This window comes from Phascolarctos cinereus, unplaced genomic scaffold, assembly GCF_003287225.1.
Source record: "Phascolarctos cinereus isolate Bilbo 61053 unplaced genomic scaffold, phaCin_HiC Scaffold_726;HRSCAF=1367, whole genome shotgun sequence".
In the NCBI taxonomy this organism is placed as follows: domain Eukaryota; kingdom Metazoa; phylum Chordata; class Mammalia; order Diprotodontia; family Phascolarctidae; genus Phascolarctos; species Phascolarctos cinereus.
This window is the reverse complement of record NW_027556098.1, coordinates 364,383,815-364,455,567: the sequence shown is the minus strand read 5'-3', so window position 1 is coordinate 364,455,567 and position 71,753 is coordinate 364,383,815. Positions and strand designations below refer to the sequence as shown.

Sequence of the window (71,753 nt, the reverse complement as noted above, 5' to 3'; positions counted from 1 at the left end):
AGTAGCTACAAGACCCTTGGCAAGCCACTTAACCTCTAGAAGACTCAGTTTCCTCATCTGTAAAATGGAAATAATAATGGCATCTACCTCAGAGGTTGAGAGGATCAAATCAGAATATATATAATTTTGAAATCAGGAAAGCAATACATAAATATGAGCTATTATTATTACCACCATCCTTCATCACCAAATATACTCCAAACTCAATTACCCCTTTTACTACTCTCTGATCCACCCTAAATAGACCCAGTATTGCACATTCTCAGGATATTGAGGTAGTGCAGTGTCTAGAATTCCAGGCCTGGAATCAGGAAGACTCCTCTTCCTGAGTTCAAATCCAGCAAGTCACTTAATCCTGCTTGCCTCAGTTTCCTCATCTGTAAAATGAACTAAAGGAGGAAATGGCAAACCACTCCAATATCCTTGCCAAGAAAATCCCAAATTGGGTCACAAAGAAGCAGACACAACTAAAAAGACTGAACAACAAAAATTGCACATTCTACTTCCTAGCCATGTAGTTTCACATTCCACCAAGGAATAGGTCAATGATATCAGTGGCTAGGTAAAGTAGCAGAAGGAGGAACAATTCCTTTCTAGATAAGAGTTGTGGGAACTGATTGGGTATTCGAGTAATTATAAGCCAAGATGACCAGCCCAAGCAAGACATTCAAGCTAGTGAGGCCCTGGTGTCCTCGGGGGAGGGGAGGATGGAGTGAAACATGGGCTGGGGCTAGTTAGATATAAAGGACTGAGTGGCATAAAAGACACCATCAAGGAAGTGTCTGGCCTGAAAAGTAACTGAACTGGTCATATAGGGAAAGGTCTGAATGATAGATAGACCATGGTAAGGCTATACTAGTATCAGCAAAACATTCAAAGAACCAGAGAAAAGTTTTCAGGGCACCTGATTTATTTATATTCTGTGGAAGATTCATGGAACCACACAATGGGACAATTCAACAAACATTTATTAAGCACCTACTGTTTGGTATGCACCATACAGGGCATTGGGAATAAATACAAAGACAAAACAAAAGCATTCCCTGCTCTCAAGGAGTTTACATTCTACAGGGGGAGAAACAACATACACACAGAAAAGTGAGTATAAATTCACTTTAGCAGAGTGGAATGGAGCACAAAAACATATGGAATGCTTCCTGAATTTGTATATCACACAGGATATAAAGGTGCAAATAAATTGTAATCTATATCACTGGAGGGAGACCCCAACACTGATGAGATCGTCCATCTGTCAAACTACCTGGATATTGAATGACAGTTACTATGTGATCTGAAACCACTTGCATGATAACTGGTAGAAGTCAGTACATCAATAAATATTTATTCTTTACTATATGCCAAGCACTAAACTAGGCATTGAGGATAAAAAGACCAAGCCTACAGCCCTTTCATTTCTGAGCTGGGGAGTTTCAGCCTGAGAAATCTACCTCATGGAAAGCACTTGAGCTTTCTCAGAAAGCCCTTTGGGGAAAGAGGACTTAGAGGGGGAAAGAGGCTTGTCCATCAGAGGGGCATCATGGTACAGGGAAAAGTCCTCTGGGCTAGAGTCAGGAGACTAGGATTATAGCCTTTATTCAGCCATTAACTGTCTCTGCAAATGTGGGCAACTATCCTTCCTTCCCCAGGCCTCGATTTCTTCTGAAAAGTTAGGTTATATTACACCAGTGGTTCTCAAATTTTCTGAAGTTATGAGACTATTTACTTTAAAAAGAAAGCATAGTATAGTGGACATAGTATAGTGGTCTCTATAAAGGGAAGGTGATAACACCTACAGCACTTACCTCACAGAAGGCTTTGCAAAATTTAACATGCTAAATAAATGCTGATTATTATTATTGGAAAAACTAGGGCAAAAATTACCATTGTGATAATATGATTCTTGAGGATTGCATGTGACTCTGCATGTGCCCCTTGAGACACTTGGGGCACCATAGTAACTACATGGCAGTGTAAGCAGTCCAAATCAGCTCATGTGCTGCCTTCCTTAAGCCTACATAAAGGCAACATGTCATTGTGTTAATTATCCTGCAAGGGGGTATAATATCTGAGTTGTCCACCATGTAGAACTTTTCTTGAGCCACCAACACAATAGGCACCTCGATTCCACTCTGATGCAAACTTGGACTAGCCTCCAAAAGGGCTACAAGAATCTTCACCAGCAGCCAGAGGTGTTCACCTGCAAATACTTAAACAACTCCACATCACTGCCACTAGGTTGAGAGAATTCCAGTAGGGGCACTGGCTAATTTATACTTAAGGCTAAGGGATGATACAGATTATTGCCCAAAGTATCAAAAACTACGAACTTTATGCTGTAAGTGATTCTAGAGCTTCTACTCCACATCTGGAATCTCCCTTTTCATCAACCCCACCATTTTTCAAGGACACAGGGTTTCAATATCCTATGGCCCCATAGTTTATTCAACATTGTTAATATTGGTCAATTGTTTCAGTCATGCCCAACTCTCTGTGACCCCATTTGGAGTTTTCTTGGCAAAGATACTAGAGTGATTTGCTATTTCCTTCTCCAGCTCATTTTATAGATGAGGAAACTGAGACAAATAGGTTAAGTGACCACTTATTTGCCCAGGGTCACACAACTAGTGTCTGAAGCTGGATTTGGACTCAGGTCTTCCTGACTCCAGGCTTGGTGCTTTTATCCACCTAACTGCCCCTTATTCAACATTTTTGTTGTCGTTCAGTCTTTCAGTTGAGCCTGTAACTCTTTGTGACCCTATGGAGTATAGCATACCAGGCCCTTCTAACTTCCACTATCTCCAAAAGTCTGTCCAACCTCATATTCATTGCTTCCACGATACTATCTATCCATCTTGTCTTTTGCCATCCCCTTCTCCTTTTGCCTTCAATCTTTCCCAGTATGGGCATGGGGAAAATACTGGAACTTGGATAGGTTTAAGGCTTTGGGATTAGGATGGCAGGGCTGTGGAAGCTGCAGTCTGCTGTGGGATGAGACTATAAACGGCTAGGACCAGAAGAGCAAGAGCCAAGATCATGATCTTCTGTCCTTTCCTAGGGATTCTTGTCCATTGCAAGTACATGCTCCCCAAGGTGGAGGAGGGGGGAAGAGGAAAGAAATAAGCATTTATTAAGTACTTATTATGTGCCAGGCACTGTGCTAAGCACTGAGGATACAAATACAATAAAAAATAAAAATAAAAAAGACAGTCACTGCACTCAAGGAGCTTACATTCTAATGGTGGAAGACAACACACAAAAGGGAGCTGGAAACGGGTGTGGAAAGGGAAAGCAGCCGGGTGAAACAGTGGATGGAGAGCACCAGGCCTGGAATTAAGAAGACTCATCTTCTTGAGTTCAAATCTGGCCTCAGGTACTTACTTGCTATCTAATCCTGGGCAAGTCACTTAATTCTGTTTGCCTCAGTTTCTTCCTCTATAAAATGAGCTGGAGAAGGAAATGGCAAACCACTCCAGTATCTCTGCCAAGAAAACCCCAAATGGGGTCACAAAGAGTCAGACACAAGAAGAACAAAACGAAGGTATAATTTTGAAGTCTGGAAGCAAAAAAAAAACAGGTCCTGGAAGGGAATGAAGGGCAGTCTGGACCTCGCCACAAAATGGGGGTTCCAGGACAAGCTTGCCAATAGGAGAAAGAATGGACTCACAGAGGGATGTTCCAAGTTGACAAAGCCATGGGGATGGTTAGATGTTCAATGGTGAGGAGGTCCAAATGATGAAGAAAGTTCCAGGATGAGACATAGTGGTTTGGAAGTCCAGGAGACAAGAGTAAGGCTGGGAGAGTAATCAGAGTAGAAAATAGCCATTAGAAGCCAGACTCCTGATGTCTCACAAATTCAGCTTTTCTCCTTGGGAACTTCTAGAGGCCTCAACAATGATGCAGAAACTATCTACTAAAACATTTTTGTAGGATGATAGAAATATTTTATTTAAGAGAGGAGCATAACAACAGGAGTAGAATTTTGAGTAAAGTAACACAACAGCCAATGAATAAATTTACTATTAATCTTTAAAAAAAAAACCTGTTACCATAAAATCTTTTTTTTAATGCCTTTGAGTAATGGTGACAAAACACACAAAGATTGATTTAAAGATTTTTTAAAAATTTTCCAGTTTCATTATTCCAATAGTGGAAGCATATTTAAAATCTCCTTTTTAATTTAACAGAAAATATTTTAAAATAATATTTTCTCTAGCCTAAAACCCCTTTCAGACTTTTTCCCTTAAGGAGAGAGGGTAGAACAAAAGCTAAAGTCTTCCTCTTAAGTGAATTAAGACTTCTTTCATGTCCCCTTCAGGTGTCCCCTAGCCTTCTCCATCCTCTAAAAGCAAAAGTTCCCACACTTATTTGGTGTAACACCCGCTTTTCAAAAAAAATTGTTCAGCACCCCCTTAGAAATCTACTTTCTTTAACCTTTTAACATTTTTAAAATTTGTGTCATTTCAAAAAGTATAAATTTTTAAATGACATCTTAAATTTAATAAATGTATTATAAATTTATTGAAATTTTGATGATACAATATTGCATCATGTAACCATATAGTATCACATTGTAAACAAATTATTACATGCATATACATATTCCTGCCCATACATGCTGGACTTCCCAACAATGTACAACACATACTCGCCTGCCAACACTTACTCGTTAAGACCTGTCAGCAGACTTGAACACTGATGGGTTATAACTTGCATTTATTTGGAAAATAATATAATCACTACAACTTCAACTGCTGCACAACAGACGAAACATGTACAAAGGTCAAAATTTTTTTCTCTTCTCTTCTTTCCTTATGCTACCACTGCCACCTTATTTTTATTCAATGCCACCCAATTGTACCCAAGGCTACTATCACTCCCTCCATCATTCCAGCACCCTCACAGGGGGGCAGTATCAGCACTTTGGGAACCTAAAAGTGACCAGCCATGAGGGGAGTACCCTTTTCTGTTATTCAGAAAGGGTTTGTAATATATTGATCTGTAGAAAAGAGGTCTTTTCAGACCTTGAAGGGAGGGGTCAAGAAAGGAATTAAGTAAAAAACTATTGTTCTAGAATGCTAAACCAAAAATACATTTTGATATGATTTTATTCCTTCCTTGTTCAAGATTCCTATATGTTATCTCAAATTGTTTTGGAGTAGAGAGAGATCTGAGAGCATGGGGGACTGTGCCAATTTGGACATTTCTCTAAACTAGAAATGTTTGGATATTAAATAACGGTAAATTAATTTTTTTAATTGTTTCTGGCAGACTTGGGCATAAAATGCAGAGTGTAGTATTAATTTTTTTTGGTTTTGCCTTCCTACAATACAAAACATAGAGATTTCATTGTACCACTGACTACCTTGGCCCACACTGCCAAAAGGCCAGGTAGGTTACATTTCCTTCAAACAATTTGGAACTATGCCCTAAGGGCTACAAAAATGTGCATACCCTTTGATCCAGCAATAGCACTTCTAGGGCTATATCCCAAAGAGATCAAACAAATGGGAAAAGGACCTACATGTACAAAAATATTCATAGCAGCTCTTTTTGTGGTGGCAAAGAATTGGAAATTGAAAGGATGCCCATCAATTGGAGAATAGCTGAGCAAGTTGTGGCATATGAATGTAATGGAATACTATTGTGCTATAAGAAATGATGAACAGGCTGACTTCAGAAAAACCTGGAAAGACTTGTATTGGTCTGATGCTGAGTGAAGTGAGCAGAACCAAGAGGACTTTGTATACAATAACAGCCATGTTATGCGATGACTAATATTGTTAAACTGAACCCTTCTCAGCATTACAAGGATCTAAGACATCTCCAGATGCCTCGGAATGGAAAATGCTGTCCACATCCAAAGAAAGAACTATGGAAGTCGAATCGCTATCACTTATTTTTACCTTCTGTTGAGTTTTGTTTCATCTTTCTGATGGTTCCTCCTATTGGTTTTAATTTTTACTTACAACTTCACTAATGTGAAAATATGTTTAATAGGAAGGTAAATGTAAAGCCTATATCAGATTGTGTGCCGTCTTGGGGAGGGGGGGTGGGAGGAAGGGGGAGAAAAATTTTCAACTCAAAAGCATATGGAAGTGATTGTTGATAAATCAAAATAAATTAATAAAAAAATTTTTAAAAGGTTACATTTCCTTCTTTCCTCAGGGTTCTCTAGCACCTTTAATGGAGTAGGGAGAAATGTCTAATCTCTCTGTAATTGGCTCAAGCCCTTACTGATTATGTTCCATCAATTTTAAGGGGGTCATCTGTACCCCATTTAACTAGCTACCAGTCAAATTCATTTTTCCAAAAGCATATTTACTTCAAAGGTATAGAAGAACCCAGACACAAATTTCCCCAAAAAAACCTGAGGGCATAATCTCTTTCATATCACCCAGGTCTCTGTGGAGGAAATAGAGATTAGGTTCACAGATTAACTCAGTTCCTATATAGCATGTTCTCACCAAATCCCAAGTCCAGAGCCGCTGGGGTTTGTATCTCAGCACTTTGGCATCTCAACTCTTCCCTGCTAGACTATAGCAATATCCAGACTGGAAGCCTGCCTCCAAGGTCACTGCAGCTTGAACTCGGGGTCCAGAGACTCCACTGTCTATATCTAGAACTGAAAAGAACAAGTGAAACAGATGTCAGATCTTAGGAATCAGACCAGGACACCCAAGCCTGCTTCTTAGTATCCACAAGGTCCGAAGAGGTCAGGGGAGGACAAGACAGTCCTTCCATCCACCCAGCTCAGTCTGGCCCCCATGCTATGAGTAAACAAAACCTTCATCCCACTCCCACCCCTTGGACACTGCAGGAAAAGAAAAAGTGTCCCAGTCTGGTAGCTTTTCAACTGCATCCAGCTGTACAACCAATAAAAAGAGGCTGTTCCCACTCTCATGGTAGGGGAAGGCAGAAAGATCTTCTCCCAGAAGCAGGTCCCTTGCATCTCCCAAAATGGGAGATTTCTCTATGTTAGAAGATCTAGATATGTGCAAAGCCAAGCCCCACTTTATATGCTAACAAAGGGGATTCTAGGATCAGGAAACCCCCTCTACCAATTCAGGTTAGCACTTTCTCTGCAACTTGAAAGTCTTGGAGAATTTTCTAGAGCACTGAACAGTTAGGTGACCTGCCTAGGAGCCAAACAACCAATATATATCAGAGGCAAGACTTGAGCCCGGGTCCATCTTGGCTTCGAGGCCAGCCCTTTGTTTACTATATCATAGCTGCCTCTCTCCAAATTCAAATGTTGTAAATAACATGATTATCCAGAAAGATGTTACATTTTGTTCCCAATAAAGATTTAATAACTCACCTAAAATACTTCATAATGATTTCCTTTACACAAGCCAATATTTGAAAGGATTGTTTCAATTCCCCACCATACACTTTCCACATATATGATTTACTATTTGTAGTCTTTTATGGGCAATTTACAAAAAAAAAACTGCTACCCCATAATTTTCAAATGTTAATTGAGGTAATTAAGATGTATGCTCATCACAGTGCTTGGCACATTGTAGGCACTTAATAAATGCTTATTGACGGACAAGAAATGCTATGGTTAATAGGTTAGAGCAGGCCTGCTGCCTTATAATTGAACTCAATTAAACAAATATTTATTTAGTGCCTACTGTGTGTAAGGCAGAGGTGTCAAGCCTACCTCCTGTTATACTCCCAAGAACAGTCAGATTAAAATGTAATTGAGAAATATTTAACAAAATAATTAAAAATATAACAGAATATAGACAATGTTAATCTGTGATTTTCTAAGTCAATATGAGGCCAGAAGGGATCTTTGTGTAAGGTTGAGTGGCTCCTATTTCTACTTGTGTTTGACAAAACTGGTGTAAGGCACAATAGATACAAAGGCAAAAGTAAACCATCTCTAACCTCTAGTGGCTTACTTTCTACTAGGGTAGGGGACGAGTGGATACAATATTTATGCAAATAAAGAATCAGGTGTTCTAAAAGTCTTAGAGTGGTTAGCTTACAGCTGCCCTGAACCTGTGGGGACACGCTGTGTATGTAATCCTTGGGACCACTATGTTAGTCGATGTCTGATGAGGTCAATTTTTAAAGGCCCCAAGTTCATAGTAATTCCACTCTTGGAAGTGTAGTTAGGAAATATAGGAATGGTTTACAATGACACGTTGCCTCCCCTCCTCCTCCCAGTTGAGAGCACTGGGGTCCCAGCTCTGTGCTAGGATAGGTTATTTTCTCCTATATGGTTCCCAGGGCTCCCACCCTCATGCCACTCACAACAGGGGACACTATACCATGCAAGAAAAGGGTCACCCACAGATATTTATAAGTAAAAATGTTAGATCAGTCAGATGCAGTCTTCAACAGAATGAAAGGATGTTATTGGGGGAAGGAGGAGGGTAAGGACCACTAATTGCTGTGTCTTTATTTCTGTCATTTCTTCCCTCATTTGTCACCTGGCTGCACCACTTTGGGATTTCTCTAACTTCTCCTCCAGACCCCAGGAATCTCATTTTGGGGATAACCTCATCTCAGCAGCCTTGATACCCCGCTCACCACCACCCTCTGTTTCTCTGACTGAGGGTAGATCCATCAACTCCAAAGCCTCCATTTAAGGAGGGCACAAGTTCAGTCATCTCGTTTTTCACCTGGCCACTCATGGCTGTTGTCCTTTGTCCTTGAAGAGGACCAAAAATAACATCACTGTATTAGAGTCAAGCTACAATGTGTCTGCTTGTGGCTGATCAGACCAATAGAAGCTCGGAATGCGCTACCACATTATAGTCTACAAATAGTCCTTGTGAATATTTAGGGTGGATTCTCTAAATTTGTGCATCTCATGTTTCTTTTGAGCTACTTCAATTCTGCTTTGCTCACAGAGCACAGCACCTTCTTTGATGAGGGCATGCCCTGCAGTCTCATGCCAGTGTCTCCCAGGTCATGTAACCAATGCCAAAGTTCTTAAGAGAGACCTTGAGAGTGTCCTTGTATCACTTCTTCTGACTGCCATGTGCGTGCTTGTCTTGTGTGAATTCTCCATACAGTAGAATTTAGGTAAACGTATGTTTGACATTCAAACAACATGGCCAGCCCATCAGGGGTGCTCTCTGCAGTAGAGTTTGAATACTTGACAGTTTATTTCTAGAAAGAACCTCAGTGTCTGGTACCTTATCCTGCCAGGTGATCTTCAGAATCTTCTTAAGAAAATTAAAATGGAAGTGATTATGTTTCCTGGCATGGCGCTGGTAGACTGTCTAGGTTTCACAGGCATACAACAGGGAGGCCACTCTTAGATTTAGATTGTAAGCTTCTTGAGGGGGGCTGTTTTTCTTCTTTTTCCCATATTTGTATCCCCAGCACTTAGCACAATAAATGTTTATTGACAGTTGAGTACGGTCAGTGCTCCAGCCACTGAGAAGCACTCAAGACAAACACCTGACACAGGCAATAGTTTAATGCCTCCCACTTGTCTCTTTAGACTTCAGAGTTTGAGGTTGCATTTGAAGGCTTTGCTATAAGGAAGGTCTCTGCCATCAGTGCCTGCAGTGCTACTGTTCTATTGTTTCATGCTTAACCTGGCTGGAGAAGACCCAACCACCTCCATCTCTCTACTCCCTCCCTGGAGAAATCCTCAAAAACTCCCACTATGGGGTGAGAGGTGGGGGAAAATCCCACCCTCTAGTCCTTGGCTTCCTCTTTCCCAAGCTGGGAAGAAAGACAACTGCCAGGGTCTTTAGAGACTTAGGTCCTCTTGCAGGGAGCCAGCCAAAGCCTTACTCTTCCATTGTTTATATAACACAAAATAATTTAAAGAGGCAGAAGACACTACAATTGGGGAATGGCCTTGTAGAAATAGTTTTAGTTTTTTTCTTCCCAATGGGGAGGTGGAGGAGAGAGGGAGAGAAAATAGATTTTTTTGTTTACTAAAAAACTAAATTTTATAGACGATGGGACCTGAGCTGCGCTTCAAAAGAAGCTCTGTTATAGTTAATATGAAAATATATTTTACATGACTTCACATGTATAATGAGTATCATAATGTTTGCCTTTTCAGTGGCTGTGGGACAGGGTGGAGGAAGGGAGAGAATTTGGAGCTCGAAATAAAAAATGAATGTTAAAATGCAAATATATACACATATGTGTGTGTATATATACATATACATGAAGTCTGATAGAAAAAAAAGCCTATTCCAGACATAGGAGGGCAGTCTAGTTACGTAAGGGCATGGGGAGTGCTAGAGGTTAACGATGGCAGAGGTGGCAGGGAACTGGTGGGTGGAGAGGGGAATGAGATTCTAACATTCCCATGTGGCCTTCTGGTGCAACAAATGAAACCCACAAATTCCACTCCTAATTCCTCTTCTTGAATTCTCGGAACCTAAAACTCAGGCCTCTCCTCTGTCCAGATCCCTTTTGGGCCTCATAGAGCTTTTGCTTTTCACCCTGCTTCTCTCTCAGGCATCCCCTGCCTCTGACTCTTTCTAGCTTGCCAACTAGTCTTCCAGTTCCTGGTATTGTTGCACCAGACTCCTGGAGCATCTTCTGTTCTGGGACTCCCCGTCCCCTCCCCCTTCCTCCTTCCTTCTTTTCTCTCCCTTCCGCCCCAATCCCCTTCCCCCAGTAAAGAGAATCACACATGGAAGGTCTTAGATCAGCTGAAATAGCAGTTTCAGTTCAACACATTTCTTTGCTTAAAAAGTTAGAGAAGTTTGCATTTAAGTTGTTTCATCTGGGGCTCTTCAGCCCACCCTAAGGCAATGAGGAGGAGTCTCAGAACAACTTCTGTGTCCAGCAGCTAGTCTAGGCTATATCTAGACATCCTTCCCATCGCAGACTCTGCCCCTACCAAAACACTAATTCCTCAGCCCCTGTCACAGCACACAAAATGACCAGGGGAGGAAAGCTCTGTCACACCGCTCAAAGAGGACTTTCCTGCTGGTCCACAAACTGGAAAAGATACAAAGAGACACACCCATGTCAGGAAAACTTCTCAAGAAACTCAGACAATGTAGCCATACAACAATAAAATATAATGATCATTATAAAAATAATTAGAATTTATGTAGCACTTTAGGATTTGCAAAATGTTTTACACAGTATCTCATTTGAGCTTCACAACAACTTTGCAAAGTAGGTACTATTATTACACCCACTTTCCATATGAGGAAACTGAGGTTAGGGGAGGTCATGTGACTTGTGCAGAGTCATACACAGCTAGTAAGTGTCTCAGGCAGGATTTTAGCCCACACCTTCCCAATACCCAGTGCTTTGCTCTAACCACTAGGTTACCTAGCTGCCTATCCTTCCTGACCTCTGGAGGGTACCTTTTTCTGACCTCACCCTTAAAACAACCAAATCTTCCTAAAGGGAAGAGAGCAAGGATTTATTAAGAGCCGACGGTGCCCCAGGTACTGTGCTAAGCATTTTACAAATATTATCTCATTTGATCCTCATCACAACCCCGTAAGGCAGGTGATATTTTGAACTCCATTTTACAGTTCAGGAAACTGAGGCAGACAGGAGTTAAATAACTTGCCCAAGGTCACACAGCTAGTAAGTATCTGAGGCTGGATTTGAACTTATTCCTGACTCCAGGCCCAGCTCTCTACCTGATGTGCCACCTAGCACTAATTTAACAATCCCTCATAATGGTAACCCCCCTTCTTTCCCTTTAAATGCCATAACCAATGCTTCCTCCTCTATTTCCATGACCTGACAACATGGTGGCTTATATCCTCATAAAGCACTTCTCCTGGTCCCCACAAGTCCCTTCTCTAATTAGAGTTCAGACACACATTTGCTGTATTTTGTTTATGAAAAGCTTTTAAAATGTTGCCAGAATCAAGGATCAATGTTTATTAAATTGGTATTGAGATCACTAGGAGTACACTCCATTAGTGACAACTGTTGTCATATTTTTATTTCTCCAGTATTCAAGATTTGCTCCTCTAGCTAGATTCATTGTCAGTCTTCATTCTAAGTAGGCTCAGACATTGAGAGCTAAAAGGCACCTGAAAATCAAAACTAAGCCACTCATTTTGTAAATGGAATCTTGATGGCGACCCTTATCAGTATGACAAGATGTTGACAGCCCCATCAGCCTTTGCTTGGACGTTGAAGGACTGTCCCTCTGGAAGATGTGGATCTGTTGAACGGCAATATGGTATAACTGACAGAACACTGGACTTGGGGTCAAAAGAACAAGGATTCAAATTCTACCTTAAGACACCTATTATCTGGGTGTCTTCCCTGGCTTCCTTCAAGTCCCAACTAAAATCCCACTTTCTGCAAGAAGCCTTTCCCAATTCCCCTCAATGCTAGGTTTTCCCTCTGCTAATTTTCTCCAATTTAGCCTGTCTATAACTTGTTCATAGATAGTTGTTTTCAGGTTTTCTCCCCAATTTGACTGCATGCTCTTTAAGAGCAGCAACTTTTGTCTTTCTTTGTATCCCTGACACTTAGCACCATCCCTGGCACATAGTAGGTGCTTTATAAATGTTTACTGACTGACACCTTCCCTGGGCCACAGTTTCCTCATTTGTAAAATTAGAGGATTGGATTCAGTGACCTTTAAGGTCTCCCCTTCTAGCTGTGATCCTTGGCCCAGTACTAGCTCTTTGTAAGGACTGCGGTTAGTACTTTTTGATCCATTCACATCTCCTGCAGGAGAATCCCTGAACGGTATCAGCCACTAGTACCAGAGATGAGAACCCAGCACACAGTCCAGAACTGGAGGAACAAGGTGCCGTGACAGATACAGAAAAGCAGAACACTAAACTTTGACCTTTTCCTCTGAGCTATTTGAATTTTGCAAGTCCAGTGAGAAAAAGCAGCAACCCTAAATCCATTTCCTTTGCAGGGAAAATCAGAGGTTATTCACAGTAGGCAAAGAGGGCTTCCTGGTTCTTATTGTTCCCACGAGTCAAGGGATTTTAACTCATGGATTTAGAACTAGAAGGGACCTTAGAGACCAGCTAATAAAACCCCCTCTTTTTCAGATGAAGAAACCAAGGCCCAGGAAGTTTAGGTTATTTGCCAAAGGTCACATAGATAGTAAGTATCAGAAGCAGGATTTGAATCCAGGTCTTTCTGACTCCAAATCCAGCACTCTATCCACCCCATTAGAAGTCCTTTACATTTTCTATGTTGATTGAAGGCTACTGGTAATCTTTTGTTTTGGTTTTGGTTTTGCCCAGGGTCACACAGCTAGTAAGTATCAAGTGTTTGGTCTGAGGCGGGATTTGAACTCAGGTACTCCTGACTTCAGGGCCAGTGCTCTATCCACTGCGCCACCTAGCTGCCCCAACTGGGAATCTTTTATATGGTTTAATATATTCTTTATTGTGAAATGGAGGCTGTTCTACGTCGGATAAATGTTCTTACCCAGAATGCTTACGGAGGCATCCTTTTGCCCATATCAGTGAGTTGTATATTCTGAAGTTCCCACAGGAGACTCTACATGGGGACAAAATCAGCCAAAGAGAACAAATTCTTGGATGAATTCCCAATCCATGTAGACACAAAGCTTGGGACTTTGGCCCATAGTTTACAGAAAGATAATGAAAATGAGACACAAAAAGGTCAAATGACTTGTCAAAAGTCACATAAATACTCAGAAGCAAAGCAAAGTTTTGAACTTGGATCCTTTGACTCCAAATTCAAGGGATTTTCCACTTCACTATTTGCTTTCTTTTTCTCACACTTCCCAATTTTAAACAATTTTGATCATGGGTATTGATTTTAAAAAACCAATTATAATAAAAAGAAAATATCTATACATTTGTTTTGTGTTTTTCATCATTGTTTTATTGGTTCAATTGAACCAGTGTTTCATTGGGTGCATCCAATTTTATTACATTTTAGATCAAAAAGAAGCTAACTTTTCTGTCATCATCAGTTTCAACCTTTCTCTCTCTCTCTCTCTCTCTCTCTCTCTCTCTCTCTCTCTCTCTCTCTCTCTCTCTCTCTTATCTCTCTCTCTCTCTCTTTCTCTCTCTCATCTCTCCTCTCTGTCTCTCACTTTCTGTCTCCATCTCTCTCTCTCTCATTCTCTCTCTCTTTTTCTCTGTGTGTGTGCCCGTCTGTCTCTTTCTCTCTGTGTCTCTTTTTGTGTGTGTGTCTCTCTGTTTCTCTTTCTCTTATGGCTCTCTGGACTATCTGAATGCACATAGTATGTGTAAATAACACAAACAGCATACTGGATGAGTTTACTGTGTGTATTTATCCATTATTTCAACTTTTTTCTTCATAGAACCCCTTACAGTGCTTTGCCCAACCCCAGGGTTTCATGGAACACAATTTCAGAATATGTAATGACCCCTATTAAGCATATGTCCCTATTAAGTTTAACCTCCTTAGATTCAACTTCAACATCCTCACCTGTTGAGATCTTTTTTGGACCATGATTCTGGCATTTAATGTGTTAGCTGTCCCTCACAACTTGTGATAACCACAAGTTAGGTATCATCTCTATCTCCCTCTAAGATCTTCAGAGAAATGTTGGCCAAAGAGGCCAACAACATTGTCACTAAAACCTCCTTCCAGCTTGACACTGATTTCTTAATACTATCTACTAGTATCTCCTCTGAAACGTATGACTGGAATTCAAGAATGTAAATGATTGATAGGAGAGCTTGATTCTACACAACTATGTCATAACCTGTCCAAGATCACATGGTCATAACAGAGGGGAGGTGGGTTCTGAGTGGAATCCAGAGAAGGGAGAGTCAAGGGGCAAGAATCATTCATAGCAAGAATGTTATATGGCAAAATCTCTGGCCTAGAAGTTAAAAATCCTAGGTTCTAAAGCAGGATCTCCATCGACTAGTTTAAAATCCCTTCCCCACTCTGGGCTCTAGAGAAAATCACGAAACTGCACCCCAGATGACTATAAATTTATGCTTTTTATCCTCAAACAATAAGGTAATGCAATGTTTAGAGCTCTGGGTCCGGAATCAGGAAGGTCTGAGGTCAAATCTTGTCTTAAACATTTACTTAGCTGTGTGACTATGGGCAAATCACTTATTCTCTGTCTGGTTCAGTTTCATCATCTGTAAAATGGGGATCATAATTTCACCTACCACCCAGGGTTGTTGTGAAGATCAAATGAGATAATATTTGTAAAGCACAAAGCACGTACTATAGCACATAGTACTATTAATAAGTGTTTGTTTCCTTCTCTCTAAACGGACCCTCACTTCAAAATGACAGTCCTTTTATTCATCTCTGATCAACTCTCTTTCATACTACCCACAGCAGATGTTACAAATCTCTCTCCTCAAGCCCCAGATTGATCCAGCGATCTAATGAGCTGACTTTGCCTCCTACTTGACACTGAGAATTCTCAAGCTGTCCACCGTGACAGCTTGTTCTCCATACTAGACTTCAGCTCATCTTCTCCTCCTTTTCTCTCATCTCAGAAGATGAGATGCATTTCTCTTACCAATAAAGTGAATTCCTCCACCTGTGCTCTTGATCTGACTTCCTTCTGCCTCTTCTGGGAACTTGCTCTAACAGTCATTCTCTACCCCACACCACCTCTCTCTCTGAGTGCCTGATCACTGTACTAGGCACTGGGATACACAGACTAAAACAAACAATCCCTGCTCTCAGGGAGCTTATATGTATAACATGTATGCATATAAATTGACACAAAGTAAATATTGACACCTAGGAGGTGGAGGGATGAAGAAAGGCTTCCTGGAGAAGATGGCACTTGGGCTGAACCTTGAAGGAAGCAAGGAATTCTAAGAGGTGCAGGAGAGGATGGAGTGCATTCCAGCCCTGGGCAAAAGTGCGGAGACAGGAAATGTTGGATACAAGGCACAACGAGTAGGCCAGTTTGACTGGACTATGGGGTACATGAAAGAGAGTAATATGTAATAGTCATTCTGGAAAGATGGCCTGTAGCCAAATGGCAAAGGGCTTTAAATGCCTGATTGGGGAGAGTTTTATTTGATCATAGAAATATTATGGAGCTCCTAGGGCTTCCTGAGCAGGGAAGAGACATTGTGCTTTAGGAAGGTAATACAGAGCAAGCCTCAGATTTGAACCTAAATCCTCTGACTCCAAATCTAGCACTTCTGTTCTATGTACTATGATGCCTCCCTAATCAATTCAGTGCAAACATTTCTTAAGCACTTACTGTACACAGAAGACCTAGCTAGGGATACAAGGACAGACACAACAGAGACTTTGCCTTCAAAGAACCCAATCTAGGGCAGCTAGGTAGCACAGTGGGTAGAGCACTGGCCCTGGATTTGGAAGGACCTGAGTTCAAATGCAGTCTCAGACACATAACACTTACTAGCTGTCTGACTCTGGGCAAGGCACTTAACCCCATTGCCTAGCAAAAAAAAAAGAAAGAAAGAAGAAAAAGAAAAAAAAGAACGCAATCTAATGAGCAGAATCCACATGGACACAAATAATTGTATACCTAGGAAAGTCAGATAAATGCAGTTGGGTGCTGGAGCCAGCTCTAATTGCTTTGCAGAACTGATTGTTAAATTTTCAGTGTATTTGTACTCATAGAAATATTTATACTCTGAAACCAGCAATCTACAGATTAAAGCACAATTAATTCTTTTATTGATTGTCAAGACCTAAGAAAAAATTAGTAATGCAGATTAAGCTTTAAAAATGTTTATGTCCATAGGACCTAGTTGTTAAAACATTTACCAGCACACCTCTCTATTGTTCTCTAATCATTGCTTGAGTGTGGTAGGACTGCAGTATGATAGAGGATTGTCCCTCACTTGTAACATGGGGGTATCATTGTATGGCTAAAAGGGAGGCAGAAAAGATATCTCTAGCCTCTTTCTGACCACCCTTCTCCAAGGTTCAAAAAGAGGCTAAATACCCTTAGTATTTATTTACTGAACATATTTTTTATTATTTATAGTCATATGTTAATTCATATTATAATACTATTATATTATATTATATTACTATAATGCAGAATTATTATATTATAATATATAACATAATGATTCTACTATATAATATTATATGTAATATTATGTGTTATAATATGTTAGTATATTAATATTTATATATTTATTTCCTGCCAGAAGGGAAAGCAGGAGATTAGGACCAACAGAAGTTGGGCCGCTGCTCTCCTCAGTCTAGACTAGAATAATATCTATCTGTTCTCTTAAATATTATTAGTCTAAGGGGTATGATTTCCAGGTTCAAGGTAACTTCTGATCACTGGGAGATATGTGTCTAGAAAGGCTCTCTAGAGAAGTGGCACCTAAGCTGGGCCTTGAAGGAAAGAAGAGAGTTACTTCAACAAATGGAGGTGGAGATGGAAGTGGGGAAGACTGTGTAAGCAAAGGCAAGGAGATAAAATGGAACGGAATGAGGCCCAAGGATGGAGAGTCTTCCTGTTTGAATGGAAGAGAGAGCATGAAGGGTACTAGTGTGAGATAAGTTTGGAAATTTATCCCACAGTCCCCTATAGGAAAAAAGTTTGGAAGGTTAGTTGGGGGCCAAGTTACAGAAAGCCTCAAATGAGGATCAGGAGCCTTTATTGGCAGGCTATGGGGAGCCATTGAAGGTTTTTGAGTATCTGAGTGACACAGTCAAAGCTGGGCTTTAGGAGGATTCCTCAGGCAAGATGTGCAAAATGGAGCAGAAGGGAAAACACTACTGTAACAGTCTAGGCAAGAAGTCTTCCCAATGTCTCAATGGCCTTTCAAGCTCAATATATCTAGAACTGAGCTCATCATCTTCTCTCTATATCTGTTCCTCCTCCCAACTTCCCTATTTCTGTTGAAGGCACCAATATCCTCCCAACCACCTAGGCTCAAAACTTCAGGAATATCTTTGAAAACCTTCCTTTTTTCTTATCTTCCATCTCTATAGTTGAACCAGTTGCCAATTCCTGATAATTCTATCTTCATTAATATCTCTGACAACCATCCCATTCTATCTATTTATACTACCACCACCCTAGCTCAGGGCCTTATGACCCTTCATGTGAATAATTATAATGGCCTCCAAAATGTTCCCTCTCCTTCCAGTCTCTCCTCTCTCTCATTGATTGATAAGCCACAACTCATCTGCATAAGACTCTCCTCATTGGTGGAGATTAATTATTAATTATCCAATTAATTATTCAATGTTCCACTCCTATGTAAGAGGTAGAGTTCAGGAGAGCAGGAGAGAAGAGACTTCCTGGTCTTCTGGCTCCCTGTTTTGAGAGAGATGCATGGTTCCAACCTTTCTTCATGTCCCTGAAGGTAGAAAAAGACTCTGAGAAGAAATCAACATGTAAGGGTAGTTAGGTGGTGCAGTGGATAGAGCTCTAGCCTTGGAATCAGGAGGACCTGAGTTCAAATCCAGCCTTAGACTCTTGACACTTACTAGCTGTGTGATCCTGGGCAAGTCACTTAACCCCGATTGCTCATCAAAAAAGAAAAAAAAAAGAAATGAACAGGTAGAAGAGCTTGAAATCTCTATCATAACCCTATCCTCAACTTGTTAGACTAGAGACTTTGGGGAATTTCCTCTGGGGTGAGATCCAAGACTTTCTTGGTTGAATTATTTTGCTGCCAACAAAAAACCCATTTATTTTGTATTGGCTGGTATATATTCTCCTGCAAAGATAGTCTCTGATTTCTGTTTGCTATCTATTGCTATTTGGATAAATGGTTTATTCACTATTTGCTATGTGTGTTCATTGTAGAACTGGCATTTAGTGGTAAGGGAGTCAAGTTGTTGACACACAATTTGGGCACTCCTTCCCCATTAAAAGATAGTGATCAGAAACATATCTTGAACCTAAAAATTACTTCTCTTAGAGTAATAATATTTAAGGGAACAAATAGATATAATTCTTATCCAGTATCCCCTCTCTCTGGGGAGAGCAGAGTGGGCAGCCTCCAGCACAAATTTTCTGTTTGTCCTCTTGGCAGGAATTAAAGACTCCCTTGAAAAAGGGTTGGGGAAAGAGATTCTAGAGATATCAGTTCTTGCCTTCCTGTGAGCCATATCTAAACAGACCCATGAGTGCACGTATAACCACACGGGCAAAACAAAACAGCACAACCCCATACCACCCTTTATATATCCTTCACAAAGCTGCCAAAATAATCTTCCTAGTACATGTACAAGTAGGAAACCCTCTAGTAGCTCCCTATTTCCTGCAGGATAAAATGCAAACTCCTTAACCTGGAATTTAAGGACTTCTATCATCTGACTCCATTCTACCTTTCCAGCCTGTTTTCACATTGTTCCCCTTTACACATTCGATGGTCCTAGCAAAGTAGACCAAAGATCTCATGCTATATCTTACCACCTCCATGCATTTGTACAGGCAATCCCCATTAACTGGAACAAACTTCTTCATTGTTTAGGTCAGAAGTTCCCAAACTTTTTCAAAAAAAAAAATACTCAGAGCCCCCCTGGAAATCTACTTTCTTTAACCCTTTAACAGTTTTTTTAAAATTTGCACCATTTCAAAAAATATAAATTTTTAAATGATACATCTTAAATTTAATAATTTATTATAAATTTGTGGGGTTTTTCCTGCATTGAAATTTTGATGACACAGTATTGCATCATACAACCATATAGTATCGTATTGTAAACAAGTCATTATATGCAATATTCCTGCTGATGCATGCTGGACTTCCCCAAAATGAGCTGCATGCTCTCTTGCCTGCTTGTTAAGACCTGTCATCGAACTTGATCACTGATAAGTTATAACTTGCATTTTGTGTGTTTATTTGGAAAATAACATAATCACTATGACTTTGACTCTGTTACACAACAGATGAAATACGTATGAACAGTTTTTCAAAATTTTCTTCCTTTCTTTCCTTATACTTCCACCACCTGCTTATTTTTATTTTTTTATTTTTTTATTTCTTTTTCATTAATTAATTTATTTTTACTTCTCAACATTCACTTCCACAAGATTTTTAGTTCCAAATTTTCTCCCCATTTCTCCCCTCCCCCCACCACAAGATAGCATGCATTCTGAATACCCCTTCCTCCAATCTGCCCTCCCTTCTATCACCATCCCTTTCTCTTATTCCCTTCCCCATCTATTTTCCTGTAGGGCAGGATAGATTTCTATATCCCACTGTCTGTATGTCTTATTTCCCAGTTGCATGTAAAAACAATTTTTAACATTCATTTTTAAAACTTTGGATTCCAAATTCTCTCCCTTCCTCCCTCCCCACCCACCCTCATTGAGAAGGTAAGCAATTAGATATAGGTTATACATGTGTAGCCATGCAAAACACTTTCATAAAAGTCATGTTGTGAAAGACTAATTATATTTCCCTCCAGCCTATCCCACCCACTCTCTCTATTCTATTTTCTCCTTTGACCCTGTCCTTCCTCAAAAGTATTTGCTTCTGATTATTCCCTTCCCCAATCTGCCCTCTCTTCCATCATCTCTTATCCTCTCCCCCCTATTTTCCTATAGGGTAAGATAGATTTCCATACCCAATTGAGTGTGTATGTTATTCCCCCCTTACGCCAAATCCTACGAGAGTAAGATTCATTCATTTCCTCTTACCTCCACTGTAAAAGCTTTTTCTTGCCTCTTTTATGTGAGATAATTTATCCCATTCTACCTCTCCCTTTCTCCTTCTTCCAGTACAATCCTCTCACCCCTTAATTTTATTTTTTAGATATCATCCCTTTTTTAAAAATTTTTAGATATATTCCCTCCAACTACCCTAATACTGAGAAACGCCTCATGCATTATAAATACCATCTTTCCATGTAGGAATATAAACAGTTCAACTTTAATAAGTCCCTTTGATTTCTCTTTCCTGTTTACTATTCATGCTTCTCTTGAGTCTTGTATTTGAAAGTCACATTTTCTATTCAGTTCTGATCTTTTCACCAAGAACACTTGAAAGTCCTCTATTTCACTAAATATCCATTTTTCCCCTAAAGGATTATACTCGGTTTTGCAGGGTGGGTGATTCTTACTTGTAATCCTATCTCCTTTGACCTCCAGAATATTATATTCCAAGACCTCCAGTCCCTTAATGTAGAAGCTGCTAAATCTTGTGTTATCCTGATTGTGTTTCTACAATACTTGAATTGTTTCTTTCTGGCTGCTTGCAATATTTTCTCCTTGACTTGGGAACTCTGGAATTTGGCTATAATATTTCTAGGAGTTTTCCTTTTGAGTTCTCTTTCAGGAGGTGATCAGTGGATTCTTTCAATTTCCATTTTACCCTCTGGTTCTAGAATATCAGGGCAATTTTCCTTGATAACTTCTTTTTTTTTTCTTTAGGCAATTGGGGTTCAGTGACTTGCCCAGGGTCACACAGCTAGTAAATGTCAAGTGTTTGGTCTGAGGCTGGATTTGAACTCAGGTCCTCCTGACTTCAGGGCCGGTGCTCTATCCACTGCGCCACCTAGCTGCCCCAATAACTTCTTGAAAGATGATGTCTAGGCTCTTTTTTTTTTTTATCATGACTTTCAGGTAGTCCAATAATCTTTAAATTATCTCTCTTGGATCTATTTTCTAGGTCAGTTGTTTTTCCAATGAGATATTTCACATTGTCTTCTATTTTTTCATTCTTTTGGTTTTGTTCTATAATTTCTTGATTTCTCTTAGAGTCATTAGCTTCCATTTGCTCCATTCTAATTTTTAAGGAATTATTTTCTTCAGTGAGCTTTTGGACCTCCTTTTCCATTTGGCCAATTCTGCTTTTTAAGGCATTCTTCTCCTCGTTGGCTTTTTGGACCACTTTTGCCATTTGGGTCAGGCTACTTTTTAAGGTATTATTTTCTTTAGTATTTTTGGGGTCTCCTTTAGCAAGCTGTTGACTTGTTTTTCGTGATTTTCTTGCATCACTCTCATTTCTCTTCCCAATTTTTCCTCTACTTCTCTTAATTGCTTTTCAAAATCCTTTTTGAGTTCTTCCATGGCCTGAGACCAATTCATGTTTTTCTTGGAGGCTTTGGATGTAGGAGCTCTGACTTTGTTGTCTTCTTCTAGTTGAATGTTTTGATCTTTGTCACCAAAGAAAGATTTTATGGTCTGACTTTTTTTTACACAGTTTGCTCCTGTTCCCAGCCAATTACTTAACTTTTTAACTCTTTGTTAAAGTAGAACTCTGCTTCCAGTGTGGAGGCTATACTGTCCCAAGCTTCAGGGGTTTTGTGTAGCTGTTTTCAGAGATACTTCTAGGGAGCTGTAAGTTTTCAGTTCTTCCAATGTGATATGATCAAAGGAGAAGTGTTTACTCCTTCCCTGGCCTGTGCTCTGGTCTGTGAGTGACCACAAGCACTCTTTTCTGCCTTGGAACTGTGAGGAGGATTCTCTCTGCACCATGACAATGCTCCTCCTCACCCCAGGACTGCAATCCAGATCCAATCATGGGCAAAGCAAGAGAATCTTGCCTCAGCTCCAGCAAAGAGATCCCTGCAATCTCCCTCTGATCAGCCACTCAATCCTCCCACCATCTGCGGCCGAGAGTTCCAGAAGCAGCCGCTGCCTTCCCGGGGCTGCAGCAGGGCTGGGACTGGAGCACACTACTCTCTCACCCAGGTCTAACAGACTTTTCCTACTGACCTTCTAAGTTGTCTTTGGTGTTTGCGGTTTGAGAAGTCTGGAAACTGTCACAGCTGCCTGTGATTCAGTCCTCTGAAGCCTGCTCCAGGTTGGATGGGGCCCCAACTTTGCCTATGTGGCCCATACTCAGCTGTGCTCCTCTCCCAGTCCAGTGCAACAGATCTTTCCCATCAACCGTCCAGGTTGTCTTGGGCTAGAAATTTGTTTTCCTCTGTCTTTTTGTGAGTTCTGCTGCTCTAGAATTTGTTTAGAGTCATTTTTACAGGTATTTGGAGGGGTTTAGGGGAGAGCTCAAGTAAGTCACAACCTTAATTCCAATTTCTTGGTTGCCCTCCCCTACACTGCCTTATTTTTAATTCAATGCCTCCCAATTGTACCTGAGGCTACTACCACCCTCCCATATCCCACCTCCATCGGTCCAGAGCTCCCCAGGGGGCAGTATTGCCCATTTTGGAAACCTGGTGAAATCCTTCTTTTCCTTCAAGGCTCAACTAAGGTAGCACCCTTCTATTCCTGATCCCCCTACCTGAAACACCCAACTAAAAGTGTCACCTCTTCTCAAGTTTCCTCAGAGTACTTTGTCGGATTTCTCTTTTGTTCTTACATATTCTATGCTGTATATGTTTTTCTGGTATAGCTGTTATATTCCCTAGTAAATTATGAGCTCCCTGAAATCATATATTACATATTTGCTCATTTCTGTATCCCACCTTACAAAATAGAGGGCCTTCTACATGGTAAGGTTCAAGCCTGGTGAATTTACATGAGATTCTCCTCATTGGTAGAAAGAATGATTGCCCAATACTCAGTGCCTGTATCAGGGGTGGAGTTGGTGAGAGCTTGGGAAAGGAAAGAGTTCTAGCTTCCAGCTTTGAGAGAAGATGTATGAGGTTCCAAACTCTCTTCAGAGAGAGATGGCTGAAGGGAAAGACTTCAGAAAGACGCAGACTTAGAGAGAAGCCAATGGTCCAAAAGTCTCTGACCTCCAGCTTGCTACACTAGAAACCTTGGGGAATTTTTCTATGAACAGGATAAGGGACTCCTGACATATTTTGCTCCAAAGGAGGAGCTAATTAACTGTGAGTTGTTGGATTCTAACCCGTATAACTTCGCTTATTTCTATTTACTATCAGCTTGGATAAAATGATTTATTCACTATTTTTGATGATCTGGGTAACTAATATTTAACAAGAACAACAACAAAAATAATAGTAATAAATAACATTTACATAGCACTTACTATGCATCAGGCATTATGCTAAGCACTTTGCAATTATTATCATATTTGATTCTTATAACAACTCTGAGAGGTAGGTGCTATTATTATCCCCATTTTACAGATGAGGAGACTGAGGCAAACAGATTAAGTGCCTTCTCCAGGGTCATGTGAGGCTTCCCCACAGAGTCTAACTTTGAGCATTTACAGGCAGAGCATGTGTTTTTGCTATTAATGTCATAAGCATTTTCCAGGAAACTGGCAGGTTCCATGGAAATCTGCTTTTTACTGCAATGATCTCAAAACAGCAGCTGTTCCTAAAAGGCTGTGGGTATTGAGAATTATGAGCAGATGTCTAGATTTAGCCCTACTTTTGTTATTTAGAAACCACCTTTCAATTTTAAATTGAACTGAACAGAATTGAATGTCAGAAATGGAAGTTACCTTACAAAATAGAACACAGAATGTCAGCATTGGAAAGGATATTAGACCATAGACTGTAAAATGACTGAGTTGACAAGATTAAAACATAGAATGTCAGAATTGAAAGAGAGCTTAGGATATAGACCATTAGAGCTGGGGGGAGGGAGGGGCAGGAGAAAGGGAGGGAGAAGTGGGGGGGGGTCAAAAATGAGACAGTCAGTGCTTCCCAGTCATCTGCTCTCCATGTTGGCTACACTAAGGTCATCATCCTCATCTTCCTCTTCTCCCTCCCACCAGGATCTTGGATTCTACCCCTAAAACCACCCCAGTCTCTGATAATTGAGCTTCCACCTTATCTTGCCCAGATCCAGGACCACTTCCTGGACATCCCTAAACATGCTTTCATGTATATCCACCCCATGTTATTTTCTGCTTATCTTTTATGTGTTGTCTTCCCTAATTAGAATGTAATTTCCTCAAGCTCAGAGTCTGTCTTATGCGATATATTCTCTGCAGTTACTCTCTCAACCCCTCACTCAGACTGGAAGGCTGGGTCCCCAGAACTCATCTAATATATCTCTCAAGGCTAAGGTTAACCATGAAGGCTTGGCGGATATCTTTCTAATGCTATAAAGTACATAGTCCTCCATAAGAATGATTCCTTCCATGATTATAAATTGATATTAATTAGTAAGTCAGTCAATTTTGCTGCTGCTTTTGCTGTTGTTCAGTCATTTTCAGTCACGTTCGACTCTTCATGACCCCATTTGAGAGTTTGTTGGCAAAGATATTAGAATAGTTTGCCATTTCCTTCGCCAGCTCATTTTGCAAATGAGGAAACTGAGGCAAACAAGGTGAAATGACTTGTCCAAGGTCACACAGCTAGTAAGCGTCTGAGGCCAAATCTGAACTCAGTAAGATGAGTCTTCCTAACTCCAGGATGGGCACTCTGTTCACCGTGCCGCCTAGCTGCCCCGCCCCCGACTTAACTAGCTTTTAGAAGAGGGAATTTTACAAAGGTAATATAGCAGGAACAGTTAGCACAAAACATTCCCCCAAAGTCTATGACATACTTTCCCCTAAGTACATACAGAGTTCAGAGGAAGGTGGGCACATTCGGCAAAGGAATAACTTACCATTCTTGGAAGTCCTTTTTTGGAATCTTCCAGATGTTCCCCCTTTGGCATTTTCTTATTGGTAACCACTTTTATAAAGCTTTACTGTTTGCAATGTGCTTGATAAATATTTTACAAATTTTACAAATGAGAAACTGAGGCAGACACAAGTTACATGACTTGCCCAGGGCCACACAGCTATTACATATTGAGGCTAGATTTGAACTCAGGTCTACCTGACCCCAGGTTCAGCATCTCACCACCAGGTGTGTCACTTTTCTGCTAGGCTCTTTGTGGAGGCTTTCTTCATCATAGCACTTGTCCTTGGCTCCAGATGCAGACACTGTCATTAGTCATTTCAGGGATGTGGCAAGGACACTGAAGAAAAAATCCAAGTCCTTCAGACTCTCCGAAATTCACAAGGCCCCTTTGGCCAAGGCATGGAGTGTAGCCCAAGACTTAGGCCAAGGCCTGGGGTCTGAGGTTTTGCTCCTCTCCCCGCACCCCAACTGAATCCTTCTCAGGGGGTTAGCTCTCTGCTGCCAGGTACTGGCATCTCTGTTTCTAGCCAACTCAGTCCTTTTATAGAGTCCTCAGGGGGCATGACTAAGACCCTCAGCCAACCCAAACAGACTTCCTGCAGCACCAAGGGAGGTGCCCAGGCCACACTCACATCTAGTAAAAAACTGAGATGTGTTCTCAACTGATAAACATGTCTTATCACTTCCTTTAGGTGGACTGAGGTGGTTTTATGGATTGACTCAACATACCCTCCACCCTGACATCTGTATCATAGAATTTCAGAGTTGGAAGGGTCCCTGATGGCCATCTAACTCAATCTGTACCTGCAGAAGAATGCCCAGGATAACATACCTGAAAAGCACCTACCCAGCCTTTCTATCAAACTCTCCACCTGGGGGAAGCCCACCACCTTCTGAGGCCCACTCTGCTTTGGGATGAATTCTAAGATTTTCCTTATCAAGTAATAATTTGCCTTTCTGCAACTCCCATTCATTGCTCTAATTCTGCCCTCTTGGCCACATGACCATGTCAGATCCCACGTCTGCCATGACAGCCTTTCCAGTTGTTAGGCCATGCATAAATGTCATGCATTAATTTGCCTCTTTGCTACCTCCACCCAACACTCTTGGTCCTACCTCTTGGGGCCAAATAGAAGAAGTTCAATTTTTCCTCTATGACAGCCTTTCAAATATTTGAAGACAGTCATCATTTTACCCCTGACTCTTCCCTTCCCCAGGCTATAAAAATCCCATGTTCTTTCAATTGACACTTATTTGGCATGGGCTGAAGAACCTCTATCATTCTGGGTGTCCTCCTCTGGGCACTCCCCAGCTTAGCACCATCCTTCTTAAGCTGCGGCACCCAGAACTGAACATAATACTACAGATAGTTATAGGACTTAGAGCTGGAAAGGATCTCAGAGATAATCTAGTCTAATTCCTAATAAGAAATAAGGGAAACTGAGGCACAGAAGGTAGAGAATTGTCCAAGGCCACACAGCAAAACCTAGAGATCATTTAGCTCATCAGTTCTCCAAGTGTGGACTGCAGAGAGTTGGGGGCCCCAAGACCCCCTCAGGTAGTGTCAGGTAGACCTGAGTTCAAATTTAACCTCAGATATGTAATAGCTGTGTGGCCCTGGTAAGGTCTATTAAAACACTCCTTTTTCCAACTACAACTCTGTGTGAGGCCAGATTTTCTTCCCATACTTCAACCAAAAAAAAAAATATCCCAACAGATTGAATGCAGAAGCAAATATGAGAATCCGGTTATCTTCTGATTAAGCCAGATATTAAGAAGATATTCCAAAATAAAACAATGTGACTCGTCTCAGTAAATTTTTTTAATGTTTTAGAAAATGCAGTTATTTTTCACAAAAATATATTAATATGTAATGGATTTGTTACTATTCTTTTAAATGAATTAGCATTTTCAAAATGTATCAGTTTTCATTTCTAATACAGTAATGATCAATAGATATAACCCAAATCATTTGAGGTTCTCAATAATTTTTAAGAATGTAAAGACTTTTTGAAACCAAAAAGTTTGAGAACCTCCAATCTAGCCCAGCTCCTTCATTTGACAAATTGTCACAAAGGACTTGCCCAAGGTTACCAGCAAACTAATGGCCAGGAGCTGAGCCTTGAACTCATGTTCTCTGACTCTATATTAGTGAGTCTACAAGCATTTATTAAGTGCTCACTATATGCCAGGCACTGGGTCAAATACTGGGAATATATAGAAAGGTAAACACAATCCCAGACCTCAGGGAGCTCACATTCTAATGAGGGAGAAAACATTTAAATAACTTTGTAAGTATAAGGTTGTACAGAGAAGATGGAGCATGATGTGAGAGAAGGGACCAGCAGATGTAGGGAATGAGGAAAGGCCTCTTGCAGGCTCTGCTTTCGGGCAGAATTTGCAGAATCTTAGAGCTAGAAGTATCATAAGATCAGAGTATTTAAAGATGAAAGCAACTTCAGAGATCATCCATCCTTCTTCATGATCTACCTCCCCATTTTACAGAGGAAGAAACAGAGGCCTCAGGGAAGGTGTGACTTGCCCAAGGTCATACAGATGGTATCATGCCCTTCTTTTCTGCCTACCACCTCCACTTTTTTCCCAGTGCCCCAGCCAGATTTCCTCTGAGAAGGCAGTGGCTTAGCTTGGATTGCCTAAATACAATAGCTGCTTTAAACCTTGAGTCTCCTTTTTCAAAGGCTGTGTGATATACTCCTAAGAATGTTGAATCTGTAATCAGACAGCCTGGGTTTGAGCTTTAATGCTGTCACTCACTGGATCTGCGACTTGGGCCAAATCCCTTCTTCTCTTTGAGCCTCACTTTCCTCATCTGTACAATGAGGGGATTGGATCTATAAAAGCCCTTCTAGCTCTGATGGCCTCATATCATGAGACTGTGAGTTCCAGTGATCAAAACTACTCAGCAGCTTGGCCACCTCCCAATCCTAGGACACCCATTTTCCCTTGGTCCGTGCCTTACCCACTGAATGATCCCTCTGTTCTATTTCCTATTCCATTTAACAGAGCCCTCAACTCCATCCTTTCCCTGTTCAATCTCTAAACAAAGATAACTACCTTGAGAATGGTGGACTCAAAGAAGACCACTGACATCATGATGTCAGGATCAAGGTACCGTGTGTTCAGCTGTGGCTGATCAGTCCGATATGAGCTCAGAAGGCTTTACCACGAGTTGGGCACAAATAGTCCATTTGAATACTCGGGATAGAGACATCTTTAGATTTGCCATCTCACATTTTCTTTTGAGCTCCTTCAATTCTGCTTTGCTAATAGAGCACAGCTCCTTCTTTGATGGGAGCACACCATACTTCGGGATCCTGTGCTAGCGTCGCCAACGTCTCACAACTGATACTAAAGTTCTTCAGAGAGACTTTGAGAGTGTCCTTGTATCACTTCTTCTGACCTCCATGTGAGGGCTTGCTTTGTGTGAGTTCTATGTAAAATAGTCTTTTAGCCAAACGTATGGATGTTTGGCATTTGGCCTGTGTGTCCAGCCCATCAGAGTTGCACTCTCTGCAGTAGAGTTGGGTAAGGGAAGTTTTTTTTTCCTTTGGTGAGGCAATTGAGATTAAGTGACTTGCCCAGAGCCATGCAGCTAGTGGGTGTTGTGTGTCTGAGACTGGATTTGAACTCAGGTCCTCCTGATTACAGGGCCTGTGCTCTATACACTGCACCACCTAGCTGCCCCTGCAGTAGAGTTTGACTACTTGGCAGTTAGCTTAAGAAAGGACCTCAGTGTCATGTACCTTATCTTGCCAGGTGATCTTCAGAATCTTCCTAAGACAAATTCAAACAGAAGCAGTTCCATTTTCTGGCATGGTGCTGGTAGATTGTCCAGGTTTCACAGAATACCTGAGTCCCAAAGCCCATTGGTATAGGACTCTCTCCTCACTAGTGGCAATCAATTCCCTGCCCCATTTTGGGGGGGGGGAGGTAAGAATGGGTGAGAGCTCTCTTTAGTCTACAAAGTTTTCTTTGGTCTTTTCAATTCTCCTTGGATTTCTCTTCAAACTCTTGAGTCCCTTTAGGTTCTTCTGGTTCCCAACTTCCAGAGACGCCAACACAAGAAGAGTTGTCGGACTCTGTCATGTCCCTATCCTCACCTTGCTACACTAGAGAATTTGAGGAATTGTCTCTTTGGGTAAGATCTGAGACTCTCAGTTGAGTTACCTCACTCCCAATGGGAGAACTATTGTCTGGTATATATTTTCCTATATTTTTTTCTTTGACTTTTGTTTTGTTATTTATTTGAACAAATAAGTTTCTTTATTGGTGAATATTAATTATTTAACTATTAAATTTTATTTAATTTTTACTCATTTATTTATGACTAATTATTAACAATCAATGTGTTCATCGTGGAATTTGTATTTAGTGGGAAGGCAGTCGTCTTGGATTAAAGCTTGGGTCCTCTTTTCCCTGTTAATGACAAAGTTATCAGAAGTTTAGCTTAATCCTGAAACCACTTCCCCTAGATAATATTTAAGAGAGAGGACAGATATCATTCTAACCAGATACCCCCTGTCTCTGAGAAAAGTAGAACGGTCAAACTTCAAGCCTCAAACTCCTGCTTCTCCTCCTGGCAGGAAAATAAACTCTTCCCCCACAGGCAGCATGGGGGGTGTTGTGTGGTTTGAAGGGAGGCAGAATAGACATTTCTAGCCTCTTCACCACTTCCTCAGCCCCGACCTTCCCTGCCCTTCTCCAAAGGCTTCCAAACTTGTCCTTTTGGGGACTGCTTGGAGAAATTTTAATTAGTTCATAGTCCTATCCAACATTCTGGGTGCCGTGCTGTAAGGAGCACTGGCCTTTGCTCCTTAGAAGCTGCGGACTGAACTTTAACACGCCAAAGGACGACTGTCAAAGTGGTTCAAAGACACAGTCTGAGAACAGAACACAAATCTCCTAGCATAGCACCTTAGTAGCCATCGATCACACTGTCCAAATAATCCTGGAAAAGTAACCTAATCTATCTGAGCCCCAATTTTCTCAGTGAAACTGAGGGTAAATGTTCAACAACCGGCTTTCCAGATTGAATTTGCATTGTCAACATTTTTCTCCGTTGCTTTCTTAAGTCTAGCCAATCAACAAAGCAACAATTCCAGCATTTGTGTCTCCTGGCAGCCCATGGCTTCAGCACAAAGGTCTCGGTTCAGTGATCTCTAGGGGGCTTTCAGCAATTGTTCCACCCTTCCCGACCCCATTTGGGGTTTTCTTGGCAAAGATACTGGAGTAGTTTGTCATTTCCTTCTCCAGCTCATTTTACAGATAAGGAAACTGAGGCAAACAGGTGAAGTGACTTGCACAGAGTTACACAGCTAGTTAAGTGTCTGAGCTCGGATTTGAATTCAAGTCTTTCTGATTCTGGGCCCAGTGTTCTCTCCACTGCCCGTGAGTTTAGCTAGGATATATACTTCATCAGAATTCATGCGACAGAGGGAGCCCCAACATATTTGCGGAAACAGGAATTCGAACTCATACTCTAAATCTCCCTCCCTTGCCAGCCCGCTCTAGGCCGGTTCACAGTCCTCCGCACATCTCTCCTACTCCGATAGCGAAGCTGTCCCGCCCCTTCTCAAAGTCTCCTCCAATCATAAATGAGCTCTTACACTGTCTCGAACTTCATTGGTAAAGGGAAATGTCTGTCGCCGATATGGGGGGTGGGGGTGGGCGTGTAGTCTTAATGGACGTCTCCAGGGCCCAATGGCGGCACGGGGCGCGGGTGCATCTCCGGTGTGCGCGGCGGCTGGCGTAGCGTAACGTAATGTAGCGTAGCGTGCGTGCGTGGCGGGACCGAGCTGCCAGAGGTCTTGGAACCACGGTGTCGGGGTCGAGACGGCGAGCAAGGGACAATGGCGCCTAGCGTGGCCACGGCGCCGGAGCCGAAGCAGGACTCGCCCAGGGGCATCCGCGCCGTGCTGCTGGGGCCGCCCGGGGCCGGCAAGGGCACGCAGGTGAGCGGCCGGGCCGGGGCGAGCCCAAGGTCAGCTGGGGCTGGGGCGAGGCGGGCTTCGAACCCGGGGTCCGCAGGCGGAGGAACGGACTTAGTGGGAGAGCGAGGAGCCCCGGAGAACCCCAGGCTGCAGGCGGCAGGTCTGGAGTTAGAGCTGGCTCCAGCCCCCTGACTTTACCGATGGCAAAACTGAGCCCTCTTGGTGCCCCGGGTCACGGAGCTGCTTGTCAATATTGGTCTGGGGGCATTTGAACCCAGGGCTTCCTGATTCCAGGTCCAGTGCCCTCTCCACCAAGATGGGCGTCCTGCACTTTTTTCTCTTGGGTGACAGTCTATTGAAGCCTGTGGACCCATTCTCAAAATAAGGTTTTTAAATGTCTAAAATAAACCAATTACATGGAAATGCAGTTAAAGAGCCCTTGCATTAGGAGATTTGTTTTCGGGAAGAGGGGAGAGACTGAGCTCTTTTTCCCAGGTGAGGGATCCAGGTGAAGGACATCCTCCTCTGGGAAGAGGGAGGTGCAGGTCTGGCCATCTAGATTTCGAAGCCACCCCAGTGGAGGTGGTAGTTGAAATCATGGGGAGAATGGGATGGTCATGAGTAGCAGAGAAAGGAAAGAGGGAATAGACCTTTGAAGGCTGGTGAGGGCGAGGGGAGACATCCCCGTCATAACATACCTTAGGAGGGGATCATCTAGTCACCCTGTGCTTGAAGATCTTCAAGGAAAGGAACCCCCACTTCATCCTGAGGTAGCCCATTGAAGAGTTGGGAAAGTTTTCAAGCCCAGCTTTGCGTTTTGCAGCTTCCCTCCAGGTTGAGTAAAGGGATGATTGAAGTGGTCAGTCGGGAGAAGAGTAGTGACTCTGCCAAGGGTGGGGAGCTAATCAGACGGAATGAGAGGTGATCAACAGTGTCAAAACTGGCTGTGGTATCTCATGGTACTCTTCTATAGCCCACATTCTAGCAAAACTGGACTACTCTTTCTGTACCCTGTTCTTATCTTATCCTCCCTCCTGTCTCTTTGCTTTTGCCCACGTCCAAATGGATTCATTTTCCCTCCTTCCTCCTCTCTGTTGAAACCTCATTCCTTCAAGGGCCAACTCAGGTGTCACCTTTTTCCGTGAAGCCTCAGATAAGGTAATGTATGTAAAGCATGTCACAAACCTGAAAGTACTGTGTAAATGTCAACTGCTATCACTTTTATTAAAATGAATCACTTCCTCTAATCTCTCAGGAATTTGTCTCCTTTACAGCTTTTATTATAGTTAGGTGTTCATAGCTTCTTTCCTCCCTATTAGATTGTAAGCTCTCAAGAGCAAGGTTTGTGCTCAGTGTGTGTTTGTGTGTGTGTGTGTTCTGTGTCCTCAGTGACTAGCACTCCTTTGCACATAGTAGTCTCTTAATAAATGTTTCTTGAATGTAAGGAGGGTAAGAACAACAAAAAAGGCTGTTGAATTGGAGCTTTCGAAGGCCATTGATCATCTTGAAGAAGCATTTTCAGTAGTGTGATAGAAAGTGGAAAGCATCTTGCAGTGTTGAAGAGAAAAGTAAGTCATGAGGAATTGTAGTTATATGTATGGACAGCTTTTACAAGAAGTCTACCAGTAAAGAGTAGAGAGTTGAGACAATGAGTGGTTAGAAGGGAAGTCTTACAGGAATGAGGAGAGCTGAACATATATGAAGGAAGATGGGTAGTTGTTGGCCTTGGCCAAGTCATTATGACTCAGGGGCCTCCTTTGCAAAATGGGAATTGGTGGGGGGGGATTTGGTGGTACAACTCAGTAATCTCTGATTCTAATCTTCAGAATCTCTAGGTCTTTTATTCATTACCCAGGTCAAAGCTATCTGAGCACATGAGGACTCCAAGGCTCTTGAACCAGGCTTTCTTAAGACCTCTTGAGGCCTGGTTAAAGTGAGGGTTTTAAGGACTGATCCACTCCCCCATAACTAGAATCGTAGAATTTTTAGAATTGAAAGAGATCTTCCAAACCACCAATTTCCTTCATTTTGAATTCCTTAGGGCAGGACTCACACAGTAGTCATTGAATAATTATCTGTTGAATTGAATGAGGCACAGGTAGTATTGGAAGGATGGAGAGTATAAGGGTGAATAGGAGAGATTTGTTTATAAAACTTAATGATAAAACACATTGTTCTTTGGCTTCTTGTTATACTTCTTGTAAGGATAGAATGTTGCCTTACCACATCCTTAACTGCCATTCTGGAAGATTCAAGCTGGACCCCTATTACCCTACTACACTTACCCTGAGATTCTGTTTGAGGATCTCAAATGTTGACATCTCGATGTCCTCCGGACTCTGGTTTAGAAATGTGAGGCCTGAAACTTCTTATTGTAGCTGTAGGGATTGATGGACTGACTGTGAGAAGGACATGGTAGGTGCAAATCAATGGTTCCTTATTTAGGCTTTTTTTTCTCGACAGTATTTTCAGAAATTGCCGTAATAAGGCATAACTCACATTAGCAGAGCAGTTTAAGATTTGCAAAGTGTCCTTCAGAACAATCCCCTGAGGTAGGCAGTGAATCGAATCCTTTTTACAGATGTGGAAACTGAGGCTCCAAGAAGTTGAGTGACTTATCCCAAAATCATAGAGCCAGTAAGTATTCAAGGCAGGATTGGAACCCAGATCTCATGCCTCTCAAGCCCATTCCCTCCTCCACTCCACCAGAGAGGTAAAAAAACGTGGCCCCAGGGTTTGATATGGCTCAGGCCACTCCTGAGTGTAGCCCAAACTAGATTAAAATATAACTGGGAACAAAATAAATAAAAATGTAATAAAATAGATAATGAAGTCAGTATGTGTCCCTCGGGGTTTCCTGTGTACTGGTGAGTGGCCTCTGTTTGTTTTTGAGTTTGCCACCACTGCCTCTTACCCAGAAATCAGCCTTTCTTGATAGCAGCCAGGTCAGGACAAAAGGTGAACTAATAGAAACAAAGCATGAGGTTTGCAAAGGTCTTCATACCAGTGATCTGGTAATAAATACTTAAATACGAGGATTCTCAGCCGTAACCGAGATTTAGATGCAGTAGTAACTTCTGAGGGTGACTGTATCATATCTTTTTTTTTATCATTACTCTAAAAAGAAATTAGAAATTCAGAAATCAAGAAATCTCATCTTACTCATCTAAATAAACACAGAGAAGGAAACTGCTACCTGAAAAACTTAATACGTCACTTTTCTAGTTAGTGCTGAGCTGGCAGACCGTTGGTTTCTTTTTTAATGATCGTTGGGTTATACATGTGAAAGCTAGTTTTAAAATTGCAAATGTGTCATCACAAGTATTCGGTTCACTCATGTCCACTTTGGTGACCCCGTCTGGGGTTTTCTTGGCAGAGATACTGGAATGGTTTGCCATTTCCTTTTCCAGCTTGTTTTGTAGATGAGGAAACTGAGGCATACAGGGTGAAGTAACTGCCCAGGGTCACACAGGTAGTAAATGTCTGAGGATGAATTTGAACTCAGGATGATTTCTTCTTGACTCCAAGGCCAGTGCTCTATCCACTGTGCCACCCAGCTGCCCCATTACAGCTAGACTCTGTCTTCGCCAAATGAGTCCCATACAAAGCCTGAGTTAGCCTGTCATCCCCCTGCAGCTGTTTTTTGTCCACATAATCTTTCTTCAGCAAGCATAGCAGCCTTATGTAGTTGATGGAATCTTTCCCTTTCCCCTTCAGTCTGAATAGTGGCATGTGAATTTGCCAAAAGTTCCTGGTTGCTGTTGACGTTGTCTCAAAAGCTACCAGTAGAAAATGCAGTTCAATCCAGCAAACTGTCTCAGATAGTTCTGGACTACAAGAATATCTACTTGTCTCCCTCAACTGTCCAACTTTCACAGTAAAAACTTTTTTGTTTTATTTAACTTCTTTTCACTGTATACACAAAAATCTTGTTCCAGTCTCTAAGTGTGGTTAGAGGTGCTCCTAGCTCACTAGGTAGGACTTATGTCTTACCAGAAGATTATAGATTTAGAGCTAGAGGAGATCTTCAAGTTCAACTCTGGCCTCATTTTACAGATAAAGAAACTGATACCCAGAAAAGTTGTGACTTATCCAAGATCACCCAGGTAGTAAGTAGCAGAGCTGACTTACGAACCCAAGTCCTCCACCTCCAAATGCAGGCTTTCAGTACAGAACCATTGATGGGCTATATTCCTGTTGTCCAAGGACCAGCCCCCATGAATGTGGAGAGACTTCACCACCAGCTTGGCTACAGAGCAAAGGATTTTTCAACAGCAGAAGCTCTCAGATACCATCTTAAGTCACCAAAGGATTGTGATCTGTGGCAGTGACAGTATCTACCCTGGTAAAATCCTGACTCCAGAGTGGGGAGAGGGGAAAGTGTATATTTCATACGTGTGTACTTGGCCACAAAGTTCTCGTTTTAGAGGCATAGCCTATATTCCAAGCAAGTTGTATTCAGACCAATACGCTAAGTATGCTTAGATTGTTAAAGTAATTATGTTGCTTGGTTGAAAATCTCTAGAATACGTAAGCTTGTTTTAATTAAATAAAACAACTTCACCAGCTTATTTTTCGTGATAGTCTTTTCCTTCTAATGATACCTCGTGCTTGTGTGACACTTTGGCTATCATACCTGGCCTCATTTCATCTCTCTAACATGCCTTGGAGGTAGGGAGGAAAGAGATTATTATTATCTTCCTTCTGCAGATGAGAGCATTGAGGCTGTGCCCTAAAAGAATGAGGGACCTGCCCAAGGGCTTCCCAACAGAAAGGGAGGGACTCACGAGGCCAGTGGCCAAGAAGCCCCTGATTCCCGATCAGACCTCCCTCACCTCCGCCAAGACCCCGCTTAAGAATGTCCAGTACCTCGCTGTGATGTTTTAGGGCTTAGAGAGGACTCCTGTGAAAAGGAGAAGAAGAGGGAGGGAAGGAGTGGAGTGCTTGGAGTTATCCCCCTACCTTCAAAGGAGAAAGGGAAGAGTCTTCCCTATGACCATAAAGCTAGTAAGTGTGGGAGCCGAGATTCAGAAGTAAGGTCCACACTCCTGAATGTTCCGTGTGTTCCACACCAGGCTGCCTTTCACATGTGGTCAAAACAGTTGTAATTAAACTGGCATATTTAATCTCCTGATGACTTTGCAACTGTCTGCTTCATAAATCAAGTCATTCATTCTTCTGACATAGTTATTAGCAAAAAGTTGGAAAACAGGGGCAGCTAGGTGGCGCAGTGGATAGAGCACCAGCCCTGAAGTCAGGAGGACCTGAGTTCAAATCCAGCCTCAGACCAAACACTTGACACTTACTAGCTGTGTGACCCTGGGCAAGTCACTTAACCCCAATTGCCTAAAAACTAAAAAAAATTAAAAAAAAAAAGCTGGAAAACATTAAAGGAATTTTTCTTATGTAGGAGAAACCTAAAAATGCAAGCCACTCCCATTTGAGGATTACGACTGTGTTTAGTGCTGATTCAAACAATTGTATTTTTTTGTAGAACTAGTTTTTAAGCCATTTACATACCTATGTGTTAGGTGCTGGTGATATGAAAGCACAAAGTAGAGTCTCTGTCCTTGAGGGTCTACATTCTGGTTGGGGAAACAGATACATAAGGATAAATAGTTGTACTTTTAGTGTATGCCAAAGGCCATATAAGCAGCAGCAGGTCCATCCTTTAATACCCAATTTGTGTAGCCTTTCCATGAATTTTTCCTCATCCCAAAATAATCTCTTCTGCTTTGAACTAACCCATATGGTATTTTATACCTCTCATTCATGTTCTCTTTCACACTTCTCTTAGCTCCCTTCCTAGGCTGACCCTGAGGCTAAGGGACTGTTTTCTTCTTTCTTGTCTCCCTCCTAACACTTGATTTGTCAAGGGGAAGACCTCAGTGTTGGTCCAGTGAATAAGGAGTAATACAAACCTCAGTGGGAAGCAGGGTGAGAGGAAGTGATTTGTGGAAGGACCCATACTGAGGCAGGAGGACTTGTTAGTTTGGGGGCAACAGTGGATCTCTAAGAACTATGGGAGAAAAATGATAGTTGGATTTGCATTCATGAAACAGGTTTGAATACTGGTTTGCCTGTGAGACCTTGGACAAGTCACTTGGCTTCTGAAGGCCCTTCCAACTCTAAATCCTCTGATCTACTAAGTTTGGAGGGAGAGGTAGGCAGATTATGGAAGGCCTTGAATGTCAGGCTAAGAAATTTCTGTGTTGTGGGGAGTGAGAGTCCATCAAAGGCTTTTGATTGGTACAGTAGTACATACCTTAGGAATATTATGACATTGGTTTTGGAGGAAAAGAGAAATTAGATCTAGGATTATACTTTTAGAGACTTATTTACAGTAGGTGAGGCATGAGGTGAAGTCTTGGTAAATAGAAAGGAAGAGATTCATGGAAGCAAGATTACCAAGGATTACATTGGGTCTTCCTGTAATTTGTCGGCTTGGTCCTAGGCACTGAAGTTACTGTATTTTTTTATTGGGAGTTGGGATAGGGCAGGGTTGGAGGAGTACCTTTCTGCCTTTCTCCTGGAAATCATGTGGCTACTGCCTCTATTGTCAATTACCGGAACACAGGATGTCCCGGTGGCTTGGGAGTCAGGTGATCCCAACCCTGCCCGGAGTGGTCATCAGGCAGGTAGGAATAAGAACCTGAATTTTATTTTAGAGATGTGAAGTGGTTCAAATCAGGTTGTTTTGATGCCCAGACAAGTGCTATTGCAATGATTTTCTACAGTTTACCTACATGGAGTAGTTGAAGGATCTCTGGATTTGCAGTCGGCGCCTAGGCTCAGATCACAGATGTCTTCACCTTTCTGGGCCTTGGTTTCATTTTATAAAATGAAGGGATTGGATTAAATAATCTCTAAGGTCCCTTCCAGCTCTGAGACTGATCAGCAGTCCAGAATTAGAAATGAGCATTAGGTTCCCCCAGCCCTCCTTTTCAAGGCCTGTTGTTAACATGCCAGGCTGGCACTCATTCACTTGGAACATAGCACTGACAGTTGGGTGGCAGTCATGCATTTGGGGGAGGGTAAAAATAGGAAAGTTGGTTCAGTTGTGACAGTTCTTTCTGTGGTTGCTCTGCCTTTCCTACCCATGAGTAAGAACTGCCTCTCCCTTGAGCTGATTTCAACAAATGAGGAGATAGACTAACAGAAAACTTGGTTCTCTTTTGGTGTAGGGTGTGGCAATAACCTGTTTGGAGGGTATGAGAGGCTTTCTCTTGCCTAATTGTCCTAGCCTATAGTTATTGCTCAAAGTGCCTTATTTTTAACACTTTAAAATCCAGTTTTCATTTTTATTTTACTTTAAGTTATTTCTCTGACGTAATCAGTCTGTTAACTAAAAACTAAAATGAATAGCACCAATGTGTTACATGGATCTCAATTTTTCAAAGTTTTGGGCTGTAAGGGAGTGTGGTGTAGGAGAAAGAGGGTTAGGCTGGAGGTAGAGGACCTGAGCTTCGAATCCTGGGTCTGCCACTTACTGCCTTTGTGACCTTGGGCAAGTCATCTATCTCCTCTCAGCCTGTTTTCTCATCAGTGAAGTGATGGGGTTGGATTAAGTGAGCTCTGAATTTCATAAACCAGAGCATTCGCTGAAAGAATAGGAATGTTTAGCCCAAAGAAACCTCAGTAGCCTTGAATCCCATGACCTATGACTGAGTGGAAGAATTTAGTCATTGCTTATCTTCAAATATTTTTTGACCTATAATCGTATGGAAGGGGTATTAAATTTATTCTATATGACTTTAAATCATAATTAGGACTAATCATCGGAATGAGGTGAATGAGAAAAGCTGTCAGGTAGAATAGACCACCTTGGCAAAGAGTGATTTCCCTGTCATTGGAAGGGTTCAAGCAAGGCTAGATGATGAGGATTGCTTGGTGATGTTAGAGAGGAGATACCTACATAATAATTTGAAGGGAAGAGAGCAGGTTAACTAGGTTAATCAGGAGAAACTTCACAAAGAAGGAGATCGAATCTGACTGGTTCCTTAAAGGAGCCAAAGATTCTAGGAAGTAGAAATAAAAAGTTTATGTACTCCAGATAGGAGGGGACCGGCCTGTGGATAGGTCTGGAGGAGGAGATGGAGGCCCAAGTTCTGGAAACAGGAAGTACGGCCAGGATGGCTGGTCCTGAATGTATTTGGAGGTGAATAATGTGGGATAAGTCAGAAAGATGGGCTGCGAGCCGTCCGAGGAAGGACTTCAAAGGCCAGGCTTCATCCTAGAGCAGTAGGGAACCCATGCAAATACTTCTAGAAGAGTCATTTGTTTAGACCTGGATGGCCTTCGAAGTTTGTGATCCTACAACTGAAAGGGTTTTTAATTAATGTCTCATTTGGTTAAGCCCACATTCATCTTGAACAGTCTGTTCTATTCAACATTTTTATAACTAACTTGGGTAAAGACACGTTATTAGTAGTATCCATAGCTAGCATTTATATAGCACCTACTATGTGACCGGCACTGTGCTAAGCACTTCACAGATATTTTACTGGATCTTCAAACACCCTTTGAGGTGGGTGCTAGTATTATCCCTCTTTTATAGTTGAAGAAACTGTAGCAAACAGAAGGTTTGCCAGAAGACTTGTTCAGAGTCACACAGCTAGTAAATGTCTGTGGCTGGATTTGAATTCAGGTCTTCCTGGCTCTAACCACAGGGCCGCATAGGTAGCTGGCTTATCACATTTGCCGATAGCACTAAGCTAGGAAGGATAACTAATGAGTTGAATGATCCAAAGGGACAGTCAAATATAGCCAAGACTAATAAAATAAACTTTAATAGGCTAAATGTAAAGGCCTATCCTTGGAGGACTGAATTCTCTAACCCAAATGCCAGCTGAGGGAGGTAGAGTTAAACAACAGTTCTTGAGGGAAAAGACTTGGGGTTTTAGTCGATTACAACCAGTTCAATGTGAATCTGTCGTGTGACATAGCAGCCCAGAACAGCTGGTAGGCTGCTCTGCCAGAAGCAGCGTGGTGCTCACACCCAAGGAGATTGTTGTCCCGGGCCTGGTCTGACCTCCTCTACAGCAGGAGGAAAGTTGTTGGCACTGCATTTTAGGAAGAACAGTGACAAACCTGAAGGACTTTGGGGGTTGGGGGGATTTGGCAAGAGGATTTGAAGCCGTGTCATATGCGGATTGAGTGAACTGGGGACAATTCCCTAGAAGAGATAAAATTGGGGAGGAGGTGAACTGTCTTCAGTTACTAGAAAGTCTTTCTAGTGGCAGAGAGATGAAGTTTGTTCTGTTTGGCCCCAGAGAACAGAATTGGGATCAGTGAGAAGTTGTGGAGACAGATTTCAGCTAAATTAAAGGGGAAATTTCCTCAAAATGAGAGCGGTCCAGAAGTGCCTCATCTGCCTATGAGTCCCCTGCCCCTGAAGACCTGCCTTCCTTCATGTGGAGGCAAGATAACAGCTCCCCAGGTTACTGTAGAGAAGCGTCCTCCCTGCCTCACATTTCCCAGCCTCGAGACTTTGTGATTCCCCCTCTACCTGTTGTTGTGCCATCACGGTTCCTGTTGTAAGTTTCTAACAAGAAGAGGCTGTGTCATGTTGTAGAGTTGTGGCATTGTAGGCAAAAGACCTGGGTTCAAATCCTGCCTCCACTACTCCACTACCTTTGTGACTTTGGAGAAATTACTTAACCTCTGGGCCTCTGTTGACTCATTTCTAAAATGAGGGGCCTGGCTGTCCTAAGGTCCCTTCCAGCTGGTCCTACCAACTGGGTTTTTCCAGTTAGCTGTCCTACTAGTACATGAAATAGTATCTAGTCTGAGAATTTCAGATGTCTTGCTTTGTCTTGGTGTCTAAAGAGTATGATAACAGCTTGTTGGTTTTTCCTCCTCCTTCTTGTTCCCCCTGCAGGCTCCCAGGCTGGCTGAAAGTTACTGTGTTTGCCATTTGGCTACAGGAGACATGCTGAGGGCCATGGTAGCTTCTGGCTCAGAGCTGGGACAGAGACTCAAGAAGACAATGGATGCTGGAAAACTGGTGGGTTTGGTGCACTTGCATGTTTACAAAATGAAACTGTTTGTTGCCATCTTAAAATAACAGATAAGACACATCTACTCCAATTGGTTCAACTTTTTCTGAGAAACAGAAAGCTAATGAGATAAATTTTGGGCCTTTGGCTTATTCTGAATATCACTTTGTTTACAATGCTGCTGAGGTTGTTTGCTCTGATGTATTTTATAACTTTACTAATTATATAGTAAATAAGTGAAAGAGGTTTAATCTTTCTTTTCCTTCTTCCCCTCCCCCCATACACTTCCAGGTCAGATATGGAGGAGAAACCACAGAGCTATCACAGTGTTTTACCTATTAGAGATCTAGTGTGGCTGCTGTATTCGATGAGTAGCTTCAAAGTTCCCAGGATGAGAAATCTTGTTTCCATGACTTGAAAAGATCCTTGATTTTTATTGCCCCCGTCCCCTGGCACATGAAGACCTCTCCAAGCGTCAGTGGGGATGGCTTCCTGAGCTGCGTGGGTGCCACTTCTCTGTGAACCTGTCCCCTGGCTTCCCCAGCTACTTCTGTCTCCTGTCCCAAATTAGTTTGTGTTTGTTTATAATCTGTTCACGTCTTGCATTCCCCCACTAGATTGTCAGCTCTTTGAGGGGAAGGATTGTTCTGTTTTTGTCGGTGTATCTCCATTGCCTTTTCTATAATAAGTTCTTAAAATCACTCAGTCACCAAAGTTCTGGTGACAAGCCTCAAATTCTTGGCAAGGCTGGTGAATTACAGGCATAGTACTTTGCTGGGCCCGTATTCAAAACTGGCCCTACTTGGTAAAACCTTCCAGAGCTTGTACTCTGTTGGCATAGCCTTCCAGAGACCAAGGTCACCTTCACACTGTGACAGAGTATCCAGTTAGGCTCTTTGCAAAGGTTCATTTTCAGTGTGTGCTGAAATTTTCACTTCCAGTCATAGGACATCCAGGTCCAAAAAGAATATGCTTTCTAGTCTCAGCCCCCCTCATTTTGAATAGGATAAAGGGGTTGAGAGGCTGTTACTCAGCATTTCATTCCTATTATGTCACCTAGCAGAGCTGTATGTTTTCCTGCCTTTAGTCCATCATTCCTTTTACTAGGATATAGTACTGTCTGGCTTAGTCTTTCAGTGACTTGATCTCTTATAGTTGATTTTAAGAGATTTGTGGTTCAGTTCAAGTTCAGTAAACGTTTTGAACAACCTACTATGTTGAAGATGTAGTTATGGCAATGATATTCCAAGACTAGGCCTCCAGACCTTTTTTTCCTTGCCTATTTTAGCCTTTGTTTCTAACAGGTTTTAGCTTTTTAGATTACATGCAGACTTGTTAGGGATTTCCCTTTCCCTGAGAAAGGGAACACTTAGAGATACAGTGGCTGTCTTTAGATATCTGAAGGGCTATCATCTGTGGCTCCAGAGGGCAGGATGGGGATTAATCGGTAGGAGCTGAAGGGAAGCAAATTTTGACTTATTAAGATCATGGGAATCAGAGCTGGAGTGAGCCTCGGGGACCACCTTTCATTTTACAGATGAAGAAACTGAAGCCTACACGCTAGGCTTGCCCTGGGTTACCCAGGTGGTCTTTATTAGACCCCAGGATTTTAATGTGGTTCCTTTGACTCTAAATCTAGTACCCTTCCTGCTGTCCTCTGAGAAGTAACTAGTTACCAGTCAGAGCTGGCCAGCAGCAGAATGGGTTTCCTTGAGCGGCATTGATCTCCCTGGTACCTGAAATGTGAATTCAGATCAAGGCTGGAGGTCCCCTTGTTAGAGTTGTAAAGGATGGTGCCTCAGGGCAGGGAATTGTACTAAGTGATTGCTCAGGTCCCTTCTAACCTGAGATTCTGGGCCTGCTACATTGTCACTTCCCTTTGAAACAAGTCGCACCCAAGAGTTTTCAGTGCAGATTTGGGCTCTTTTTCTTTCCCCTACCTCTGCCTCTCGTTGGTAGGGCCTTGAGTCACGTTGGAAGGCCTTTGTGGACTTTGGTGCTTAACAGAAGGGCCTTCAGGGATACAGCAGCACTGCTTATCTCCAGGGTTCCCCTACACTCCATACTTGTACTTTGCCCCTGAGTTGAACTGGCCCTGGCAGCTCAGAGTATTTGCTGGCAGACGAGCAGCCCCTGTGTGGCAGTTAGGAAAAGGTGGCTTGGAACTCCTTTTTCGTACAGACCTGTCTAAATTTCAGATCTCTACTCACCTGAGTTTTGAGGAAATATGTTTTGGGGATGTTTTTTCCATCTCCCCATGAAACAGTTGCAGAGTTCCTCATGTCTGCATTTGAATTTCTGTTCTGTTGCTAATGCCTGTGTGACCTTGGACAAGTCACTTCAGTTCCATATAACTTGTTTCCTTTGTAATCATATTTCAAAGGTCAGGGAGGTGGGGGGAAAACCCTGGGCTAGATGATCTCTGAACTCTCAATTCTGTGATCTGCAATGTTAACTTCATAGCCATGGTTGTGCACATGAGTATTTCCTTGTTGCCCGCATTTATCCGAAGTGCTAGCCTGCACCTTTAGTCTCCCACCACGATTCCATTACTTGCCCCTCTCTGTGTCAGCAAATCCCTGATAGGGTGTCTAGCCCAGCTGACTCTGTGGCACCACAAGTGGAAAGACCCAAAAGAGAGAAGTTGTAGACCTGGTGTGGTATGGCCAGCCCTGGAGGTGGGAAGGCAGTACCTCGTAAGGTTCAAGTGAAACTGCAGAGAGATTGGATCTACCCCCAGACGGGATCTGTCAGAGAAACTCACGTTCTGTTTTCTCAGTTATCTTCCACTTCCAGGAGCACTGAGAGCAGCCTGCGCTGCTGCACTAAGGTCAAGGCTATGGTGTTAATGTTTAGTAATTGGTGCCAGCTAGGGCAGCAGGCAACCCGTATCCACCCCCCCCCTTTCCTTTCTTGCCTGGAAGGTGGCTTCCCAGTCCCCACCAGAGGGAATCAGGGATCCTTGCTCCATTCCTACCCTTAGGCCCACTTCCCTCTTGCCAGTGGTAGTGGCCAGTCCCCTCCAGGTGCCTAAGAATTCCTGGGCCTTTCTACTTGTCTTGCACCTAAAGCCTCCTTCATGTGTTGACTCCCCTATTTAGAGTGTGAGCAAGGACTGTCTTCTTTTTTACTGATATCTCAGTTCTTACTTAGCACAATTCGTGTTTTCACTCACTCGTTCACGTCACCAAGTTGGTGGATATAAAGTGTTGTTTTCTGTCTGACTTTCAGGTGAGTGATGATATGGTTGTGGAGCTGATTGAGAAGAACTTAGACAGCCCTCCCTGCAGGAATGGCTTTCTCTTAGATGGCTTCCCTCGGACAGTGAGGCAGGCAGAAATGGTACGTGATTTTGTCCTGGTGCCTCAGGGTGGGAGGATGGCCCAAACACGACCTCTGTCTCATTTAACAGTCCAATCACTTCTTAAGAGAAGGTGGGCTCAGGTCACAACTCCAGAGTTTAAGTGTGCTGCCTGACTCTGACTCTCCTGCAGCTTGATGACCTTATGGACAAGAGGAAAGAAAAGCTAGATTCAGTCATTGAGTTCAACATCGCCGACTCTCTGCTTATCCGGAGAATCACAGGAAGGTATTTGCTTTGCCAGCACCCCCAGTCCCATCTACTTAACTCCTAAAACCCCTGCCTTCAGACTTCTCTGGTACTTTGTCAGTCCTTAGCAAGTGGAATAGACACAGCCCCTTTTTAAGAATACCATTGGAACATGAGGTTCCACTGCAGCCTATTGTATGCCTGAGAGTTTGCTGGGTTGGTTTCAGTTCCTTGAAGGTGACTATACCTTGTGGTCTTCCTCTGGGCTTCATTTATGAGGTCAGGGAAAGAGGAACCAAAAGACGTGGAGGTCATTCCCAGCCTGTGTATCAGTTAGAGAAGTGGGGGAGCTCCTGTCCCTGGGACACAGGCTTCATGCTCCCAGCCCTTGCTCTCCATTCCCTACCATGAGTCTCAGGAAGTAGGTGCAGCTGCTGGGACCTCTGTTGCTGGGCAAGGATTTATATGCTTAGTGTCCTGATGCTGCAAGAACCTCAGAGATGGAATGTGGATAAAATGAGTGGGTTTATTCAGCACATACTGCCAGGATGTGCTCAGGCAGGAGAAGGAATGGCAGGCAGCCAGGGTGGAACACATTGTCCTTGGGTAGAGAGTGGTGCCAGAGAATTAGACATACATGGCGCTTATCGAGGGGCCAGGGTGGTCCCCTCTTAACTGAACCCTAGTCAGGATACTAGTCATGGCCAGGGCTTAATGCCAGTTAGCCCCACCAAGGCAGGAGTGTTCCTAGCTGGAGATAGTACCATTGGTTCATGATAGGGGTGGATCAAGAAATCAAGTTCTAATTTGCTGTTTAGGCAACCTTAAAGTGGCAGGGGAGGATCCCAATAGTGAAGGAGCTGTACTATTTCAACTACCTCTCAAGGCATCCCAGATGTGCTCCATATAGTTCACTACACTTGTATTTTTATTTGTCTGTAAGATGTTTCCTGTCTTATTTCGCCAACTATATCTTGTAAACTTTTACAGAACAGGAGCCAGGTTTGACATAACTTTGTAAATCCAGTGCCTGGTAGGGCTGTGTTCATGGTAGACGTAGTACTTGTTGGCTACTCCACAAACCAAAAAGAGGTGCAATTGAAGGCATTGTAGGGGCTGGTGTTTTAATGGAAGACAAAGACTAGGAGAAATCATTCAAACCCAGTGAGAAAAGAGCTTTTGTTTCAACCAGTCTGCAAGCATTAATTGTCTCCTATGTGCCCAGCACTATGCCAGACATCATAGAGAATATAGAAGTATAAGACAGTACCTCACCCTACACTCCAAAGAGAAGGAACTTGGTATATTCTGAATAAATAGATGTGAAGGCCTCCTTGTTGAGAGACCAGTGAGATCTGGGCTTCCCGTAGGACACTTCCTGATTTCTGAAGCTCAGGCTTCAAACACCTGGCAACCAGAAAAGGCCAGTGCCTGCTAGCACTGCAGTGAAAGAAGCAGTGGGAAGGGTGCCTCTCCCTGCATGAGCCTTGGCCCTGCTTACACCGTGTCTCTAAACATCCCCCAAGTGCATGGGATTGTGGGGGAACTTGAAACTATGCTAAGTGACATATAGCATTGTGTGGTATCCTGGCAGGACGAAAGCTGTTTAAGCAGAGGCTTTCTAAAAGCTTTTGTCTTTGCACCAGTCCATAACACAGACCCCATAATAGGTGCTAAGTCAGCAACTGGTTGAATTGAATTTCGTTTGAGCCTCCCAACCACCCTGTAGTGCAGATAGTATAGATATTATTTTGTCCATTTTGCAGATGAGGATACTGAGGTTCAGGCAGATTAAGGGACCTGCCCAAAGTCACACAAGTAGGAAGTGTCACAGTAGGATTTGGAAGGAAAAGACTAGACGACTTGGTAACCAGTGAGCCCAGAGCCTGAAGGTGGGAGGAGAGCCAGAGGATTAGCTTCCTCTCCTGGATGGTGAATGAAGAGTGGGTTCTGCTGGAGGGAACCTGAGAGCCCAGTTAATCCAACCACCTCATTTCATGAATGAGGAACCTAAGGCTGGGACAGGCTAGCCCTTGTCTGCGAATTGTCTGAGTCAAGCTGGGGACATGAGTCTTCTCAGCCCAGCTCAGTGGTCTTCTCTTATACAACCAGTTTGGGGAAGTGGGCCAGAAACGAGGCAGAGAGAGCATGCAGAATGAACATACACATGTGTGGGCCTTGTTGCAGTTTGAGGTGACAAGGGACATCCGCAGAGGGAAATGTCCCTTCTTGGGCAGTAGGAAATCTGGGGCTGAAGTGCTAATAAATGCAAGTTGGAAGTCAGAGAATTGGGCGTCACCTATCTAGAACTTGTTGTGACTTTAGTAAACCAAAAATAGTACCAGCAGGTTTCTGATTAAACATTTGGTTTAATGGAGCAGTTTGGTCCATCAAGATTGTTAAAAATGAGATCTTTCCGTCCATATCAGTATTTGTGGTATCATTTCATCAGTTGGCACTTCTTGTCCAAAACCACCTGACACTAGGTCTTTGTCAGGTTGGCTTTTCCCTGCTGTGTTTGTTGTGCAGTAGGCGCCCCCCTTCTATAGGTAGAGAAACGGAAGTGGCAGAAGGTCCTGCCTTGCAGAGTCTCTGGGCATGGGTTTAGAATCATCCCAGTCTCATACTCTCCAGACTACAGTAGGGAATGTCACGGGGACATCACAAAAAGCTGTTCTGGCCAGCGTCTGAAAGTCGTGGGTGAGATTCTCAGGTGGGCCCAAACTCAGAATCTGACCTGGAGTTTTGCTTTAAATTGTTGTTTGTGAGTAGAGTGGTTTTGAGCATCTGCCTGGATGGGTGTATGTGAAGAGGGTGAGGAGCCACAACTGGAGGGAGGAGCATATCTAGATGTGTGCAGAAGGAATTGGGAATGAGTAACTGCATGTGGCATCCATGCTTCTCCTGCCAGTGAAACCCTTATCTCTCCACCCCTGCCCCAAGGCCAGCAGTTAGATAATAGGATCTAAAGTTGGGAAGTATCTTAGAAGGTTTCTGGCCCAACCTGCCCATTTTGTAGGTAAAGAAACTGAAGCTCAGAGAAGTGGATAGTCTTCTGTTTAGTGAAGAACACCTGGGTCATAGTTCCAGCTTCTTTCAGTGTGAAGCTAATCCTGGGATGCAGAGGAATGGGACTATGCTGGGTCTGCTCTCCCAGCCCAGGCAGGAGGATGGCACCTGGGCTCACATTCACTTAATGTTTTTCAGGCTGATCCATCCTGCAAGTGGCCGCTCCTACCATGAGGAGTTCAATCCCCCAAAGCAGCACATGAAGGATGACGTATGTGAATTTTGGAGACAGTTCTGGTTTTCTTTTTAACTGCCTGGTAGTACTGACTGCCCAGAGTTGTTGTCCTTCCTGTCCCTTTCCCAGAAAAGAAAGTTAAGATAGACATAAGCACCACTGGAGAGTTCAGAAATAGGAGAGAAAGGAAGAAATGGGGAAGTGAAGCCTCCGAAGAGAGAGCTAGCAAAGTTCATGGAAGTTAACGATCTGGTGTTGGCCTTTACATATGGAAAATGTGGTACTCTAAGTTTAACCTGGGGGCCAGGGAACACTCATACAATTCCTCAGTCCTCCCAGAGCTGCAGGTAAGCTCCTAGTGGTCAGAGGCAGCCTTGTTTGCAGGCAGATTTTTTGAAGCAGGTCAGTCCTACTCAAAAAAATAGCAGAGTGGCTGTAAAGGTGTGAGGGTCAGCTGGCCTGTCTTCTCTGAGTCTCAGAGGATTTGAGGAAGGGGAAAGCTTAGGGGTCACCCCTTCAGCTCCCTTTTTGTCGGGTGAAGGATCACAGAGAAGTGACTCACCCAAGATCACACAGCTAGTGAGTAGGGGAGCCAGGCTTTCCACTTGTAACTAAGGAAGAGAACCATGAGGGGCCAGGGCAGGGAGGGATATCAGTGTGCTTTTCTTGTCACAGGCCTGGCCTCCTTACTGCCCTCTTCCTGTTCCCAGGTCACTGGGGAGCCTTTGATTCGACGTTCAGATGATAACGAAACTGCTTTGCAAGCCCGCCTGAAGGCATACCACTCCCAGACTACCCCACTGGTGAAGTACTACAGTAAGCGAGGGATCCATTCCTCCGTGGACGCGTCCCAGTCCCCAGACGTGGTGTTCGCCAGTATCCTGGCAGCCTTCTCCAAAGCGACATGTAAAGACGTGGTTATATTTATTTAGGGGTCTGTTCACATAGGGGCCACTCGATCCTCCTGTCTCTGCTTGGGGAGAGTGCAGAGAGAGATTGGCCTTGCCAGGAAGACACAGTGTTCAAGCTGTTAATTAAATAAGCACTTGATCATGTCTTTGGCATGTGTACAACTGTCATGTCATCCATTTATATGTAATGGTACTCGCATGTGTGTGTAAGAGAGCATGAGAGAGAGAGGGTGAGTTTTGTTTGGTCAGAAGGGAAAGCAGATAATCCTAGCTCCATTTAGAACATGCTCGTTCCCCCTCGATCCCTGGTGTCTGAGTATTGTCTTCTCATCAGCTGACTGCTCTGAAATGTAAGAACTGGAAAGAACTGTCTCATCCTCCCCTTCATATAAATCAGCTGAGGCCCCAAGAGAGAAAGTGGATTATGCAGAGCTAGGATTATCATGGCCCCAAATTGCGATCACAATAGTGGGGGCTGGTGGGATAGTCCACTTAATCCTGCTGTCACCATTTTGTGAATGAGCTTGCTGACATCGAGGTTCTGAAAGCTAGCACAGAGGAAAGAATATGTGACTTACAGGGGCCCCACTGCTGTGGACCAGGAGCCGAGTGATGGGTAGAATTGTCTTGTTGGGATGTGGTGGCCAGTGACTAAACATGGGATTAGAATTGTAGCCAGGAGCAGCTGGAGGAGGTGAAAGCACCATCTGGATCTCGTGGATTTCCTGTCGCTTCCTAAGGGTACAAATCGGGAGAGGGATAGTAGCCCCCAAAGATTTGTAAAGTGCTTTCCTAGAAGCCTGGGTAATGTAAGGATTATCTCCCTTTTACACATAACGGCAAAGTGACCCGCCCATATTCTCACAACTGGGAAGTGTTGCAGCTGTGATTGGAACTCAAGGCTCCTGCATAAAAGTCTAGCATTTTATCTGTTATGCATGGCATAAAGTATGTTTCTGGTAACAACCATATTCCAGAAGGCCTCCTGTCTTCTTGAGGCAATGAGGCAGTGGTTTGCAAAGGAGCTTGAGTGATCCTTTCATATTCAAACCAGCCCCCCCTTTACTTTTTGATAGCAAGAAATGTGGACTTCTTGCTGAATCAGCCTCCTTTTCTTCTGAAGCTCTGGGCTTCTTATCCTTCGGCTTATGTCATTGCTGTTGTCTGAAATAATGAAAGCCCATTTTCAGGTCAGTAGTTGGAGCAATGAATAACACCTGTCCTTCCTCCAGTTCGTCTGCTAGTTCACTGACACACAGATTCAGTACACAGCCCCGACCTGTCTGCAGATTTTCCCTCTTCGTCTGTAGGTTTACGGGAAGGATTGATCCCGTAAGTTTGGTTAGTCAGCCCTGACTTGGCAATGTTATTCACCCCTCTTTGTCTGGTCTGAACATTCCTGTGTGCCCCATCCACTTTTCTTCTCTGGATTTTGGTCTGAAGGCTAACATCCACTCTTTATTCAGAAGTGAAACTCAGCCTAACATTGTATATACTTACTGGAAAATACATGATTAGTAAGAAGGTTACAAAAGGGGCCAAAGTGAAAGCAAAACAGTCTCGACACTGGGTTTTCCCCGGACTAAAGAGACCTTGTTTCTTCCTTTTCCCTCAGCACCTGCCGAGGGCCAGACTCCTGGCCAAAAGGCTTATGGCCCCTGTGACTGGCTGGCCTACTGACATGGCAGAAGTGGCCGTCCATGTGATTTCTGTAGTCACCAACAGGCTGACCAGTTCAACATCCCTGTGGTTCCTCTCTGTCCCTACCTCTCCAGAGCCCCAGATGTGGCCCTATGCCTTCAGTGACTGCTCCGGTTACAAGTTGGGGAGATCCTGGGCCTTAGGATTGTCTGAGAGAAGCAGCCCGGGCCAGTGTGGCAAGAATCCCAGGCGAGCTGTCCCAACACTTACCATTCTGGAGCTTTGGGCACATCACTTCACCTGTCCTGTCCGTAAAAATACTTGGCTTACCTATCTCAGAGTTGTGAGGAATTAATTCCTCCTACTAGACTAAGCCCCCTGAGGGCAGAGACCTTTCTTATCTACACTTTGTGTCTTCCACAGGGCCTGGCACAGTGCTACACATACATTAGTTCAGTACATGTTTATGGAGCTGAATTTTCATTTAGAGCCAGAAGGGGCCTTTGAGGGGTTCCATTCCCACTCCTTTGTTTTGCAGGTGAGAAAACTGAGGAACAGAGAAGTTAAGGAACTTGCCCAACACCACACAAGTAGTAAGTAATGGGGCCAGGATTCTGATCCAGCTCTTCTGGTCTTCCTTCCTCCCGCCATCTGCACTCTGCCTATTGAAAATGTTCATGATGGGGTTTAGAGCTGGGAGGGATCTCAACATTGAGTCCAGCACCTCATTGGCGGATGAGGAAACTGAGCCCCAGAGTTGGGAGGTGGCCATGGTAGTGAGTAACAGGGCCAGCATTCAGTTCCCCTTCCAAGATGTAAACCGTCCCTCTGTGGGATCCCAAAGCAGTGCTTTGGGTTTCCCTTTGTCCTTATCCTCCTAAGCCGTGGCCTAGCAGCCCCTGAGGCAGGAGGCATTCACCTGGTGCACGTGTCCCATTGAGCACATTGGGCTCCCACTGGATGACATGGGGCTTGGGCTTGGATGCCAGCCTCATTCTGGTTTGCTTGGTCGTCTCTTTTTTTTTAAATGCATTTTGTCTTCTCATGGTTTTTTTTTTAAATTTATTTCAGCCAAATGACTGCAGGCCAGGCAAGACCACACCATTGCTGACCAACTTCAGAGCAAGAGTCCAAGCTGTTAAGTGTTGGGCAGAGGGGAGGGGTTGGTGAGGAACAAGAAAATACAAGTTCTGGGGGGGAGATTGTTTTAGTGGGTCATTGTTTTTCCCCATTCAGGTGAAAGTTTTATAAATAGTAGTTGGGAGGGTATGTTGGGGGAAGAGGAGTATACATTTTTAGAGCTCCCAAGGTGGAGGGTGTGGGAAAGAGGAGGAAGGCCTAGTATTAATTCTACAGGATCCCTTGGGCACAGTTCCCTTTCATCCAGGAATGTGATTGTAATTGAAAAGCCATTGACCTAAGACCTCTGAGCTCGCCAGATGGGGAGAGCAGTGACTCCCCCTGTTGCCTCTTCTCTGTTCTGTACCTCATAACAGGGTAGGTTTTGGTTGCTGACCTTAACACCCCAAAAAATGTGACCAAATAACAGCCCCCATGTTTGAAAGGGTGGTGAGGAATGTATGTGACAAGGGTGGCTGGATACATGAACTTTAATGGAACTTCTAAAGGCAAAGCCAGGAAGGGCTGGTTGCTCCCACTTTATTTACCTCTGATATTGACCAACTCCATTAATCTCAAGGGAAAAGCCATCATCAGTTGCTATCTGCAAATGTGCATCCTCTGTTCTTGCCTTCTTTCTACACTCTGTGTAAAGAATCCTTTTTCCTTAAAAAAAAAAAACTTTGAAGATTGTCTCATTCCAAAGAAATTCCTTCCTTCCCCAACTCAAGGCTGAAACATGGCAGCCCTGCAGTGGTGTGTTTTGTTTTTAAAAAACAAGGTGCCTTTCACCTTTAACTGACCAAATGCTGCTCTTTTTTGGCCCTGGAATCAATAAAATGTATTAATCATTTGTAGCCCTGTGGTGATGTTGTCTCTGGAGGCTGGATGTGACATTGGATTCTGAGTTAGGTTTGTGTGTTTTTTGGCAGTAACTCATTTGCCACTGAAGGCTGAGGCCTAAATGTGTATGTGTTGGAAGAGCCTCTACTTAGACTTTTTGCTAAGTGCTGAAAACCTGTACCTCCATTGACCTTGAGTTTGTGGTATTTTTGATCTGGTGAGGAGCCTGGGCTAGCTGGTTTTGTGCCAGTCTTTTATGTCAAGGTTTCTCACCCTAGTGGGACTTACAGAGTTTGTACTCCCTCATTATGCCCCTCCAGAACTTAAAGCCCACTCTATGCAGCAGTGGGGCTTTGGAGAAGGACTTTAGTAGAGGAGACACATAGAAAACCTTGACTAACTGGAGTCCATAAATAGCTGCTTCCTTTTAAATCTGACCATCATTCAGCAGGGAGTTTTCACAAACTAGACCATTCCTAAATTGCTGAGCTAGATTTTCCACTGTTTGCCTTTTCAGCCTTCTCTCTAACTAGGGAGATGGTCCATTTGTCTGTCCTCGTTAAATTCCCCACCCTGTGCCCATTCCATATGCTTTTGGGGGTGGGGGGTGTTAAACTTTTTTATTTATATCTGTACTGAAAATTATTGTTTGTCCAAGACCATTTGAGAAGGCTTTCATGTAATCATCAGAAATCTCAGGGGGCAGTGTTAAGGATGATGATGATAATGACCTCAAGAATTACAGCGTAATTTGGAGAGGGGGTGGGCTTCAGGGTTTGCAGGGAAGGAAAGAGAGATGTTCCATTTTGAATATATTGAATCTAAAACATCGGTGGGATGTCAAGGTTGAGATGTGCAATATGGAACTACAGCTCAGAAAAGAGACAAGGAGTGTGTAGATGGATTTGGAATTCATCTGCATAGAGATAAACCAGTAGCTCCTGGCATCAGAGGGACAGTCTGCAAGTGAGAGCAAAGAGATGAGCAGGTGCACCATTTAATGAAAAGTGATCAGGGAGTAGATCCTCATGGAGGAATCTGGGTTTTTTTTTTTAGCACCAGTAGCTGGAAAGATTGGGAAGTGGAGAGATCCAGGATGATGGGGAATTGGTTAACAAAATATGGGCTCCAGGTGACAGTCAAGCAGGAAGGTAGACGAAGCTATCTGCTGGAGGGGTAGGACTTCGATGGATAGGGATGACGGTATAGGGGAGAAAACAGAGTAGGGAACAGATTTTTGACTTAGGTGATTGAATCACAGGAATAAGGAGATCAGAGATGGGAGTTTGCCATTGGATGAGGGAAAAGCCAGTTAATTTGACCCCCACCTTCCAGGCTATCAGCTTCCAAGTGAGCTTGGGTGCTCATTCCAGACAGGGGAGCTGGTGATATTCAAAGCATAAGATTCTTTCTGTCCAGGCACCTGAGTTGGTGTGTAGCTTTGTTTTAGTCCCCTGGGCCATGCTGAATTCATTCTTGGCCACCATCCCTGTCACCTGAACTCCAGGATGGCCAGAAATGAGACATAAATTGTTTAGGACCTTTTGAACCCTGAAGTTCAGGGTTTCTGAAGGATGCACTTAGGTTCTCAGATGGGTGCATGTCCTCTTCAAAATAAGAACCCCACCTGCGAGTGGTCAGCCAGCCTTCATTTGAAAACCTCCAGTGCGGAGAAATTCACTGCCACCAAAGGCAGTCTGGTGCACTTTGGCGTGTGGACACTTTAATGGCATCCTCATGCTAACCGAATTCTGCCTCTTACTTTCAACTCCTTGGTCCTAGTTCCACCTTCAAGGCTAAGCAAGTAAGCTGAGTTCCTCTTTGCCCTGACAGTCCTTCAAATATTTAAAAACAGCGGGCATGTTCTTTCTACTCCCCAATTACTCATCCAATAAGCACAAATTAAATTCCAGGCATTGTGCTGGGTGCTGGGGATACAAAGAGTACTGGAAAAGCCTTGCACTTCTATTTTAGCTTTACTTATTTTAGGGGAGATGATGGGAGCAGAGGAAATAGGGGAGGCTGTAGTAGCTAGGGGGATCAGAAGGAAAGTAGGGATTCCAAGCAAAGGAGGGGAAGGGGTGCATTACAGGCATGGAGGAAAGCTAGTCCAAAGGCATGGATGAGAGATGGAATCCCAAACAGGACAGTGGAAGGAAACGACTAACCCAGGCTCACGTAGCAGCTAAGTGTTTGAGGACAGATTTGACCTCTGGTCTTCCTGACTCTGTCCACTGCACCACCTCGGTGCCCCTAGGATCACATAGTTTTGCAACAGGCTATATCACCCCACTGATTCTTTCACCTAGGGATTCACTAATGCCCTCAGATCTTTTCACATGGACGGTTGTCCAACCCTATCTTCCCCCATCCTCTAGTTTTGTACAGTTACTTTTTTAAACCTTGTGAGGGATTTCACACTTACCCTTATTAAATTTAATCTTTTTAGACTAAAAAGAGCTGGAAGAGGCCTTACAAGTCAAATTTTAATCTCTCACTTTGCAGATAAAGACAATGAAGCCCAGAAGCCTGGCCAAGGTCATATGGGCAGTAAATATCAGAGCCCAGAACTGACCAGGCACCAGGCCCTCTGACTCCACATAAAGGGCACTGTGCCTTGCTTCCTCCACAAATCCCTTGATCATGCCCATAATGAGTTTATTAGATCAGTGATCAAAGCCAGATGAGTCTCATTGGCCATGGGCAGCAAATCAGGAGATGGGAGTTCTTAGCCCTGGCTGTGCCATTAACTGCTATGTCACCATCGCCAAGTCTCTGCCCATCATAGTAAAATGGATCCATTATTCACTCATGCTTGAGAGCCTAAGGCTTTTTCCTTTTTGGAGATAGTGTAAATGGAGTGTCCTTCATGCTTCAGAAATTCAGCTTTAAGGCTAGGGAAAGGAAGTCTCAGACTCTAAGGTCCCCCGCCTACCTCCCATGCAGGGATAGTCTTCCAGAACTGGAGTCAGAAGACTTGCATTCAGATCCCTAAAATGCCATTTAAGACCTGTGAAGGCCCTCTGGGTCTTCTTCATCTCTAAACTTGGGATACTAATGCTTGATACCTAACTCAGAGGTTGAAGTGAGGATTAAATTGGATAATGTAATAATAATAATAATAATAGCCAGCATTTGTAATGAATACAACAACTACGATTTATATAGCTCTTTATGATTTGCAAAGCACTTTAGAAGAAATATTTTCTCTTCACAACAACCCTAGGATGTAGGTACTGTTGTTGTCTTCTTTGGAGGGACATCCTCCAGGTGAGGAAAGTGAAGCTGAGGGAGGATAAGGGATTTTTGCTCAGGGTCTCTCAGTTAAGAAAGGGAGGCAGAATTTGAACTCACCATTTCTCGATTCTGCATCCAGCACTCTTAGCCACCAGGCCAGAGCTGTTTTTGAAAATGTTTGTGTAGAATCAGGTCCAGAGCTGGACAAGGCATTTTCCTCCTTAACACTTTGACTTGCTTCCTTGGGATATTCTACTGGAGCTAGAGTTGTTCCAGGACAACCAGAAAATGGTGGAAAGACCCCCAGATCTGTAGTCCAAGGATCTGGCTGTCAACCCCAGCCCTTCTACGGGGTTATGTGACTTTAGGCAAACCTCTCATTCTGTAGGCCTCCATGTCCTTGTCTTTGAAGCAAGAGAATTGGACAATAATCCTTTCCAAATCTAAGCCTTATGAAATTGGGGAAAGGGGAGGGGAGAGCAGTTGCATGAGACTAGGTAAGGACACTATATTTGTCACAACAGAGACCTCAGAGGTTACCACAGAGGAAAGCTACACCCTGGAGAAACTTAGTAACATCCCCCTTCTAACTAAAGCTCGTTGAGGAGAGGACACACTTTTTATAGCTAATGGATTGTCATTATTTATAACCCCAAAGACAACATTGTTCTTTTGATGTAGATCTTGGAAAACACAGGCATCTGTGCGGTTAAATGACTTTCTTATAGACCATGATAATCTTGCATCTTGAAAAGGCAAGTTCCAAAGGACGGGGCAAGGGGGATGGTGTGCCCTTTGTGAAAAAAGAAGGAAAGCAGAACCTTTGTGTGGAAATAACAAGAAACCAAGCAGCGCCCATCAATCGTGGGCTGGCCGAACAAACTGGTACGTGAATGTAATGGAACATTTAAAGCACCACGAGGGAAAATGAATAGGAGAACGTCAGAGGAATGGAAGGACTTGGAGGAACTGTTGCAGAAAGAAAGAAGCAGAATGACGAACATAACATGGAATGTGAATGAAAGGAACAATAAAAGAATTTGATAAAGATCAGCCTTTGTCTTGGGGAAACTCAGAAAATTCACCTCCTACCTTTTGTTGGCAAGATGTGTGTCCCAGTGGAAGCATGGAATGTTGCACGTGCCGTTATCACTTGGTTTTACTTGTTTCTCCTTGTCACAACGGACAGTTTCCTGGGGGAGCGGAAATATACCAGGAAATGACCAGGACATAAAACCAGGGGTATTGATAGAAAAGAAGAAGGAAGGAAGAAAAAGAAAGGAAAGAGTAAGAAACGAAGGAAGGAAAGAGAAAGCTAGAAAGAAAGGAAGGAAAGAAAAAGAAATTGAGTAGGGGAGCTGAAACATTTAGTGGCAAAAAGTGGAAGAGCTGTGGCAAAGTGGTAAAGCTTCCTTCTCTGCCATGCCCAGTTCACAAATAGGTATGATGTGATGCAAGGCAGGAATTATGGACAGGAATCAAGTGCTAACTTGTGAAGCATAAACACAATTATGTAATGATTAGAGCAATCCAAAAACCAAAACAAAAAAGCTCCCAGGACAGACTTCCTCTGAAAGCAGTGGGTTGCCCTTCTCTGGAGGTGTTCAAGCAGAGGCCGGATGACCACCTCGTTGGGCTTGTGGAGGAGATCCCTGCGTTAGGTATGGGGCAGATGGGATGGCTTCTGAGGTCTGTTCAGACTCGAGTCTGTGACACTTCAGAGGACAAAGGAGCAAGATCAGTATGGGCTTGGCAGGAAAGAAGAATGGAAAATACTGGATGCTGGGGAAACTTCATTGCTAATGGCTCAATTTCCCTTTTCAGCTGAGACACTGCCAGCCTTCTGCCTGTGAGCAGGGGCAGCTGTCACAGCACAGAAGGGAGCAGAGGGGTGGTGTGCCAGAACGCAACCCCAGGGGTTTTCCTTATGTTAATGAGGCCACCAGCTGCTCTAACAGCCTGCATAGCAGGTGAGGAGGTGAAGAGAGGCCAACAGTCTGACAGTCCTTGCATCTCATGTGGCCCCAAAGGTGGGCTGTCAAGGCCTCAAGGGCTCCCTGCATCAGCACCCCTGTGTCCAAGGTACACACCCATCCCATACATTCGTAGCCTTTCTTCTCCCTTGAGAGCTGATGCCCAGATCCCGTGTCCTACAAGGATGCTAATTATATTCATGGCCCTGGTGCCAGAAGATGATGCAGAAATTACCTTATGGCTTTCTTTGGTAGTAAATGAGAGCAGTGAAGTGGGCCCATCCTGCTTTTCCAACCTCATTACGCATCACTTCTCCTTTCCTTACCCTTAAGTCCAGCCAAACTGGTCTTCACACCTAGCATTCCCTCTGCTCCCTGCATTCCTTTGCCCCAGTCGTCCCCCATTTCTGGAGTGCCCTTCCTCCCCTTTTCTGCCTTTTAGCAGCCCTGATTTCTATCTAGCTTGAGCCCAAGCACCCTGCTAATCCATCTTCTACTTAGCTGCCAAAGCGATCTTCCTGAAGTACAGGTCAGAACGTGTCACCCTCCCCCAAGATCAACTATAAAACCCTGTTCGGCATTTAAAGACTTTCACAGCCTGGCCCCTTTCCACCTTCCTAGTCTCCTTAGACTTTACTCCCTTACACATACTTCTTGCTGTTCCTCCCACATGGTGCTCCGTTTCCCATCTCCTCCACCTCCTGACTGCCTCTTAAATCCCTTTGACATGAGATCTTTCCCTGCCCTTCCCCTCCTCCCCTGCAAATACCTTCCCTCTGAGATTGCCTCCATTTACACTGTTTGCGTGTTGTCTACCCCACAGGGATGTGAGTTCATTGAGGACAGGGACCAAGTTTTTGTCTTTCTTTTTATCCTCAGTATTGGCACACAGTAGGTGCTTAATAAGTGCCTGTTGACTGAGCTAGACGTTTCTCAGATCACACACACACACACACACACACACACACACACAGCCCTGAGCCCTTCCATGAAGTCTGTCCAGTTTGGGATAGAGTCTGCGCAGCACTTGCATAAACCTTCAAGAGCCCAGGGTGACCTTCAAAGGAAAGCACATATTACAGTCCGGCTAAAACACTTCTCACACAAGTGGGAAAACCAGGCTAGGCACGGGAAGGATCTGTCACCTGCCTGATGGGCGCTGTAGGGATACAGGAGAAATTCAGGAGATGGTCCTTGCCTGCAAAGAATCTACTTAGAGAAACGAGTTATTCATACAGAACAGCAAACACTAAAAGAAAAATGCTCTTTGTCGAAGTCTTTCATTCTACATAAGTCTTTTCCAAATATACCACCCCCCCACCCCCACCCCACCCCCGTGAGCCTTCCCAGGAAACAGAAAAACAACCAAGGAAAGCCAACTGTTACTGTGACCATATCTGGTATCATACACCACATTCCATACCAATCATCCCCCACGTCTCCAACAAAGATGCGAATCTCCTCACCTCTTCTCCAGGGGCCAAGCTGGATCATTCCAATTATATGGAGGCAGGCGACCTCATCGTCAGCCAGCAAGCATTTATTAAACAACTACTGCGTGCCAGGCACTGAGCTAAGCTCTGGGTATACAACGAAAGGCAAAAGACAGTCCTTGCCCTCAAGAAGCTCACAGATTAATGGAGGAGGTGACATGTAAACAGCTATATGCAAACAAGATCGAGACAGGATGCACAGGAGATCATCAACAAAGGGCCAGCCTTGGCATTAAGAAGGGTTCCTGGGGCAGCTAGATGGCGCAGTGGATAGAGGACCTGGATTCAGGAGGACCTGAGTTCAAATCCGGCCTTAGACACGTAACACATACTAGCTGTGTGACCATGGGCAAGTCACTTAACCCCATTGCCTAGACAAAAGAAAAAAAAGGATTCCTTTTGTTTGCAATACCATAGTTACTATTCGCATTACTTTCCTGGGCCCTCTGGCGTCAGTTCATACAGGTGTGCCCGTATTTCTCTGAATTCCTCACATCAGTTGTTGGTTTTTGCAACACAATAATGTGCATGACATTCATATACTCTGCCAGAATTTGAACACACAATTTTAGGTGTCCAGCTATGGCACAGAGCAGCTAGGTGGTACAGTGGATAGAGTACCCAGCCAGGAGTCAGGAAGACGTATCTTCCCGAATTCAAACCCAGCCTCAGACACTTACTGGCTGTGTGACCTTAGGCAAGTCACTTAACCCTGTTCGCCTCAGTTTGATCATCTTGTCAAATGAGCTGGAGAAGGAAATGGCAAACCACTCCAATATCTTTGCCAAGAAAATCCCAAATGGGGTCATGAAGAATTGGACACGACTGATAAGACACAAGAATGGCACAGTAGTGCAGAGGTTTACAGGAGGAGGAGAGAGAAGTGCAGTAGTCAGGGAAGGCTTCCTGGAAGTACAACTTGAATTGGGCCTTGAAGGATTTGAAGGAACAGGGAGGAGCAGGAAGAGTCAGAATGAGTAGCCCTGTTTGAGACACATGTGGGAAACCAGCCCAAATATAGCCTATATGATCATAGGATTTGTAGCTGAAAGGGATCTCAGAAACCATCTAGTCCACCTGTTCCATTACACAGATGAAACTGAGGCCCAGAATGACTGTGACTTTCCCAGGTTTACATGAATAGTGAAGGAACTTCCAGATAAAGGGAACCTTGTGGGTCAGAGCTTAAGCCTCTGACCTGAGATCTAGGACTCTCTTCATTTTTGGACTCAGAGTCCAGAAAATGAGTTCAAATGCCACCCCAACCACTTCCTAGCTATTTTATCCTGGTCAGGTGACTTCACTGCTCTGTGCCTTAGTTTCCTCATCTGTAAAATGAGGACATCAGATTCAACAGCCTCTAAAGACCCTTTCAGCTCTAAATCTATGTTCCTATATGGAAGTAGGAGTGAGTATTCAAGGGCAGATCCAGCACTGCTGTTTTGTAAGACAGCTAATGATCTAACTAAAGCTGTCCATGACAGGAACAAGCTACCTCTCAAAGTAGTGAGTTTCCTGTCACTGGAAGTGTTCAAGGAAAGGCCACTTGTCCAGGATGCCATAGAAGGGGTTCCTGTATTGGGTGGAAGGATGATCTTGGAGCTCCCTACCTGTTCTGACGTTCTAGGGTTTTCTAAGTAGAAGAATTATTGATTCTAGCCAGATTTCTGCAGTCTGCTTCCAATCAAGCAGTTTGACTAATGTTACGATAAGAAAAACAGAGAATGTATGGATAGGCAGTAAGGTGGCACTGGACCTGAGTTCAAATCCTGTCTCAGACACTTATTGGCTGTGTGATGCTGGGCCAATCACTTAACCTCTCTTAGCCTCAGTTTCCTCATTTGTGGAATAAGGATAATAGTAGCACCTACCTCACAAGGTCATTGGGAGGATAAAATGAGAAGACATATATCCAGCACTTGGTAAAACTTAAAGCACATATTCAGTCATTTCAGTAGTGTCCAACTCTTCGTGACCCCATTTAGGGTTTTCTTGGCAAAGATACTGAAGTGGTTTGCCATTTCCTTCTTCAGTTCATTTGACAGATGAGGAAACTGAGGCAAACATGGTTAAATTACTTGCCCAGGGTCACACAGCTAGTAAGTGTCTGAAGCTGGATTTGAACTCAGGTCCTCCTAACTCCAATCCCAGCATTCTGTCCATTACGCCACCTACCTGCCCCCAAAGCACTATAATAGCTATTATTGTTGCTATCATTATTCTTATTATAGGTCCATTCCGTAACGTTATAAAAAATATCACAGAATTTCAGAGATGGAATAGGTCTCTGGAGGGCACCTAATTAAGCCAGCACCTCCAACATACTTGGAAAGGAGTAATTCAGCCCCCTCCTCCTGAAGACCTGCAGTAACGTGGAGCTCATCACCTTTTCAGACAGCTGATTTCACTATTGGACATCTTTGTTGGGAAGTTTTTCCTTACATCACACTAAAACCCCGCCTCAGTAATTTCTAAAAGTAAGAGAATTGCAAGTAAAAACACACACACGGACACACACACACACACACACACACACACATGAGGTTTCATCTCTTCACCCAGAAAACTGTAAAGATGGCAAAAGATGGTAATAATCAATATCTTAGGGACTGCAGGGAGACAGCCAAATTCATACACTTGCAAATGGTGGCTGACCTGGGCCTCGGTGCTGCTCAGATGGAAACCACAACAGAATGCCCAGGCCGTAAGGTCTGCTTTCAGTCTAAGTACTCCATCCGTTTCGGTGATAACTGAAGCCACAGCAGCTCTCAAGAAAGGCGAACAGCCTGACTGTTCAAAGCTGACCAGTCATGTCCTAGTTTGATGTTAAGGGAGGTGTTTGCATTCTGACGGGGAGACAGGAAACAGTTCTTTCTACCTTTTTTTGTGCCGAGGTTCTTGAGCTGTTCTCTGGCCCTTCTGCTGGCACTGATCTCTTCCTGTGCCAGGTCTGGGACCCCCAGGCTGTTGTCTGAGGCTTGGGGTAGTGCTCAAACCTCACCCAGGAATGTTAGGACTCCTGCTCCCACCCCCCTTTCCTAGAGGAAACAGAATGGCAGGCCCAGGAATGGAAGCAGAGAGGTGCTCTTTGGACCTCCATAGTGGTATGGATCCAGGCCAGACGTGCATCCTGCAGCAGGGCCCAGCTCCATCACATGCTCCAGGCCCCCAGGGAGCAGCAAAGGGCTAGGGATTGTGAGGGTTCTGTCCGAGGGCAGTGAGCACTTGTAATCTTGTTGAGTTCAAGAGATAAAGGCCAGGCTCTGTAACACTTGCAAACTGGGGAGCTAGTTTCACAGGCTCCTACAGCACGTTTTCCCCTAAGAGCTAAAAGTGTTTTTATACCAGTCTTCATGTATTCTTTTTCTTTTTTTCCACATTTAATACCTTTTATTAATGCAGATTTAAAATATATTAAAAAAAGAAAAAGTCAACAGTGAAATGGACATTCATGGCTTTGTATTAAAGCTTCTTTTTATATTGTTATATACATGGAAATGTTCTTTTGTGTGTGTCTTTTTGTATTTAAGTTCAAAATGAATTTAAAAAATTTAATGATACATCAGAGTCATTTCATAGCATGTCCCTCCCACTGAATCATCCCTTGTACCCAAGAAAAATTGGAGCAAAACTCACACGGCAAAGTGACTGTGCCTGACCGTGTATGCAGCATTCCACACCCATAGTGCCCCAACCATGTTTCCTCCCCTTTTCTCTGGGTCTCCTTCCCCTCTGTCTCCTTATCTGTAAAATGCAAATAATAATAGCTCCTGATAAATAGGAGGATCCAGGGAGATAATATGTGTATATGGTGCTTTGCAAATCTTTAAGTGCTATATAATAAAGTTGCAGTTCAGTTGTGTCCTGCTCTTCTCCACCCTATCTGGGGCTTTCTTGACAGAGATACTGGAGTGGTCTGCCATTTCCTTTTCCAGCTTCTTTTACAGATGAAGAAATTGAGGCAAACAGGATAAGTGACTTGCCCAGAGTCATGCAGCTAGTAAAGCTAGTAAAGTCAGTGTCTGAGGCCTGATTTGAATTTTGGTCTTCCTGACTCCAGACCTGGCTGCTGCTATATAAATGCTAGATACCACCACCACCACCACCACCACCACCACTACTACTACCACCACCACTACTACCACTACTACTACTACTACTACCACCAACACCACCACTACTACTACTATCATTATCATCATCATCATCCTCATGTCCTTAAAGCAGGTAAAGTAATAAGCCAAACCTCTACTTTTGGAATGGGTTGCCTCAGTAAAAAAGGAGTTCCACATCACATCCCTTCCACTTCAAGTGGAGGATGGATGTCCACATTTTGGGGGTGCTTCAGATACAGTTTGTCCCACTGGTAAAAGTTGGACTAGTCGATGTCTCAGGGCCCAACCAGCTCCTTGACTCTGTGATTCGGGGATGCTGGCCATATAGGCTGGCCATATATGGCTTTTACATCCAGAACAGTCCAGATCTTCATAGTTGGTCTACTCGGTCTCCCTGCCTCCTTGTTTTTGTACCACCCCCTCCCTTCAAAAGTCTCCAAATCACAGTATTTCCTACTTGAAAATGAGCTCAGCAGTTCTACAAGGTCCCTACAGGTCCCTGCAAGGCACCAGACAAGTAGTCACCCAGCTTTTGCTTGAAGACTTCCACGGAGGGGGGATCCACTCCCCAATTCTGGGTAACTAATGGGCAGGAAGTTTGGGGATTAATTTTGTTTTTCCATACGTCAAGCCTAAATTTGCTTTTTTGCAAATATTCCCTGTTGCCAAATAAAATACCAAACAGAATAAGTCCATTTCCTCTTTCATATAGCAGCCCTCCAGGTACCTGAAGACACACAAACTGATTAATTCAATTAAACAGAACCAGGAAAACAAGACAGGCAATGACAGCCATGGAAACAGAGAGAACAAAATGCCTAGTCCTTTCTCTGGCATTTATCTGACCCTTCCTTGAATTGCAGTTATTGGGGTTACATGTGGATTCCTCCCAGGAGGTCGTATCCCCAGCCAGGCCTCTGAATACATAAATGTTTCAGGAATGCTGGCATTGCTTTGGGGAAGCAGCGTAGTGAAGGATTTGGACTTAGCCAGCTGAGATTCAAAACCCATCCCTGCCAAGTACTGCCTTCCTAAAGCACCAGCATGACCATGTTATTATCAACCTCTGTTATTGTCAACAGAAACACAGATTTACAGCTGGAAGGGACCTAAGATTTTGTCATCAAGTCCAACCACCACATTTTACAGATGAGGAAACTGAGGCCCAGAGAGGTTAAATGACATAGGTAGTAGGTATCTGAAGTGGGATTCAGATCCAAGAAATTTTCACTCTAAGTTGTGCACTTCTTCCTCTGGACCTCTGGCATTTAAGGCCTTTCACAAGCTGGCTCCTGTTGACCTCTCCAGACTTGCCACACGTCATTTCCTTTCAAGCCTTTCCTGATCTCCCTAGCTGCTAACCCCTCCCCCTAATTACTGCATTAATTCTGTATATACTTTATCCTGCTTATGTTTGCATGTTTTCACTTCCGATAGAATGTAAGCTGCTTGAGGGCAGACACTTTCTTTTTTTTTCTTTGTCTTTGTATCCCCACTGCCCTGCACAATGGTAGCACATAGTAGGTACCTACTTCATAAATGCCTGTTGATTGATTGATACCTGTGAAACCACTGGCTACTTTCAGTGGCTCCTTAGAGCCTGCCAAATTAAGCAGAAACTTGTGATCCTGGCAGGAAAATGAAAAAAATGCCCCCAAAGACACACAGGCCCCTAAACTGAGCTGTCAGCTGCAGGCCTTGGGAACTTCCCAAGACAAAGAAAAAGGCCTCATGTTTGGTTTTGTCTGATGATCCTGGCTGGGAGGGGTTTGGACACCTCCCAGATCACTGATCATGACCCTTGGCCAGGACTAGCCTCTCTGCCACGTGTTGGAGCTGGCTGGTAACAGAGAGTTAGGGGGTGGGAAGGAAGCTGGGATAGCTGATTGGGGAGCAGGGCTGTCAGCATGGCCAGGGCTGGCCCAGCTCCATCTAGCAGGCTAGCCCAGTGTCTGTAGTGGAAAGAGCCTTTGACTGGGAAGTGGGAAATTCTAGCACCAGCTCTTCTATATTTAATAATAATCCCAACTTTTATTTCTATAGTGCTTTATGGCTTACAAAACACTTTTTCACAACAGCCTTCTGAGGGAATCAGTCCAGGTATGTATTATCTCCCACCCATCCCTAGGGAATCAAAGGCTTCTTTGAGGGCACCCCCAAGCTTAGACTGGTAGCTTCTTGGCTTATTCACACTAAAGCTTCAAGGATGCTTGCTGAATGGCTCTTTCCATTTTGCAGATGAAAAACTGAGGTACAACAGAGCTTAAATGACGTGCTCAAAGTTTAGAGCAAGTTTTCTGACTTGCAGCCCAGAGTTCTTACCAGTATATTATCTTATGTGAACTTGGGCAAGTCACTATCATGTTCCTGGCCCAACCTGAAGAGGTTGGACTATATTAGATGGTGGATAAGGAGTCTATGATAGACCAGATGTCCCACTCCAGCCCAAGACACAGGAGAAAGCATTCGGGCAGTGGACCACATCCATGGGAGATTATGGGGACCTGGTAATCAGGTGTGATTCAATCCCCACCTTATGCTCCCCAGATCATGTGATCCTATTCTAAGAAGAGAGTATCCATGAGAGCAGTCTTTTCTGGCTAGCACCTCTGTAAGCTCCTGAGTCATCAGCCAGAAGCTGAAATGCCAAAGAAAAGTCCAACCAAACAGTCTCTGTGGTATCCCAGCCAGGGACAGATTGACCTTTGGAGAGAAGTACAGGACCGATGATGAAGCAAGCTGCCCACCTCCAAAAGAGAAGGAATGGGCTAAATATGCAGAATAAGACATGCATTTTTGGATAAGGCCAGTGCAGAAATTTCTTCTCCTTCTCCTTCTCCTTCTCCTTCTCCTTCTTTCCTTTCTCTTACCCTTTCTTTTCCCTTTCCCCTCCTTCTCCTTCTCCTCCTTTTCCTCCCTCCTCCTCTCCCTCCCCCTCCTCCTTTTCTTCTTCTCCTCTTCCTCCTCCTCCTTCTTCCTCTTCTTCCTCTTCTTCTTCTTCTTCTTCCTTCTCTTCCTCTTCCAAAAGAAGGGGAAGAAGAGGGAGAGAGGATAAATGTGATCATTAAAAAAAGTAAAATTCAATTTTAAAAAAGAGACACTGCTGCCTCCTTCCCACAGAGGAAAGAGGTCTGAGTCTGGAGTCAGATAACCTGGATTTTGGTTCCTAGATCTGCCCTTTCCTACCTGTGTGACTCTGGGTAAGTCCCTTCACAACCTCTAGGCCTCAGTTTCCTCCTCAATAAAATGAGGGCATTACACTAGAGTCTCCAAGTGCACCTCCAGTATTTATTTCTTTGTTCAAAGGGAACAACCCCCCTGTCTGTAGCAGTAAGACCTAGGGCATAGGCTAGATTCCCAGAACTCCTGGGCTCTTTTCCCAGTTCTGGCTGGCCCTGGTTAGGAAAGAAGGCTCTCATTAGCTCAGGCTCAGATAATAGAAAGACCACTTTGGAATCAGAAGCCTTGGATTGAAGTCCAAGATCTGTGACTTACCAGTTGTCTGACCTTGGGCAAGTCCAGTCCCTTCTCTGGGTCCTTCACTTTTCTCATCAATAAAATAAAGGTGTTGGGCTGGATCAGGAATTCTTAACCTGGGATCCATGAATGTGTTTTTGGTAAAATATTTTGATAATTACATTTTGATATAATTGGTTTCATCTGTAATTCTATGTACTTTATTTTATGCATTTAAAAACACGATTCTGAGAAGGGGTCCATAGGCTTCACCAGGCTGCCCAAGGGGTTCGGGACACAAGGAAGGTGCCCCTGGAACTGAGGAAGATCCAGATCTTCCAAGATGAAACCTCTTCTTTGTATGCAGTCCAGATTGTTAGAAGCTCTTAGGCCTAGCCTTACCTCCACCCCCAGGAAGCCAAGATTGGAGCAATATCTGCAAGGCCTCAGAAACTGCTCCCTCCTTACAAAGAACAGAAAAGAAAGTGCTGGTTGGTACAATTCTGGGTACAGTTGCAGCTGCTCATGGGGTACCTCCCACCTCTATCACCCCCATGCCTGGCCCACAGCTGCCTTCCCTAAGCCATTATTCAATTTTCAAATGAATATCTATCTACCTTCTCTCCCTCCTCCCTCCTGCTGTCCCATTGGGAAATTGAGAAAAGCAAAACCAGAGTTACTAACACATATAGTCAAACAAAACAAATCCCCATATTGACCATGTCCATCAGCTACCCTAATAAATTGTGAGTTCATCATTGTGATTGCTCCCTTGAACCCAGGCCTGCCCATGCTTCTGAATCTTGTCCATGTGCTCCCAGAAATCCACCCCAGAGAGACCACTGAGATGCTGGGGGCCTTTCTCATGTTCTTTGAAGTTGCATGTGAACTGGCTAGCCTTTGATTGTGACTTGTGAGAGGACCATCTTCTTTTCCTCCTCTTACATCTCTCTGATGACATTCTTTGTACCCCTTGCTGCTTCTCCTACAAAGTCCTTACTCACAAAACACTGCAGGCCTGCTCCGTCGCCCTTTCGGTAATCCTGGATTTCAATTTTTGGAGACTCTGGTGCCCCATGATTTGCAGCTTCACAATATCACCAGAAGAAGATAAACATTTGGGGCAGCTAGGTGGTGCAGTGGATAGAGTACCGGGCCTGAATTCAGGAGGACCTGAGTTCACATCAGACCTCAGACACATAGCACTCACTAGCTGTCTGACTCTGGGCAAGTCACTTAACCCCATTGCCTAACCAAAAAAAAAAAAAAGAAGAAGAAGATAAACATTCATGAGAACCCAGTCTAAGATCTCAAAGGGATCTCAGAGGCCGTCTAGTTCAACCCCCTCATGTTACCCATGAGGACTAACTTTTCTGAGGTCACATATTTAAAAAAAAAAAAAAGATGGACCTTTGTTTCAGGAAGAATCTTGGGATCATGAAAGAAGCTTCAGTTTCCCAAAGGCAGTCCAAGCCCACTCCTCAACAGCCAGCTGAGTATAGTGATGGGAAAAGCACCCAGCAATGCTGCTACTAGAAAGAAAGAAGAATCAAAGAAATCGAAAAAAGAGAAAAATGACTCATGTGGACAAAAATATTCATAGCAACTCTTTTTTATGGTGGCAAAGAATTAGAAATAGGGAGGTGCCCATCAACTGGGGAATGGCTGAACAAGTTACGGTATATGAATGTGACGGAATGCTATTGTGCTGTAAGAAATGAGGAAAGGGATGGTTTCAGAGAAATCTAGGAAGACTGAATGAACTGATGCAGAGCAAAGTGAAAACAGTTTATATAATAATGATATTGTAAAGTTAAACAAGACTTGGAAACTCTGATCAACACAATAACCAACCAGAGTTCAAAAAGATCCATGGTCCCACCTCCTAATAGAGAGGGAATGGACTCCCAGTATAGACTGAGCCATATTTGGGGGAGGGAGTATCAGGTGGTAGAGAAAGTCAGTATTCATTTGAAAATTGAATAATGGTTTGAGGAAGGCAACTGGTGATGCCAGGCAGGAGATGATGGAGGTGGGAGGTGCCAGAAAGTAACTCAACCGTCAACTGTGTCACACCCAGAAGGGAACTTGATGGGAAGAAGGTAGCAGCCATTTTTAACTTTTGTCCACTTCCTTCTATCCCCCCATCCAAGGACCAGGTGGGTAAACAGAGACGAAGTGTTCCCTTATTCAAGAGTGTGGGTTTTTTTCAATTCTGTCTTTTCTATACTTTCACAATAAATATCCCTCTGTAAAAGCTAATTGATAACATTTGGTTATTTGACATTGAGAAGAAATCAGCCGGTTAAATTGGTATTGAGTAGATGATAATTCATCAGTGATACTGGATGGGGACCTGTAAGTGATAGTACTAGAGAGAAAAAAAACACAACCCCTCAGGTTTACCCCTAGAATCCTGGGTGTCCCAGAGCCTATTGCTACATCAATGATAATAAAAGCTGACGTTTATAAAAATGCTTAAGGCATTGAGAGGCCAAAAAAAAGTGTAGTTGAAAGAATATTGGTTTTGGAGTCTAGAGGACCTGACTTTAAATCCCATCTCTTCTACTTGCTACTTTTTGGGCTTAACCAGTCTGGGTCTCATTTTCCTCAACTGTAAAATGAAGGTATTGGGCCAGAAGATCTCTGAAGCCCCTTCCAACTTTGAATCCACGTTCTTGTGGTCTTATTTGAACCCTGTGAGGGAGGCACTACTGATATTATTATCTATACTTCTAAGTGAGGAAGCTAAAGATCTGAGAAGTTAAGGGAATAATTCCAGAATTACCAGATAATTAATATTAATAACAACAACAACAAATATAGCAGCTTAAGGTTTATAGAACATTTTACATACATTGTCTCATTTAATCTTCACAACAACCCTATGAAATAAGTGCTGGTGTCACTATTTTACAGATGAGTAAACTGAGGTTCAGAGAGGTTAGGAGTTAAGTATCAGAAGGAGTTTGAAGCTAGGTTACCTCTGCCTCCAAATCCAGGCCTCTTTCCTGTAGTATATGATAGGCTCCTGGGCTTTAGGTCTGGAAGGAACTTCAGAAATTACCTTGTGAGAGAAGCATAGACTATCAGAGCTGGGAAGGACTTTGGAGAAGATTTATCCCAACTTCCTTGTCTTACAGACGAGGAAATTATGGTATAGCCAGGGGGAGTGAGCTACCCAAGACCACACACGTAGGCTCACAGAGGAGCAGAGTCAGGATTCAAAGCCAGAGCAAAGATACGGAATATCTTGTGTAAGGAGAGTAAGAAAACCATTTTGGCTGAATGCTAATGTGGGGGAAGGTGAGTCACATATAATAAGTCTGGAAAGTAGGTTTGGGCCTGGTTATAAAGAGATTTAAATGCCTTGCACATGGGCACTCAAATGGTATGAACAAAGGTGGGTTTTAATTTGTCCTTCTCTTGCAATGGCACGGTGGGTAGGGGTTGGGAGATAATGATATCCTGGGGGACCAATCTCTTCCAAAGCTTTCCTGGAGGACTAATAACTGTTTATACCTCACTTTGAAGAGGCAAAGTACTCATTACCATGCCAAGCATGGTACAGTGGGAAAGTGTCAGGTTGTTAGAAGCCTGGGTGCCAGCCTAAGCTCTGCTGCTCACTCACTCTGTGATCCTGGACCTGAATTGTCCCTTTTTCTCTCCCAGGTCTCAGCTTCCTCATCTGCAAAATGGGGAAGCTATCCCCTGCAGATGGGGAAAGGCTCCTCATTTCCATCAAGAGCCAAGGGCATGGAAGGGATGGGTGGCAATTAATATCCAGTTGGACAGCCAGGGCCTCCCAGTATCAGAGAAGTCATGTTTTGACTTGTGAGATTAGATGTGGCACAGCGAGACAAAGGGCCTGCAGGACGATTCTTTCTTTCCTTCTTTCTTTTTTAAAGACAGGGTAGTCAGCACAAAGGAGGAAAAACCAGTGGGACTGAATTGGGCAATGGCTTGGGTCAGGATGGGAAGTCCTCCAAAGACCAAATTGCCTTGGAAGAGGCCCAGCAGTGTGGGAGGTCCTTTCTCTATCATAGCACAGACCATAAATCCCTCCCTGCCACCAAGACAGAGGGCAGAGGACATCATAAGATCATAGAGCTGGAGAAGAAGGGACCTTCGAGGTCAAATCCAACTCCCATATTCTACAGATGAAGAAACTGAGACCCAGAAAGGTTAAGTACTTTGTCCACAATAAGTAGCAAAGTAGGGATGTTGTTTCCCCAGCTGGTGATAAAATATCCATGACATTCATTTACATTCCCCATTGCCCAAGGACTATTCCCCATCACTTTGGCCATTTATTTTCTTATTCCCTTTATTTTCCCCTTGAAGGATGTCTTTGGTAAGAAAAATTAAAAATTTTTAAAAGCTATGAAAAAAAAAAGTTACAGAATCTCACTGAGCGTGGATGTCAATGGGTTACCAAGAAGTCAAGTCTTTTGTATGATGCTTCTGACCTATATGACCCTGACCCAGTCACTAAGTCCCTTCCATGAGCCTCAGTTTCCTCATCTGTAAAATGACAGGGTAGGACTAGATCACCTCTGGAATCCCTCCCAATTCTAAATCTATGATCTCATGATTTGCTATCTATGTGACCTGGGTGAGTCACTTAACTTCTTATACCTTCAGTTTCCTTCTTTGTAAAATAAAGACAATAATCCTAGAACTACCTCCCTCTTAGGGCTGCTTTGAGGAAATCACTTGATAAAAACTGAAGCAGTATGGGAATATGAGCTGTTAGGACAATTGCCACCTTCTTTGGATTGACAGCTAAAATGATTCTCAGACTCATAGCTCAGACGTAGACCCCCTGTAGTAATAATAGCTAACATATATAAAGCACCTACTACATGCCAGGCACTATGATAAGAACTT

At 43.4% G+C, this 71,753-nt stretch overlaps 1 protein-coding gene across 3 annotated transcripts; it reads left to right on the top strand.

Annotated features, from left to right (window-relative positions):
* The first annotated feature begins 31,113 nt into the window (after positions 1 to 31,113).
* On the top strand, positions 31,114 to 52,603 carry AK2 (adenylate kinase 2). Of its 3 annotated transcripts, none has more exons than XM_078145488.1 (8): positions 31,114 to 31,304; positions 41,164 to 41,289; positions 44,513 to 44,623; positions 44,776 to 44,870; positions 48,039 to 48,111; positions 48,786 to 48,891; positions 51,166 to 51,220; positions 51,699 to 52,603. In XM_078145488.1, exons 1-7 carry the CDS (start codon positions 31,203 to 31,205, stop codon positions 51,192 to 51,194), a joined length of 642 nt encoding a protein of 213 aa, XP_078001614.1. In that variant the 5' UTR covers positions 31,114 to 31,202; the 3' UTR covers positions 51,195 to 51,220; positions 51,699 to 52,603. The 3 variants fall into 3 exon arrangements, with proteins under 3 accessions (XP_078001614.1, XP_020839125.1, XP_020839126.1); XM_020983467.2 differs by having other exon boundaries at positions 31,115 to 31,304; positions 48,786 to 48,981; XM_020983466.2 differs by lacking the exons at positions 51,166 to 51,220; positions 51,699 to 52,603 and adding an exon at positions 50,602 to 51,159 and having other exon boundaries at positions 48,786 to 48,981.
* The last annotated feature ends 19,150 nt before the right edge of the window (positions 52,604 to 71,753 follow it).

What these genes read in the sequence shown, in the direction of transcription:
- AK2 (XM_020983466.2), top strand. Translation starts at nt 31,203, where the DNA reads ATGGCGCCTAGCGTGGCCACGGCGCCGGAGCCGAAGCAGGACTCGCCC. An exon ending in ATCCGGAGAATCACAGGAAG is followed by an intron (nt 44,871 to 48,038) that starts GTATTTGCTTTG and finishes AATGTTTTTCAG; the next exon opens with GCTGATCCATCCTGCAAGTG. An exon ending in AGCAGCACATGAAGGATGAC is followed by an intron (nt 48,112 to 48,785) that starts GTATGTGAATTT and finishes TCCTGTTCCCAG; the next exon opens with GTCACTGGGGAGCCTTTGAT.